The following is a 72089-nucleotide window of genomic DNA, read 5'->3' as shown; positions in this document are numbered from 1 at the left end:
TTTTACAGAGACAGAGAGTGAGTCAGAGAGAGGGATAGACAGGGACAGAGACAGGAACAGAGAGAGATGAGAAGCATCAATCATTAGTTTTTCATTGCACGTTGCAACACCTTAGTTGTTCATTGATTGCTTTCTCATATGTGCCTTGACTATGGGCCTTCAGCAGACCGAGTAACCTCTTGCTGGAGCCAGCGACCTTGGGTTCGAGCTGGTGGGCTTTTACTCAAACCAGATGAGCCCGCGCTCAAGGTGACGACCTCGGGGTCTCGAACCTAGGTCCTCTGCATCCCAGTCTGACGCTCTATCCACTGCACCACCGCCTGGTCAGGCTTCATTTGATTTTTCAACAACCAAGTGAATGATTATAACAATAGTAACAGCTAAGGTAGTAAGTAATAATAGCTATGTGCTAGACACCATTGAAAGCACTTTGTCTGTAAGTATTAACTTGGTTAATCACCACAACTCTGTTCAGTAGGTACTATTATTCTTATTATGGTTAATAGTAGACAACAAACAGAAGCCACAGAGAAATAAAAAAGTTTAGGTCTACAAGCTGGGGTGTGGCAAAGCTTGAATTTAAACCCAAGTAGGATAATCCCAGAGTCTGTGCTTTTTATCACTATATTCAACCACACTGTGGATTAGGGAGGACAGGTTTTCTTATGCCCATGTTTCAAATGGGGCAACTATGGTTCAGAGAGCCAAAGAGCTAGTTTGGAGAAAATTCAGGACTCACATTAGATCTAGTGCTCTTTTCACCATGCTGCATTTCTCTCCTAGAGAGCTTTTCCTCCAGGGCCTTTCCAATAATTCAAGGAGCAATCAATGCAAATGAGAGCTCTGCAATCCTCCACATTGTCCCTGAAGTGAACTGGAGCAATGTGTGAGATGAGACTCCCTCTAAGGGCCACTAAAGACAGTGCAGACTACAGATTGCACACATGGTATCCAAACTTTTACTTTATATACCCTTATAAGAATTTTATATACTCCTCATATATTTTTAAGTTATTATCTGAAACTTATTATCATATATTGCAAAGGATATAATTTCTGATCTATTAAAATATTATCATAAAACTGTAGCTCATTCTTCTATAAATATCCAGTGAAATTCAAATTTCATTATAATTTAAGATTCACCATTATCCATTCAAAATATGTGAATGAGAATTTAGATAAATGTTCTTTTCTTATATAAATATTTTATTTCCATTCCATATTGCACACAGGATTTTATTATCTCAGTGCAATATATTTTATTCCTAAAAGAATTTTATTAATCTTTGCAATAAAAATATGAGTATAAATTTAAAGTGAATCTTGTTTTTTAAAAAATTTTGGGAACATAATGTCCTAAGGATTAAAATGTTTCTGTGGAGTTGATAAAATGTACAAATATTAGTAATACACAATTTACAAATAGTTATTAATCACAAAATTTATATTAATTGGAAATGCATTTAATAACTAGGTTACCTCTAATAGTTTATATGGAATTTACTTATTTCTTGAATGAGTCAGAAACCATCATTTATTCCATTTGTGTGTTTTTATATTTTTTTATACAGTGCTCACAAAAATTAGGGAATATTTCAAAATAAATATGAAATGATAAAAAAAAGAAGCATTTAAGTTTTTTTACTAAACAAGAACATCAGAAAAGCAAAGGACAAGTCAAAGAATGTTTGATTATGCAAATAAGATGCAAAAACAACTTTTATTTCATTGGTGAAAATGCACCATACACAAGGCTGAAAGTACTGAAGTATCTTCATGTTCTCTGATCTTGAAAGTGCACATCCTGCAATTTCCCAGCCCTTGCAATGTCCCTGCAACATAATTTTCCCGAATGCAAAGCCTAGAGAGCCATAGGACGTCTTGAAGCCAGCCAAACACAGACAACAGTGGCAACAGCACTTGGAACATCCCAAAGCATGATTAGCTGACTGTGGAATCATTTTCAAGAGACTGGCACAGTATGAAGAAGACGAGGGCAGGGTTGCCCATCTGCCACAACAGCATGAGATGACTGCTACTTGACCTTATTGGCAAGAAAGAACAGGAGCAGCAATGCAACAGAGCTGCAGGGACAGTTTCTTGCTGCCACTAGACAACGGATATGCACCCAGACCATACGAAATTGGCTCCATCATGTTGGACTGCATGACTGGTGACCAATGGTATGCATTCCATTATCTGCTGAATACCGTAGAACCCGTAGAAGGTGGCTGATGAGCATCATCATTGGACCAGTGACGAGTGGTCCACTGTCTTTTTCTCTGATGAGTCATGGTTCAGTCTGCAGCTTGACAACCATCGTGTCCTGATCTGATGTGAACGAGGAACACAGGAGACTCCATGTTTCACATGAGAAAGGGACTCCTTTGGTGGTGGTGGAATTATGGTGTGGGCTGGCATCAGCATTGGTGGTTGTACTGACCTTCATGTCAACAGAAACAGATTGCTAACTGTCAGATATTGAGATGAGGTCCTGCACCTTAGAGTGGTACCCTATGCTGGAGCAGTTGGAAACAACTTCCTTTTCATGGACAATAACGCAAGGCCCCACCGTGCACATCTAGTCAACAACACACTTCAGGAGGCAGGAATTGAACGTATGGACTGGCCTTTACATTCTCCAGCCCTGAACCCCATTGAACATGCTTGGGATGCACTAGGAAGATGTCTGGCAAACCGTCCAATGCCTCCAACACTTATTGAGCTGCAAGTTGCCCTGGAGCAAGAGTGGCAGAGGATCCTACAAGAACTGCTGGACAATCTGATCCTGTCCATGCCCCATCTCTGTCAGTATGTTTTGGCAGTCTTGGATGACCATATACCTTACTGAACAGTCAATGTGTGGCACTCTCATCCAGTTTGACATGCTTCTGTTCACCCCCACCAATATGTCACTTCTACTTAATCACGATAATTGAGTTTGCATCGCATTTGTATAATCGAACAACTTTCTTTGCCTAGTTGTTTGCTTTTCTGATGTTCTTGTTTAATAAAAAAGTCAAATTGTTTTATTGCTTCATAATCACTTTGAAATATTCGCTAATTTTTGTGAGCAGTATAGTTATAGGTGCTGAGAAACCACTTTGACATAAACACGTAAATATAGATATAAGGTTATTTACAGTGATGTCTTCCAATTACATATTTGAACACCTTTGGATTATTTGCCAAAGGTAAACAGAATTTTTTAAAAAATTATTTAAATGAACAAATAGATGTTTCTTTTCTTTAATAGCCCTTATCACAAAATAATTAAATTCTTTTTATCTTTATTTGATGTCTCCCTCCTGTCTCCTTACCCAGATATCACTGTGCAGATGTTACAGAAGAAGAAAACTGGAAACTTGATTCTTTTCTTGGAACAGTGTCTGGAACAGAATTGGTAATCAACAAATAGTTGTTGAACAAATGACTAAGGCCACTTACCAAAGAAAAGGTAATCTCAGTGATTCTGTTACAACAGGGGGTGGGGGAAGATTGGGTTTGTAGGTGACCAGGTCCCCCATGCGTTCCACTCTTGCTTTCTTCTCCTCCATGATAGCCTCTATGAAGTTCACTGTTGTTTCAGTAAAACACAGGTTCTCCTCTCATCCGCAGAGGTGCAGCAGAAACAACTCTCCAATGCTCCTGTACTTCTGCCCCCAGGTACCTTGGCAGCCATCCCCTTATCCTCCATTCAGTAGTTTCTCCTAACAAACCCTCTAGTGATTGAATGGCTGTCTGTGGTGTCTTTGGGTAATTTTAGTGTGTCTTGTATGTCCATCAAACTTTACTTATTCCCTATATGTGTACTACTTAGGGGAAAGCTTCTAGATAGCTCCAATGGTAACTTATCTTACATTTCTCTGCCATTTGAAGGTCTACAAATTACATTTCCGTATTCAATTTTTATCCTTACCTTGGCTATGTGAGGTGGGAAGAACAGGTGTTATCCTTAGGGAATATACTTCTCTGAGGCCCAGGGAAGTAAGAGACACACCCAATATCAGGTCATGAGCACATGGCTGAGTATAGATTTGAATGTCAAGTCTAGAACTAATATAGATTTGAATTTAAATCTGGCCTGCTTCAGAAATTTACTGTAAGAAAGTATCTAACTTCTCTGAACTTAAGTTGACTCAGTAAAATAGAACCATTTAAAACATCTGATGTCAGGAGAAACTTATGTGTGTGTGTGTGTGTGTGTGTATATATATATATACACACACACACACACACACACACACACACAGCCTTACTGTTTACGAATACATTGTATTCCCTACCATGAGGAGGCATTATTATTAAACCCATTTTTAAAGATGAGAAAAACAAACCATAGCATAGCAGAATAGCATAGTCTCCAAGAGTGTAGACTTGGAAGTCAAGCTGCCTGAGATCAAACCCTGGCTCTATCACTAGCTATTTAAGTGACTTTGGACATATTACTTAATACCTGCCTAGCACAAAGTAAAAGTCAATATATGTTAGTTAATATTATTAGGCAACTTTTCCAAGGCCACAAACAAACAGTGGCAGTGCGCAAGTTCAAAGCTAGTCAATTTGACTCTAGAGGCCATGTTCTGAACCATAACACTAAGTTATCCTTAGAGCCAGAACATGTACTGAACAGTGACATTTGTTTGCTGAAACTAGTTGTGTGTTTGTAGAATGTCACCTCGCTTATCTTGGACAGGAGATTGCTATGCTGCTTCAGGATGTCTGTGGTCTCTTTTCAGCTTCCAGATTCTAAAAATTCAGTGTGTGCTATATGGTCTTTTATGGTTCCTCTACAAAATGCTGTTGTTGTCCTTATTATCAATACTTTGAGTGAAGGTTAACATTTCCTGGACACTTACAATATGCCATTGTGTTAAGTACTTAATATGCATTAGCATTTTTAATCCCTAGGAAAATAACTCATAAGTTGTGTATGTATTATTATCACCCCCAAGTTGAAAATGAGAAAACCAAAGTATAGTAAGATTAAATATAATTCTCAAGGTTTAATAGTGAAAGAGCCAGGATGAGAACCCAGCCTCTCTGACTTTAGGCTAGCTAGTCAATCTGTTATAAAAGTTTCTCCTTCCAAGGTACTCACAAACAGGAGAGTTCAATTTACCTTTGTCTGTATATGTGGGGTTAAAGTTTTTGTCATACATGTACATTGACCTAAATCCATGATCACAGTCCCAACCATAGTCTTAGGAAAGAGGGGTCTGCCTATCAAAGTCCCGCATGATGGTGACAATGATGGTATTTATCTTCGGTGCAGACAAAACACTTGCTTGGAATCCTCTTTCAGAAGCTGGAATAATATAAATAGTATGTTATGGAATGGGATTTAGACAGACAAGGTCATTTCACTTGCAGGGTGATAAAGGTTCAAACTGGGTCCATACCTACTAACCAGGTGGTAGTAATTAAGACCTTGTATTTTCCTTGGAAACTAGGAAAAAGAAGTAAAAGTATCTGAGCTAAGAGAGAACAAACAAACACTAAAATTAATAACCTTATGGGATAGGGGCTTCTGAATGGCAATCTTGGAAGGAAATATACTACTCACAAAAGTTAGGGGGTATTTTATAGCTTCATTTTCATTTTGAAACATCCCCTAATTTTTGTGAACAGTATAATTCAGAAGCTTGTATAAGCAACACATGCCACCATCATGATCTTCACAAAACACTAAGCAACTCTGTCTTCAGTTGAGTTCTCCCAGAAGTAGACCCTGAGAAAAGGATTCTAGTGCAAGTAGTTTATTTAGGAACTGATGATAGAAACATAAGAAAGAGAGACAAGGAAGAAAAGACAATAACCAAAGGGAATGTTATCAAGCAGTTGTTATTGTGAACAACTGAGCTTAATTCCACTGAAGAAGTTCCAGTAGCCAGTTTAAATAAAACAAAACAAAACTTGACCAACTCTTACTGGTCATTAGCAGAAAGCTGAGCTGATGAGAATGATTAATTCCCAGGCAATTTTGGTCTAACATAAAGGCAGGCAAAGTGCCCTAAAATCCAGATAATACTTTCAAGAAGAGAAGCACAGGAACTGCTAGTTAGAAATCAGCCTTCTTGCACAGATGTGGAAAGGCCAAAGGATATGGATGGGCAACTGACATCATCTAAACTAATTTTGCTTTTAGAGGACAGAGACATGTAGTTGCTAACATTTACCGAAAGTTTAGAATTCATTTTATTAGCACACAACTACCACATAAGTGGGCACTGTTATTGTTTGTTGGTACTTTGTTGTTAAAAAGTAGAGAGTAACAATTGCTCGTGAACAACTACTGGTAAATAGTAAAGCCAGGAGTTGAATCCAGGGAGTCTGACTCTAAAATCTATCATCTTATTGCATCTAAGTAGGCAGACTGTAGCCTCAGGCTCCTTAATCTATTCCCATTTCCCCATCTCTATCCCTTTGGTCATAGTGGATATTGTTTTATCCAGAAAAGATCCAAGTTGCTTCTAACAGGTTTCCATTGCCCCTCGATTAGCATTTTCTAGGCAGTGTTAATGATAATACTTGACACTTAGCACTCTCCTAAACTCTTCACAAGTTTATCTTAGTTAATACTCTTATGAAACTTAAGAGGTACATTCTCTTACATTCTCACTTTACTGATGAGGAAACAGAAGCAAAAGGTGGTAAATAAATTTCTTGAGGTTATATATTCAGCAAATGAAAAACCCAAGTTTCAATCCAACTTTAACTTCCTTGATTAATCACAGTGTTTTGCCGTCTCCTTAATCAGAATAGGCTTACAAAAACAAAGTTTTGAGTATTCTGTGGCACTTGACAATTCCAGGAACTACCTTTAGAACAGGATGAGGTTAATGAGCATAGTTAATCCAGGGAAATGGTAAAACTCCGTTTCTACTCAGTTATGATTCAGAAGGTAAGGAAGGAAAATGCAACCATATGCCTCTTTCTTCTGTGTGAATGTGTGCATCTCTAAGCTCTTGTTCTAAGGTTGTAATAAACAGACTGACACTGGACTTAGGAACTTTGCATTCATGTAAATGTTCCCATTTGGAACAAAGAACCCTTGGCCTTGGGAGCAAGTTTGGATTCTAGAAAGTGGATTTTTATTTCAAAGCACTAAAAGGGAACATGAGAGGATGCTTTTATTTTTGTTTCAGTAACTGGTATCTCTATGTACTTGCCTTTTTTCTGATTCCAGTGATACTTGTTTATTACAGATATATTGAAATAAAGAAAATAAAAGTAACAGAAAAACAAAGTTCAAATTATATTTAATTACATCGTTCTTCTCTTTAAAACATTATATAAAGTAAATAGTGAGAACAGTCTCCAAACCCCAGAAGTAATCCCTGTCAGCATTCTGGTACTTACTAGTCTTTCATTCTCTTCTGTGATCACAAAAATATACCTTAGGCCACATGCATACATAAACACCATTAATAGCATTTTTTTAAAAAAATGAACATGAGATGATGCTTTTTTTTTTTTTTTTTTTTTTTTTTTTTTGCTTAATAATATCTCCTAGACTTCCTTAAGAGTATTTGCAGGTTTGCCTCATTTTATTTTTTAGTTCCTGCACAATATTCCAGTATAAAGATTATAATTTATCTAAACAATTTCTTACTGATGAACATTTGACTTGTCTCAAAATATACTGATAAAGTGTTACAAAGATCATCTTGGTATACCCTTTTATACTCCTTAATTTGTTGTCTTGTTAGAGCACTTAACATTTGCCTGAAGGTGTCAGATAATTGGGATCTCCCCCACCAGGGTTAGCCTAATTGACTATTTAGTTTTAAGATTCTCAGATTCCCTTTCAGAAATGCTTTTTGCTTCTGATTCTAGTTTAGATGTCCACAACTAGCAGCAGTGACTTAAGTGATAAACCCCTAAAGGCAATAGGGTATCTTCATTTTCATTCTAATATCCAAGGTTGGAGGAAGAACCTTAGTGGGCACCTTTCTTCCTCCCTATCCATTTTCTCTCCTCACTTCCCACCTCCACATAGGTCTAACCTTCTACTCTGACCACTGTCTCCTGGGCCAGCCCTGAGTTCTTTTTTGATTTATGGAAACCAAAGCCTTAGAAGGTGTTGTTCAATTGAATTGGAATATGTTCCTCATACCACTACCCCCCCACACACACACAAAGATTCAACTCCCTTTACAAATGTTATCTGTGAAAAGCTTCTTTAGTCTTGGAGAAACAGGAAGATTTTCTCCTTGAATTCTGCCTCTCTACACTTAGAATGGAAGCAAGCAGAGAAGATCAATCTGAAGCAGAAGGACCTCACACCTACTCTCCACTTTCCAACTGAAGGCAAGAACCCCTTCTACAGGGCGTGGGAATTGGCATATCTGGAAAGAGAGGAGGTGGGAAGTGTGGAGACCACCCAGTGGGACGTGGTAAAGGGCCACCACGGGTGAAGAAATTTCACATCTGGCCAAACACTTCCCCAAAGAGCCAGGTTAGGAGAGGTTGGAGATAGAGGTGAAGGAGAAAGCAGGGTGACTGGCTTATTGTCCTGGGAAATACCAGCTCCATGGCACAAAGAGGCTTCTGATAGGTCTCTTTCCCCTTTCCCTCACTTGGGAGAGCATACAGACCCAAAGCAAAGCAGTACCTCCAAGACTTGGGCTGGTTTGACATCCCAGCTTCCCTGGGAGAGAAAAACAAGATCACCTCTGCCCTGAGGTCTCCTGGGGCCACAGTCACTCATATCCCTGGGTGCTGCTTTTTGGATGAGGAAGCTAAGTTCCCAAAAAGCTACAGACCTCGGTCTTCACTAGCTCTTTCTTGGCTCTGGGGCTCTAACACTTGGTGGGGTGCCTAGCTCAAGGCGGGACTCCAGGCAGGAGGAGGCCAATGTGGGCAGCCACACTCCTGGTCATCCCGGATGGAACCGAAGAAATGCCCAGAGCAAGGAGAGGCAGGACACAGGGCTGGAGCTGTCCGTGGTTCTGGCCGACGTCAACACACGGATATTTAAGATCAAGAGCAGCGCCCAACTGCCGCTAAAGCGGTTGTGACGCAGGAATTGGTTTTAATTATTCGTTCGCTGTCAAGATCTGAAAGCCGTGTTTTAGCGTCCTGCAGAGCACACGTCATTGCCTGAAAGAACCTCAAAGTTTCTTTTCATATTCCCCCTCAATGCCATCTGCCTTTTTAAACTTAAAACACTTAAAATATTTTGATACTTCTCACCCTTCTTCCTCTTGGAATCTATTTCTTCTTCTGCTTCCTCCTTTGCCCCACCTCCAGATCGAGGTGGAAAAGTACCAGGTGAAGACTGCGTAAGCACGTGGTCATTTTCAGCTTTACTCCTCATCCCCAAGACTCCAGCCTGGCCCTGGTACATCCAAGACAAGCTAATACTGAAATTGGCTTAAAACCCACTACCCCAGCATGACCGGTGGTGGCACAAGGGATAGAACATTGACCTGGGACTCTGAGATCTCAGGTTCAAAACCCTGAGGTCACCAGATTGAGTGTGGGATCACTGACATGACCCCATGGTCCCTGGCTTGAAGCCCAAGGTTGCTCACTTGAGCCAGGGCTCACAAGCTCAGCTATGAGCCCCCATCAAGGCACATATGAGAAACAATCAATGAACAACTAGGGTGCCACAACTACGAGTTTCTGTTTTGCATCTCTCTCCCTTTTCCAGCTCCTCTGTCTCAGAACAAAACAAAACAAAACACTGCCCCAGCCTGTATGCCCAAGAGATAGAACTTTAGAACTTCTATTTAATTTCATCAAATAGAAACGGAATCTTTGGAATGCTGGAGTTTGAATCACTTAAAATAGAACTTGTGTTTGTGATTCCATCTGAGTTAATCCTGAGCCAGGACTGAAAAATGAGACTCTCCCTTTTAGTTCAGAGAGCTCCAGGGGAGGGAGGAGAAAAGGAGGTCCAGCAATGCGGTGCTGCGTAGGTGGAAACAAGGATTCTCTGGATCAACTTGGTTTGGTTGGGCCACAGAGGCACTGCCCCATGACCTTCCCAGTAATCATTTTAACAAGCCTGGTCCTGTGATGGCACGGAAGTAGACGGTCAAGAAAACATTTGTTGAATTAAGCCCAAACAGTGCAATAAATTGCATTGTTAAGCATCATATGTCAGCTGATTCTTTCATCCCTCTATCAAGCTATAGAGCTAATGGTTGATTTTGGCCACATTTACTCTACAATCCTTTAATGAGTGAGGATATAACAGTACTCTTAGAGGAACAAAAATTTTTAAAAATCACATCCACAGTTGCTTGATTAATCTGTCCTGCTTGATCTGCAAGAATTATTTCCATTTGGCCTTCTACACTGGCTTTTTCTGAGATTGGCTTGGAGTGTAGTGTTCAGAGGGGGAAATTACTTGATGGAAATGCTGAAGACTTTTATTTTAAAAATTGGTCTCTACTTCTTGTCCCTAGAAAGTCAAAAATCCTGACTGCTCCCTCTTCCCAAGATGACCTTAAACTTGGGCAGAACAATATGAAGCCATGATTTCTTGTGTTGATTCCTCAGTAAAACACCGTGTCTGGAGAATGATGTGTAAACCAATTTTATTTATGTTAACAATTTTATAAAATGAGCACAACATGATAGCCCCAGCTGAAAGAAATGTTGTTAGCTACAGAGTGCTGACTTTTTGGAGCTTATGATTCAAAACTGGTAATGCTACAGCTCTAGCTGGAAAGGTAAACTGCACAAAAGTGAGTGACTGTCAGAAATGGGAATAGAGCAGTGAAGGTCTATTGCCCTTAGCTTCAAAGAGGAAATTTCCATTTTAATCTCCAAAGTTACCTTCTTCAAAATACAGTTTTAGCTTCATGCTGATGCACATTTTGTTATTTTATTACTTACAATATTGATTTGCATGTGTATATATAAATTTGGACTGTGTTGAAAGGTTTAAATTTTTCTGTAGTTACTCTTTTCTTGAATGGAAGCCAGAGAGTCCTTATGTAGGGTGCCCACACATCTGTCCATCTCTCTGGAAAGAGAGGTCAACCTGGATCATGTTGCTGAACCAAAATGACCATAATAATAATAACCAATTATTACAGCATCCCATCTGTGCTTTATATCACAGTAATAAACACCTTAAATTGTTAGATACAACTGAAAATGTTTGAGAGGTTTCTCTACACACCTGATGTCACCAGATCTTTGTGACAATCTTATGAGGTAGGCATGGCTCTTCCACATTTTACATGAAGGATATTGAGACTGGAGAGATTAAAAGTCTCTCTCCAAGTAGCTTCAGCTTGATGTAAAACTAGTATTTACACCAGAGCAATGCTATGGAAAAATGCTACTCAGTGCCTCTTACTAATGCACTGCTAACAAAAATAGAGAACCTAGCTTTTATCTGTATAAACACCAGACATTGTCACCAAGGGAATAAATGTCACACTTGTCCATTCTGTTTTTTCTTCACTCAGTCAAAATTCAGTCAAAGTCTGCAATGAGTGAGACAATCGTCAGAGTAGTGTCTTCTGGTCTTTTTTAACAACTAATTCTGAACTCTTTTCACCTCCTGATTTTTTCTCCATAAAACAAGAGGCTTTGGGGCTTTACCTACCTCCCATTAATCCCCCCTCCCTGCTGGGGAACCCGCTGGGGCGGGTGCTGTCCTAGGTGCTGAGGAACTGCTCTGGGAGGTGTGGGTAGGCCGGGTCCTTCTCCCTCGGCTCCAGCCTCAGATGCGCTCTTTTAGGAGTCACATCTCGGTCATAAAGCCGCTACTTTTTATTTATTTATTTATTTATTTATTTATTTATTTATTTATTTATTTGTTTGTTTAGTGACAGAGACAGGGACAGACAAGAAGAGAGGGAGAAAGATGAGAAGCTTCACTTCTTCGTTGCAGCACCTTAGTTGTTCATTGATTGCTTTCTCATATGCCTTGATGGGATGGCGGTGGGGGCTATAGCAGACCGAGTAACCTCTTGCTTAAGTCAGCGACCTTGGGTTCAAGCTGGTGAGCCTTGCTCAAACCCGATGAGCCTGCGCTCAAGCTGGCGACCTCAGGGTTTCTAACCTGATTCTCTGCTTCCCAGTCGGATGCTCTATCCACTGCGCCACTACCTGGTCAGGCTAAAAGCCTCTACTTTTAATCTCAGACTGCCCTCTGTGCTAACACATTACCCTCACCCCCACCCCCAAGAGGGACTCTACAGGGAGCCTCTTGTCTCCATGACTTTTCCAAAGACATTCTGGGAATGAAAAATTTGGGAAACATTTCCTCCTTCTTTACCCTGCTATTAGGTTATATTGTTTCAGCCAAGAAAACAAAGCTCATCTAATCCCACAGCTTCAGGGCTAGGGGCTGCCAGGAGTATTTGGACATTGGAGGAGCTCGAAAACCTTTTCTGGTTGACAGTTAACCCTTGCAAGTAATGCTGTTTTCCCAGGCTAATTCTTTACTTCTGGATGGTGTCCTCTGTGGACAGCTTTAAACTGTTTTCTTCCCCAAACACGGTAGGTTGGAGGCTTAAGGGAAGGGCCAGCCACAATACTAAAACCAAAGTGCTAACTAAAAACAAATAAATGCTTAATGAATATATACAAATGTCATTACTTATTAAATGTAGTAAGCATTAAAATTTTACAGTATTTGAATGCATTCTGCAGATTTTCTTGCTTTGCCATGCTCAATTAGCTGGGAATCCTGAGAAACCATGACTACTTACAAAATAAATGAATTACTTGGAACCATATCGTGTCAAAAGCAAAATAATAAAAAATTTTTGAAGTAGTTTAATAACAAAAAATGTGTTGCTATAATGTGGGTCTGTTTAACATTTTTGATATGATGTAAGGCTGAACCACCCAAGTTAGAATGTGCATAGGGTAAAGAAGAGGACATAAAGGGCCATGGTTGTACGTGATGCCATGGTGTTCATCATCCCCATCCTAAAACACATCGTCCAAGCCTGCTGGTGAGAAGATTGGGATCACCGCATCCACCAGCCCTGACCTTCCCTGTCCCTGAGCAGCCAACCACAGGGACCATAATAGCTCTAGAAAGATATGAATAAAAATAGGACTTTCTCATCTCATCATCATAAGTAAGACATACAGAAATGTTTTCATATTATATTATAAACTTTAATGTTTATAACTATTTTACTTGGGTCCTAAATTAAAAGAAAATCATACGTAACATAACAAAGCAGTTATTAGAATCATAGTTCACTGAACTAGGAAATGACTTTTGTAGGCTAAGATTTCTATTAAATCACAAAATTCAATACTAATTACAGACTTAGGTTTTACATTGAGCGATAGATATTTCTTTAGAAATTCTCTATGGTAAATATGAAGCTTGAATGAAGCAGGTCACACCTTTTAATTAATTTTGATGAAGTCTGACAGATTATTAATTTTAACCCAATTGAGAGTATGTGATCATCTTCTCTAAATCAGATGATCCTAAAACATTCCCCATTATGCTTTTGGGTATGTATTCAGATGCTGCCATTTCAGATTATTTAGATTGATCTGTTGATCCTCCATCTTGGTCAAAAAATAATTTAAGGCTGTCATTTCAAATTTAGGTTTGATTTTCTGACTTTTTCAGATAAAATAAAAGTAGTTGGATTTCTATCAACAGATGCTCAGTTGACAGACCCTGTTCTGTCCATGGCTTCACTTCATTTTCCGCAGGGCACTGCAGAGAATTCCAACTTCACCTACAAAATACAAAAAAAAAAAAAATAGATGAACCTGAGCCACTCATATCACGAACAAGCACCTTTCCACAATGTATCCACAATATGTAAAGAACTGAGAAGTCATTGAGATGCCTGGAGTTGTTAGGTGCCACCCCAACCCCAAGGAACTCATGGCTTAGCTATGGTGGTAGGGTTTGGGCACAGTTATGGCACAGGTAGTTAAAGTATTAGAGGAGCTAGAGTCATCATATAATTAGCTGTCTCTTTCCATAGACTTTCTTGGGAAATGAGCTAACAGTTTTCTCCCCAAGGGAAACCACCAGCCATTCTGTTTCTCTTTTATATGACCATCCACTGATGCTTGCAAGGAATGAAGCCATTGTACCTAAGAGTGTGGTTCATACAAACGTCTTGTGCCAGAATCACCTGGAACTTTATTACAAATGCAAACTCCCAAGCCCCACCACAAATTTAGTGAATCTAGTCTGAGGCCATGACTCATGACTATACACTTTGACCTCTCGCCCCCAAGTGATTCTGATGCACAGCACACTAGGTTTGAGAATGCACAGTCTAAGCAGATAACTCAGTCCAGACCACTGGACTAAGGTATGAGAGGAACACTCCCACCTATATCATGTTCTCACTTGAAGATGCTTTTCTCCTTAATTCAGTATTTAATACATTTCTTACTGTTGAAGGTAAGAAAATACAGCCTTCTATTTCTGGGAAAGAGAGTGACCTCAAGGGGTATGTTACTTACTATTAATGGTGTCAGCCAAAATCTTCAGTTGCTGAGTACTGTCCAAGACCTCAATCCTTTGGGTGTATGGGTCATAATGAACTGAGAAGGGCCGTGGGATTGTAGCAGCAAAGTTTCTAAAACCAAAACCATAGATCTGAGTGAAGGGCACCCTTTGGGGAAGAGGTAATTCTCGAAGATTTCTCAGTGACATTTCACTTGACTGTTGATAGCACTGAAAACGCAGAGGGTTTAGGAGACATGCTGAGAAGTGCAGTGGAGTTTTGGCGAGGTCCTCTTGGGCACCCTTTGCCGTTTGCGCGTCTGTGTGTATAGACAAGCACGTGTATCCACATATTTACTAGGTCGCCTACCTCCAAAAAGACAGAGGCAGCTTACAATAAAAGCGCAGATTACAATAAGGCCAAAATTCTCATCATTAAAGAAAATAAAATAAAAAGAGTAAGTAAAATCCAGCTAAAGAATGTTATAGGAAAAAATAAGCTCGGTGTGCCTGGCGACCACTGTAAGGAGAGAAATACGGCTCTCAAGAGTTGAAGAAATACTACATTATTAATGAAATTCAGCATGGCCCAAGTACCTCCTATGTACCAAGAACTATGTTAAGTTCTTACTGTTCTGTAGTCTTTATAATTTTCATTCCTTTTAATCTTCAAAAAACCCTAGGAGGAAGTTACTATTATCATCCCCATTTTACAGACAAGAAAACTGCGACTTGGGAGGCCTAAGTGACAACCAAGGCCATACTAGCAAGACATTGTGGCACTGGGGAAAGACCCAAGTAGTCTGACTACTCACTGGGCCTGTGGTCTTCATTTCCCTGCCTTCCTGATGCAGTACTCCTGGGCCTTATGAGGGACATCAAGCAATAAGATGAATAAGCTATTCCAAAATGGCCTACAAAGTACAAAAATATCACAAATAATATGTCTAAGTTGGCTTCTGGTGACAGTAAAAGTTGCCATACTGAGAAGACAATTATAAGGGAGGCTAGGAGGGCTCTCCAAGTTTAACAAAGTGTGGCAGAGCACAAGGGCTGGATACCCAAGTGTCAGAGCCAGAATTCCTGGGTTCACACCCTGCCTTTGTCAGTGACAACTCCTGTGACCATGGGCAAGACCTCCTCTGTACCCTGTTTTCCTTATTTCTCTATAAAATTGAAGCAAGAGCAAGATACCTCAGAGCAGTGGTCCCCAACCCCTGGGCCATGGACCGGTACCAGTCCGTGGGCCATTTGGTACCGGTCCACAGAGAAAGAATAAATAACTTACATTATTTTTGTTTTATTTATATTTAAGTCTGAATGATGTTTTATTTTTTTAAAAAATGACCAGATTCCTTCTGTTACATCCGTCTAAGACTCATTCTTGATGCTTGTCTCGGTCACGTGATACATTTATCTGTCCCACCCTAAAGGCCAGTCCGTGAAAATATTTTCTGACATTAAACTGGTCCGTGGCCCAAAAAAGGTTGGGGACCACTGCCTCAGAGGATTGTAGCAAGTGCAGTTATAATACAGATAAGAGCTCCTTGCAGGTTTGCTGTTATCTTTCCTTAGTGACTGGGCCCCATGACGAATGGATGGGTATGTGTACCTCTTCACTCTTCTTTGAAAAAAACTTTCTCAGCCCAGAACTGAAAGGCTCTGTGGAAATCCCAGAGATCCCGAGGTCCTTTCCTTTGTTTTTGTTTTGTTTTGTTTATTTGTTTTTTGAACTTTGTTCTTTAGAGTTCTTTTTGGCTTCCTCTCAGCGGACAGAATAGAGCTTCTGTGGATGTCTCCTGTGGGCTCTGGACACTAGCAAAGTAGGTGGGATTTCAAAGGCCTGAGAGGCCCCGATGCTGGGAAGTCCTCCCCTGTTAGTGTGGGACTGATCACTTCCCAGGCTAGGGAACCCTCTCCAGTAGGGCCCTCCAAATGAGATCCCAGTGTGAAAGGTCCAAACCCTGGACCAGCCACTTACTAGCTGCATGACCCTGGGTGAGTTACTTACCCCCCTCTATGCTTCTGCATGCCCATTTGTAAACTTTGTAGTCTTATTTGAAGATGAAATGAAAAGTACTTAGAATAGTATTTAGCACATAATAGGCTACAGGCATCTTACCTGTTGTTGTCACTGTTCTTATTATCATTATCATTATTATCCCCCAGGTGGAGTGTTGCACTAATCCACTAAAATCCATCGCCCCAAAGGAGTCAGAGGAATGGCAGAGAAGAGCCTGCAGGGGTTAGTGGGAGGCTAGACTCATAGTGAGGGATGGAGGCTTAGGAAAGAACTGGGAAAGAGTGGCGGGAAGGACCACAGAACCCTGGGAGGAGGGGAGGAAGGGAAGGAAGGGAGTCACTAGACCAAACCATGTAGACCCATGGCCAGCATTTTGCCTTTCACTGTGTAAGCCTGACTCATTGAAAGCTGACATACTCAGTTTCATAGGATCCCAGAAGTCTATATACCACATGTCTAGTAACCATCACTGATAAGAGATATATATATATATAAAATGTGTGATGTATATATGCATACATATATATACATATGTATATAATATATAATAAAAATATATAATATAAAGTATATATTATATAAAATATGTATTATTTTATATATATAAAATATACATTATATAATATATTTAATATAATATAACATCTAACTATATTTAATATATTATTTAATTATATAATTGAAAATGTTATTATTACATATTTGCATATAATTATATAATTGATAATTATGTAATTAATAATATAATTAATATAATAAAATATAATAGATATATAAAATTTATATTAAATATACATAAATATATAATATATGTATATAAAATATGGTAATATATGGTGAGTATCAGGATAGCCATGTCCAGGTAGGTAGACCCTCTCTCTGCCTGGCCTGTCTCCTGAGAATAGAGTTGCTCAGGCAGCTTCATGGCAGGGCTATCAGCTCAGAGGGGTGAGAGTTTCAGAGTCCTGGTACTGCTCTGTCACCCTCTTACTGATCAGCCACTGAGACTGGTGCATTTCATAATTACTTATAAGCATGCCTACTATGTGTCAGTAAATCCTCTAAAGACAAGGGCAAGGGCATAAAAGAGAAACAACAAACAAACAAAACCCTATTCTCACTGATCTTAAACCATATAACCTAGTAGACATTAATAAGCAGTAAAGAGAAAAATAAATTACAAATGGAAGTGAGAAGTCCCGGCATGGGGCTGAGTGGTAATTTTAAATAAGCTGGTTAGAGAAAAACACACAAAGAAGGTTACATGTGGGTGAAGATTTGAAGGAGGTCAGGGAGTGAGTTGTGCAGGTGTCTGGGAGAATAAAGTGAACAAAGGACTTTCCCAGGTTATATAAGATTTCAAGGACTGATTGGGTGGAGGGACCTTAATGGCCACTCTGGATACAAGAGGGTTCAGTGTGTGAGCTTGGTGGCTGCACTGAACAAGGATCAGGTGACACATTCAAATAATAAGCTGTAAAACAGGGTCTCACTAAGGAATCCCTCCCAACACCAGGTGGGACGGAGCAAGGGTGGCAGGCTCTGTCTGCTGCACACTGTTGCCGTCGGCATAGGAGTCCAGCTCTTGGTCAACCACCCACAGATCGTGACACCAGACCAAGCCAAGAGGTCCCAAGAGTTTCTGACCCACCTTAGTCACCATCTCACCTTACTTTCTCCTTGGCATCCTTAAAACTCTCAGCCACATAGTACAGGGGCTGGAACTCTGTGATTGTGTAGTCCTGGACAGCCGTCTTCTCCAGCTCCAGGGGGAGGAGCTTTGGCTTGCCCGACAAGCAGTACTGCAAACCCCAAATGGAAAATTTTCACAGTTAAATCAGGGCCAGTGGTTCTGGTGCATCCCACAGGCCATTTGTGTGCCCTTTCCCATCTCACCCTGATTCCTTCCACACTGCAGCCCAAATGCAGTAACCCAAGTTATTTCGCATCTAATAGATCTCCCCCTTTATAGCTCATTTAAAACCTACAGCAAGGTTAGAAATGAGTAATTCACCCTAACCATTTTCAAGCAAGGTGATCAACAGGCAATATGGGAGTCAACCACATTTTCTGGCATGTGTTTGCATAAATCTATATCACAGTTCAGCTTTGGAATCAGGAGGCCCCTCTGTCCTGGAGACCTGTGTACTTACAGTTCACTTTATAACACCTACACTTATGATCAAATCATAGCTGCTAAGTTAAGGTACCAATTACTTGAGCTTAATACCTCCAGGTTAAATCACAAAATGGATGTAAGTGGGGTTTCCATAGCAGCAAGAGAAAAGGAATGGTCAGCTGTTTCCACCACTTTCACACCTATCACCGGTCCCTGTTAGGGTCATACCTGTAATTCACCAAAGGAAGACAGAAGTCCAGCACCATATGCCTTTATGGAGTCTCCTTGTTTGCAGAGCCCAAACTCCACAGTAAACCAGTAAATCTGGAATGGAAAGTCAAGTTGAGAGCACACTCTGAGGAAGGTGAAGGCAGCAGATACCCCAGGATCAAGGACAGGACTGCCCAGGTGAGAGTTTGTGAAGTTCTGTTCTCTGAATCAGCATGACTTGGGTCACCTCTCCATCTCCTGTGTCTCATTCTAAACAACCACCTGTTGAATCAAGAGTTAGCTGAATGCAAGATGTAACAGGAAGCAGTGTTAGTGGAGAAGATTATAGAGGGAGCCCCAAAAGTGTTCCTCTCTCTAGGACAAGAATGCCTCCACCACTTTTGCTTTCTTTTCCATGGCATCAACAAGAGTGAGGTGTTCCCTTTAAGGTGGTTGCAATTCCATCAGGCTCAGCAGTGAGAGGCAGGGGACTGGATGTGATAGACTCAATGAGGGGTCATCCCCTCATCTGAGCTAAACTTGGGGTGTTTCTAAATTACTCCCTGTCAATCACTGCTCCTACACACACATTTCATGCCTGAGAATTATCAAGGGCAATTATAGCCTGTTGATGTTTTCAAGGTTCTCTGTTTAGAATCCCATGTAAACATCGTCATGCAGCTGATTTCAAAAGGAGACCATTAATGAGAAATTCAAATGTAAAATTTCACTTGTGCAAATGTAATGCAGCACATTCTGAGTTTCTTCCCAAATGTTTCAGCTTTCAGGGGAGGATCAAAGCTTCAATCACCTGAGGACTAACTTACCGTGGCGAGTTTCTCAACATAATCATCAGGTGCACCCAAAGAAGCGAGGCCAATTTCCTGTATTGTGGAGAAACAGAGTCATTGGCATGACAGGGGTCTGCCTAGCTTCAACTTTTCATGTTCAGTTTCAACCTTTTACTTGACCACAAGAAGGTAATGGTTGACCAGATGTCTTCAGAAGAGCCCAGAAAGACCCTGGTTGTTCTGTCATGTCTTCCCTAACTACACATCATAGAGTACAGATCTCTAGAGTAGAGGAAATGTTCCCCAACAGCTGGCCTTTTGTATTCACTTTACAGATGAAAAAAGTGTAGCACAGAAAAGGGTGATGACCTTCTTAAAATACTTTGTACCTAAAGCTTCATCTCTTGATTCCAGCTCAGTGATTGTTCTTTCACAGAAGAAGTGGAACCTTCCTGGAATGCTGGATGGGTCTTAACCCTATAGCCTGAAGCACCACCGGAGAAGTGCTTGGTATCTGCCCAAGTATATATAGATGGAGAATCCCGAAATGTCACGGATCACTTCTCATCACAACTCTAGCTGCAAAATTTCTCTAGTGGTCTCTGTCTCTGTTACAATATTTGCTTTAGCCTGCTTTGTATCAGGGGTGTGTGTGTGGGTGTGTGTGTGTGTGTGTGTGTGTGTATCTTCTCTATTGTATGCATTCATTCATTGCAAAAAAATCTTAATCGAATGTCTTCCATGTGGCTGGAGGTACACAAAATTGATAAAGGTTCTTTACATCATGGTTGTTACATTTGAGTGGGAAGAAACAAAGAATAAATAATAAGCATAGGCATGAATATGTTAGAAAATTATAAGTTCTTTGGAAGGAAGGAACAAAAGGAGAATGGGTCAAGAGAGATTGAGAGTGTCAGGAGTTGGGGTTGCAAAGAGTGATTTTAAATCAGGTCCCAGGGTAAGCATTATTGAGATGATACTTGAGCAAAAACTTGATGAAAGTGACGTTGTTAGCTCTGCCGACATCTGAGGGAAGAGAACCGTATAGGCCAAATGTACAGCAGGTGAAAAGCTCTCTAAGGAGGGGAAATTCAGGTTTTTGGAGGAACAGAGAGGGACCAGTATGACTAGAGCAGAGTAAGAGGGTAAGAGGAGCGGCAAGTGATGTCAGAGAGCAATCTGGAGCCCAGTCACATAGGACCTTCTTGTTTTGATGAGACTGGAAAGACATTTAGCTTATTATTTTTTGCCAATTCTAAGTAGGGCTATTGCTACTGGATTCTTGGCAAATGTCATCTTAATGAAAGCAAATACCAAATGACTGCTGGACAGGGTAAGGTTACTCCTATAGGGGGATCAGGGAGGCTTACACAAATGACAAGTCTCTTAAACTACACCTGCTAAGATAAGTGAAATTAGCAAATTCAACAATGTAATTCAAAGGATGAGCAATTCATCAATCCCATGTTGTGGCTCTGAAGTGGGTATTTAGCCCTCTCCATGGGACCACACACCCTTCTTAGGTGGGAGCTCAGAACTTCACCTTCCAGAAGACAGGCAGGAAGGTGAACTTATTTGAGTAATCCAGGTCTCATTCCAGTAGGTAGAAGGCTAAAGAGATTTATTTCTCACCTGGGAAAACTGGGCAAAGCTGCGATCTGAAAACAAGGGCACATGTCCCAACAGCTCATGGCAGATGTCACTAAAAGACAGAAAGCACAAAGTCTGAGAGTGAAGAAGGGTTATAACGTAAGCCAGACTCAATCTTTCTACACGAGGAATGGGCAGGAAGAAAGGAAGTGATTCATTCAGGCTTATGACCTCACTTCCAAATTTCAGTGATGTGCAAACCTTGGTATCAGATGAGGCAGGGTACGAGAGAAAAGAAGGAGAAAGAAAAATAAGACCAGGTTAGGGCACAGAAGGCAGAGGGTGTGAGGTGTATGCCCAATGGGGTGCAGAGAAGCCAATATTCCTTTGGGCATCCTCCCATACACCTGAGTTAGCTGTGGATAATGAACACTTCCCATTCCAAGTCTTCAGTTTGGCATTGACATTCTTGTGCTGAATTATTCCCCATGGGAAATATATATATATATTTATATATTTATATAATTAATATATTTATTATTTATATATTAATGGGCAGAGATCAATCAGGGAAGAAAACTTACATTGATTTAACACTTTATGTGCTAGGTGCATTAAGAACAGGTCTTTTCTGATTTATAATAATGAACTTTGTGGGCAGGGAAAGACTATTTTGGGTGTTCTCTTGACTTTCTGCATGAGTTGCTTACGTTCTAGCTGCCTAAGATGACAGCTAAAGGTGAAAGTAAGCAGCATAGCAGCCAGCCACTTTCCACCTCCAGCCAAAGCACAGTCTAGGCAAAGAGAGCTTAGAATCAGAGGTGTTGAGATAGCTTGCTTCCATTTGGAACTTCATAGCTCTGACTCCTGCAATCCCTTTGAAATTTGACTACGACCTCTCATTCCTACAACCAGGGAAGTCTAAATCTTTGGTTCACAAGATGCCCAAATTTCCAATCAGTGTGGTCTATTTGGACAGAGAAAATCACCAAAGAAATGAGTTTTTCTCTTTGTATCAAACAATCAAAAAATCCAGGCAACTTGTTCTATGGATCTGTCCACAATGACCCTAAACCTTATTCCTGAATCAAGGAGAAGTGGCATGCACTGTCTCTGGCAACAATACTCACGGTTCAGGTGTATACATAGGCTTGGACCCATGTCTGATGTACTGGGTACAGTGGAAGACCCGGAAGGCCAGACCACCCAGGAAATCCCGAGAGGAAAGCAGACCAGCCACAGGTCGGAGGCGGAAACCAGTGCAAGCTAGGAAGCAAGGGAGAAAGAAAACTCAAAGCTCACCACAGCAGTGCCTGAGGAGTCTGAAAACCTTTAGAAAGGGAAGCAATACACCCAGCTGTCCAGAAATATGGGTGCTGATACTGGGTAGACTTGGCTTCAAATGTCTGCCCCAATACTTTCTAGCTGGGCGATGTGGCCAAGTAAGTTAATTTCTTTGAGCCTCAGTTTCCTTATCTGCAACATGTCAATAAATACTTCTTATGATTATTCTGAGAACGAGAAGAGCTAATAAACTACTTTCACAAAGCCTAGCACTTAGAAAACATACAAATTTAGCTTTCATTATTGCTTGTTAAGTTGAAAAACTTCTTCCTTGCTCCTCATGTTTCCGGAGTGCAGAGAAATTTTTACTGCACTTCTTAGGAAGGAGAAGTATAAAAGGAGCACATTGGCTTCTCTACTGTACCTCACACAGTCCTTCCCATGAGAAGCAGTGCCTTCTCAGCAGTGCCTTTGGAAAGAGGATTGAATATTCTCAATTCCATACTTTCTTCCTTTTCTGTCTTGACTGTCCACAGAGGAACAAACTCTGGTCTGTTCTTGGCCATGCAATGGACTACACACTGTGACAATGAGTTGGCAAGTAAGTTCACCTACTCTAGGGGTGGAATAACAGGAAGTCTGTGGTGGCTGCACATCTCTACCATATTTTCTGCTTTTATTAGTAATAAAGCTGACATTTTGTTCTCCATCTCTCTAGTTCCTGTATTTGTCTCTCAATCTGTTTTAGACTTAGGAGGAGAATATTGACAGTGAGCATAATAATGACAGTGAGCATGATAATAATAATGGCTAACACCATATTACCTACATATGTCAGACACTGTTCTAAGTACTCTATATATCCTAACTAATCCTCATAATAACCCTATGAGGTAGATGCTTTTACTATCCCCACTTTACAGATGGAGGAGCTGAAACACAGAGGTTAAAGTTTTTGTCCAAGGTCACAACTACAGAAAGCCTGATCTCAGAGGCTATTTATTCTCTTAATTACTACTATATAACCTTTCCAGTTGCTAATATTACTGTTTCATTATTATTATCCTTGGCCGTGGAAATGTGAGTAACTAGCCAGAGTATCTTTAGGACCCCTCACCCCTCCACCTATGTTCCCAGGACCCTCAGGGTGAGAGTCACTCTGCTTGAGCTCTCGTTCCCCTGTTTATCTGAGAAGTAAAGATTTTTCTAAATGGAAGGAACACAAAAGGTCATCTAACCTATCCCCAGCCTGTCCCAACTGCCACTTCCCTTCCTGCCACACAGTTCCCTGGCTCCCTGCCCCAGGGCTGATCATACCATCACCACATAGCTCAGAGGCATGGAAAGTTCTTCATATCTATAAATGTGTAGTCTGTCTTCCCACTTTCCTTCATTCTACCTGGCACACAGTAAGTGTTTACTATGAGTTAGTTGATCGTTTTAGTTTGGTTTTGCTAAATTAACACCTCCTGGCAGAGAGGAAAACACTTATCTACCCGGAAATGATGTAAAGAGACCAGTCATCCCAATAATCTATTTCTCCACTGAGGTACTCAGAGTCCAATTTAGCCCAAATGCACTGAGCATGTACTATATGTGTATCACTATGTTGGATGCTTCCACATGCAACATCTTATTTCATTCTCACAATTATCCCGCGAGGAAAGCTAAAAGGCTGACACAGACTTCATTGGAAAGCTAATAGGAGTGAGGTAGATACACCCAGCTAGAGAAAGTCAAAACCAGAGTCATACTAGATGGATGTTCAGACTTAGAGCTCAGGGCTCTGAACACTGCCCCCACAAATAACCCATTCTACACAAAGGCACGCTGCAGCCACCTCATAACACAGCAAGGTTGCAGGGAGAACCGTGACTGGGCAACCTGGGCTTTGAGTATGGGGGCAAAAAACCTTTCAGGGGCATTAATAAGGCTAAACCCATACCTGGTACCTTTTTTATTTTTATTTTTTGGAAGCGGGTTGGGGGGGAAAGGTGTGAGGTGATGCGAGTGGATTAATGGTGGAGGCTAGAAAAGAGGCTGGGCTCAGCAGTGGCATTCGCCTTTCCTGGGAGAATCAACCTGCATGCATTGCCGTAGACATGCTCAACCTGCTCTCCACTGACACTCTTCCCTGCTGCCCCTTTATTTTTGGCCCTGACATGGACTTACTCTGCAGAAACTGAGAAACGTCTTCCAGCTGGGGAATGTTGTCTTCACGGAAGCCACAGTACTTTTCCAGAAGTGGGAAGATATGGTTATGCTCGTAGCACGCGTGGGTTTTATACAAGGACTTCAGGGTCTTGAACACCGTCCCCCATGTATTCTTTTCTTCCTCTGTGTATTCCACTCGAGGGATGGGCTGCCCACTAGAATACAGGCATGAGATGTTTGTCTCTGGTGGGGCCGGTGCACAGTGGTGAATGGAGGAACATTAGCAAAGGGAGATGGGTCCAGAGTCTGTCACCTCCCAGACTCCAGCGGACTTCGTAAGTTGTTTAAAAGAGGAAAATTTCACTTTTTGATGTAGGAAACATTTAACTGATTTGGTTAAACAACAATGCAAATCTCACTTCATCAACTGCATCAAAGATGTGCTGTCACACTGGAAAATCACTTGGCCTTTCTGCTCTCTTATTTCTCCAATTGTCTAGGTAAGGTGAACATTCACTTCCCTTCAAGGGCCAGGCAAGTAATGTAAATATGTCAAGTAGCAGGTACAGACCACAGGAGGGTGGGGTTGAGGCAACTAAAGAATGCGTCCGCTTCTTAAACAAAGGCATCTAAGTTCAATTAAAATTTTGTATTATGTCAACTAAAGCAATTATATTTGTGGGCTAAAGTGGCTTTAATATGTGCACCATGAGTTTGAGACCTTTGTTTAGTGGGCGTGCATTTGTGGGATTTGATATTTCAGCTCCTGGGAAGTTATGAAGGTACTTAAGCATGCTAGGTATAAGATCTGTGTACGTAGCGTCTTCTGCTGTAATATAGCAGAACTACAGGGAGCTTATTAAGGTATGTGTTGGCCCTGCTCCATAGATCCTGAATCGGTAGGGGGAGAAAAAGCCTAGGCATCTAGATTTCAGTGAGCTCCCAGGTGACATGCTATCATTTAAGAGTCATTAGTTTGAAAGGTCCTTTTAAAAACTACCTAAGAGTGGGGCTGTGTTCTGAACAGTGAAATAAAATAAAACCAAAGAAATCTTGACTTTGAAGACCAGCAACTATTCTTCAGGCTGTAGGCCTGTTTCCTAACAGGATGCACAGTGTCTGGGACAAGGCAGGCCTATTTATCTCAGAATAAAGACTCATCATCACCTGACCAGGCAGTGGTGCAGTGGATAGAGCGTCGGACTGGGATGCGGAGGTCCCAGGTTCGAGACCTCGAGGTCGCCAGCTAGAGCGTGGACTTATCTGGTTTGAGTGAAAGCTCACCAGCTTAGACCCAAGGTCGCTGGCTCAAGCAAGGGGTTACTCAGTCTGCTGAAGGCCCACGTCAAGGAACATATGAGAAAATAATCAATGAACAACTAAGGGTCGCAACGAAAAACTGATAATTGATGCTTCTCATCTCTCTCCGTTCCTGTCTGTCTGTCCCTATCTATCCTTCTCTCTGACTCTCTCTCTGTCTCTGTAAAAAAAACAAAACAAAACAAAAAAACTCATCATCATCGGCTCCAAACTAGGTCACTCCAGCCTGTTCAGAATTGTAGCTCAGCCCAGGACAGGAAAGCAAACTCACTGTTATGTTCTACGGAAAGGTGGGCAGGGATTAGGGGAAAAGGCAGATTTTTCACACAAGTATTAAAAGAAAGACAAGCTCAGAAGGTCCTGCACTGGCCAGGAGGACGATTGCTAAAAGGATATCAGGTAAGCTCCTGCCTAAGGATGCACCATTATTTCAGGGCTAACTGCTGATGAACGGGAAGAACAAACTTTGGAAATAGAGTTGTATTCAGTACTTGGCTGTGCCATTTCATAGCGGAATGGCCTTGGGCAACTTAGTAAACCTCTCTGAGCCTAACCTGTGCAGCTGTCACATAGGTTAATTATTTAGACACACATTTTATCAACTCATCAATATACTGGGATTCTATCATTCATAATGCATGAGTTTGATCCCCATATGGGACAATTATTGGAAGGTGCTAAAGACTCAAATGTGCACTGATTAGGCATCTATCTATACCTGATTGGATGGTGTCCACCTGACTATGTTGGGGCAAAGGCAAGGACAGGAGAGAGAGGTCACAATGTTCTGTGATTCCTGCTTACCACAAGCCAAAACACACATGTGCTAAGCCAAAGTCAGTGTAGTTCAGGATCCTTCCACTACAGGGAAGTCATTCAGAGAAGAAAATTTCCTCATTTGAAAGGTAACTTTGTCTTCAGTATATAGAGCCCTATCATCTCCTTCATCTTCCTCACATTCTATCAAAGTTGTTAAAGAACCATTACTTGGTGTTCTGGTCAACTATTGTTTCCTCTTGTACGTATCTTTTCTCATGCTCTTCACTCAGGACTGGGACTCAGAGCCCCTCAACCCCAACATGCTAAGTTTCCTGAGTACTCAAAATGGCACACCTGTTCTCATCCAAATAACATGGATATTTGCCTTTTCCTTTGGCTAAAAGAAGGTAGAGGAGGGGCACAGAATCCCAAGCCAGAAAAAGGGCACATATCTGAAAACTGCCCTTCGCATCTGGGTCAGATAAAATAAAAGAACACCAAAGCTGGCTCACCTGAAACCTTGCTTGATTCATTAATTCAGTATAGCAGTTAACTCCTTGCATGTAAATGATTCTTTTTCCTTCTTTGATATTTAACGTGGAGAATACCACAGGCTCTTGTATACAGGACTGAGTCCTTTTATAATGACTTCAGACATCACTGCATAACCACACAATAAAGCTTGGAAGGGATCTGCGCCCCGGCACAGCGGGTAATTTTGTTTTGTCTCGCAGCATTTTCTTTAACAGGTGTCATTAAAGGGAAGGTCTACACACACACACACACACACACACACACACACACACACATGCATGCACCCACATACACAAAGCAGGACTCTCCGTGCTGGTATTTTCCCACCTTGGGCAAGAGAGAAGCAGGCTAGGCATGTGCTCTTCTCTCTTCCCCCCCCAACAATCAAAGCAGACTTACTGTCGGTAGTTGTAGGCGATGTCAGCAAAATACTTCCGTCTTTCTCGGTACACGGGATCTTTAAAACCCTAGGAGAAAAGGAGACGCTTGCTATCTCAAGGCTTTGGAGGGAGAGGCCTAGCATAGCTATACACACTTTGAATGGGAGCCCTTGAGCTCAGACTTCCCTTGATTGTACCCTGAAAATAAAGTCTCAGTTACACCGAGGGTAAGAAGCACTCCCACCAATATGATCAGTGGCACATTATTTAGTAACATCTTCAATTCAGTGTGAACTATTGTGCCGTGGAATTTCAAAGTGCAAGCAGTGTGCAGGTTTTAAAGAAATTTCATCCATAGCATTTGTAACTTGTAAACTTGCTACCTTAGGCCAAGTCAGTAAGACTATCTCTGATGAAGATGTACGATATCCACTAAATGTCTGACTAGTGGTAAGTGTCTAGCACTGCCTCCTAACTTTTTGATAGACAAACAGTACATACGTACTGCTCTTGCAACTTAAAAACAATTTTTTCCATTGATTTGAGAGAAAGAGAAAAAGTGAGAGAGAGAAAAGGAAAAAGAAAGAGAGAGGAGCATCAACTCGTCATTCCACTTGGTCATTGCATTTAGTTGTGCACTCATTGATTGCTTCTCAAACGTGCCCTGACCAGGCAATCAAACCTGCTACCTTGGTGCACCGGGACAACGCTTTATCCACTAAGCCAGCCAGCCAGGGCCACCATTGCAATTTTTAGAAATACCATTTATTTAGTGCCTATGATGTACCAGTCTGTGTGTAAAATTTATTTTATTTATAACTCTAAAACAAACTTGTAAGGCAGACTGTTTTGAAGAGATACCTGCACCCTATGTTAACTGCAGCATAATTTACAATAGCCAAGACATGGAAACAACCTAAAGGTTTATTGACTGATGAATGAACAATGATATTCCATTATATAGATATATATAAAATGGAATATTCTGCAGCCATAAAAAAGAAAATCTTCCGACAATATGGATGGACGTTTATAGTATTAGCTAAGTGAAATGTTAGACAATAAAAACAAATACTTGTATGAGCTCACTGATATGTACATGCTTTGATAAATAGAGAGATCCAAATGTTTCACATAGTTTTGTGAACCAATGTCATACCAAAAGATTCAATTAATAAAAGTAATAATAATTTAAAAAAGGAAAAATATAAAGTAAAATTACTATACATTTTTTTCATTTCAAACTTAAGTTCCAAATAAGTAAGTAATAGTTTAGAAAATATTCTATGACATGATTATTACAAAGAATAACTCTTCTTTTCCCTAGAGTATTGATTGGTTTTAAATCATTAATTGCAGGTTGAAAAGCTTAGGAATCTGAAAAATTAGAACTATCTTTCAGTTTACTTCTCTTGAAAGAAGATAAGTTACTTTTAGGTGATGTGATATTGTTTGATTTCCAAGTGGCACCAACATACCCCTTAATGAACCTGTCTACTGGGATAATTGAAGAACACATCATCCTATTTAGAACTCAAGGCATAAATTTAATGGCTGTCAATCATTAAGGCTTGACCATGACTATCATCCTCACCTATCAGTCTTACTTAATAGTCAGTAAGAAATGGCTTTCAACAGCCCCTTAGTATGAAGTACAGATTTTGCATTTGAAGATGCCTTGGAGAACACCTATTCTTATATTTTGATCTAGATCTGAGGAAGATGAAGATCAGAAAGACTTTTGCCTTAGAACCCTTAACTATAGAACCAGGATTTCCACTCAGATTTTTTGATCCTATGCAGGCTGGTAAGTGGAAGTTTGGGGGTTGAGACAGAAAACTAGAAAGACAAGAGAAAAATTCCTTTAACCTGTGAATTTCCTCCTCAGTACACTGCCTCCGGGAATGGGGTGCCCATGACAATTTTTCTTCCCCGTTGGACCCTTTATCTTTCATCTATAATGTACTTTGTCTGGACAGTTTCAATAGTTATCCATCAGTAAAAATAAAATAATATTGATATAAAAATGCTTAACATAAAATTGTGTATCCAGTAGGTGTCAACTATGTCAGAGGAAATACATAAATATATAAACGAAATAATGGAAGCAATACACCAAAGCTTAAAAAACGTTATGAAAATGAGCAACAGTAACTGTTCTGTTCTTGCATACTATTTATGCTTTTGAAGTTTTCTATTGTGTGTGTATGTGAGGGGAAGGATTATAGTTAGAACACAGTAAAATAATAGTAAAAATCCATGTCAAATCATTATGGAAAGTGGCAGCGGATTCACACACTGAGATATAACAACATGCACATATATACGATGTCACAAAGTTTTCTCTGTGGGATGATCTCTAACTATGGTCTTTCTCAGCTCAAAGTCACTAAAAAGTTCGTTATTAGCCTGCGAGGAGACCCCACTAACAGGCTGCACAGACTCTGGTCTTTCGCTCTCTCAGTTACCAGTGAGTGAGAGCTCTAACTGGGAAGTCTGTCTCTCATGGGGTTTGCCTTGTATCCTTTGGGCTGCCGGGTGACCGCAGGGCCTGCGTGGCCATGTAGGATATACTCTGAATTAAGCTACAGTTGGTGATAACTAATCATCTTATCTCAATTTAGACTAATAGCAGCTGTGTCCTAGCACTGCATGTAATTTATTTATAATCGCCCCGTCTCAATTAGGCTAATAGCAGCAATTTTGGCTGCACTGTGGGTAGCCAAGTATGTTTTGACAGGAAAATATATTGCTGGTGAAGAAGTGAGGCAGGGAAGGGGGCAGAAGGGGGACAGATACAAGAGAGTAGAGAATTCTACAGGATGCAAAGTCTGCATGCGACCCCTCGCCTTACTCTCAGAATTTCTGTTGCCTGAAGGTGTTGACGCGTGTGATTTTGTCTTTGTAAGGGTTGGGGGGAAAGGGTCGCTATATGGAAAAGTCTTTGGAGCATTCTTCTAGACAGAGATCTTCACATCCTTAGTTCTTGATATCATGGCTGAGGGTGAGCCTCAAAAATGCCAGCTATCTTCAGTCACACAGGCTGGCACTAATACAAAATAATATTAAATGTTGACTGCAATTGAAAAACAAAATTTAAAAAAATAAAATACCATATTTTTCATTCCATAAGACACACTTGACTATAAGATACACCTAGGGTTTTTTTTTTTTTTTTTTTTTTTAATTTTAACTGCTTTTTAACCTTTTTAATTTATTTATTTTTAATTTAGTTTTTATTTATTCATTTTAGAGAGGAAAGGGAGAGACAGAGAGAGAGAGGAGAGACAGAGAGAGAGAAGGGGGGAGGAGCTGGAAGCATCAACTCCCATATGTGCCTTGACCAGGCAAGCCCAGGGTTTCGAACCAGCGACCTCAGCATTTCCAGGTCGACACTTTATCCACTGCGCCACCACAGGTCAGGCTACACCTAGGGTTTTTAAGGAGGAAAATAAGAAAAAAAAATTCTGAAACAAATGGTGTGTTAAAATATTTAATAAAATACCATATTTTCCACTCCGTAAGATGCACGGGCATTTTCCCCTACACTTTGGGGGGGGGGGAGTGTGTCTTATGGAGCAAAAAATACAGTAACTAAGGGCAAACGTTAACCTAAAAAGAAAACAGAAACCAAGTCAGACAGGCTGGGTTAGGTCATGAACTCACTCTCACTAGGAGCACAGCCAGTTGGTTGGTCAGTTACCCACTCGCAGCCTAAGTGTCTCCATCAGTAACAGGAGACAGTGAATGGTAGCTACCTCACTGTGTTTGCTGGATTAGTTGAAGCAAAAAACTGAGGATAAAGGAGACTCTCCAAGAAATGATGCATTTGTGCACAATGATGGGAAATCCAAAAGCTGAGAAGTCTGGTTCGGAACACAAAAACGACACAGTGTGGAGTGGTCACTGAGCCCATCACCCATCGTGGGCTTTGTAAACAGCACCTGTGGCATCATTGCCTTGTTGCTTATACATCATCTACTCAGATAACGAGAGCTTTTTGGTATGCTGTCAGTCCTGGCCAGCTGGAAGGAGGATGGTACACAGGAGACAAAGTTCAAACTGGCATTTTTTAAGCATCTGGCATTGCCATCCTGTAGACACGAGCCCAAGTTTTGCAAACCAATAGACGAAGGCAGTGTTGCCTACGGCCCCTGCCTTTGCCCACACGGTGTGCTTAGCCATGGCCACCACCAGGAAAGCCAAGAAGCCTGTTCCGGAAAGGACTCGGATAGCTGGTTGCCTAAGCCCGTAACCTGGCAATCGTTTTACTTTTCTTTCATTCCTTCACATCCAATAATCAATTTTTGTCCATTTTTCCTCTCAAGTATCTCAAGTCCTATCATTTTTACTTGATTCTCACTGCTACACCTTAATTCAGGCCTCCAACATTTCTTGCCTGGACAACTATAACTGCTCTCTTTGTCTCCTCTCCACCCCCACCCCTTTCACATCAGCCCGGCAGACACAAAATGCAAATCTGGTGGGGTCAATCCTCTCCTTAAAAACTTTCAGTGGCTTCTCATCTCTTTTAGGAGACAGTCCAGAGTCCTTAAGATACTCTTCAAGGCTGTATGTGACCCTGTTCTGCCTATGTCTCCAACTCTGTGCCGAACTGCAATTGCCCACATAGTATGTCTCCAAATTTGTCCAGATTAGTCTTATTTTAATTCTTCAAACATGCCACGCTCTCCCTCCCCTGCCTGCCTCAACGTTGAGGCCTTCACACGGTCTGTTCCCCCTGACTGAAGTATTCTTCCTCACTTTCTCCCAATAAGCTTCTATTAAGTTTTTCCATACTGGTTTAAATTGCACTTTTAGAGACCTACCTTGATTTTCCCAAAGTTTATTGGTTTTCCTCTACAAATCTCTCCCTCATTATCCTTGTTAATAATGATTAAACTCGGGGATCTCTTTGTCTTACTTATCACAGGATTTTCCGTGCACGGCATACTTGGCACAGTACTGAGCAAGGGCTGTTAAAAAATTATGCAAAACTTAAGCAAAAGAAATGTTATGATATGCCTTTTCAAAGTCTTATCAGATCCCTATTTCACAAGCTCACTGCATGCCCGGGGTCACATATATTTGTTTGATGTGCAACTTAATACTTCATAAGGCTCTGGCTCTTCAAAGTTAAATACTGACCCACAGAAGGTGGGCGAGTTGTAGAATATTTATTTTCTGATCCCGTAGCAAGTGCTTTCTGTCCAGTAGAGAAGAGACCAGTGCCAGTGTGGGCTCCATCGCCTTCCGGGTCATTAACGATTCGGGTCGCCTTCAAGGCGATCCCATTTCAGAGTTCTGTTTTTTCAGTAATCAGGCCTATGTTGGTCTCGTGTATCTTCTTTTGCACAATCTGTCATCTTTCAGGGCCCTCACTCCTGAGTCGATGAATCTTTGACAGATGTTCGCTAGATACACCTGCATGACAGTTGTTTCTAACTTTTTAAGAATTACACTCTGACAGAGCAACTTAGTAGAGGTGCCACGAGTCATTGGTGACTCAACTGGCTGGCAGACCATCAGAACGGACCCTGACAGGGCCTTGGGCGGAGAAGGTTGGGGGGCGGAAGGGAGAGGAAAGGAGAGAAGTATTGGGCAGAGTCCCGGTCTTGGGGAAGAGCAGGCTCTTGTTGGTGATGAGGAAAACATAAGACCTCCCCCTTGAAAGGTTGAAAAGCAGTTTGAGAGACTTAGATCAAGAAGTAGAAATAAACACAGAAAAGAGTTGTGTTGGCTGGCATCGTGTCCACCGAAACGCCCCCTCTAGTGCAGGCAGTCATCTGGACACGGGTGTAAGTATCAGAGACTCTGAAGCAGAGAGCTCTGGGGCTGGGGGCTGGATGTTAGGGGGTGCTGGTGGCCCTCCTCCTCTCTGAGCATAAAGCCTCACTGTCTTCCGTGCATGGTGGAATGCAGAGGGTTCCCAGGACTTGGAAAGGGTGCAGCCTTGAGGTGGAAGGAGACTGGATCTCTGCAGGAGTCTGTGGAGCGATTTCCCTATTGACTACATTGCAAAGAAATTCTCCTTAGATTAAGCCATGGGGACTTGGGAGTTGTCTGACCAGCAGTTAGTCTACCATGGTGTCTAGATGGTGTCTTACCTCAGATCTCCCTGTTTTCAAAGTCCTCCCTAACTTTTCCAGTGCTCAGTGATGTTAGAACCAACAGCATATGCCGTCTGAGTCATTAAACCTGGTGCTTAATCGTGTACTTTTTTTGCCTTATGCTCTAACCAAATTATTACCCAAACTATAGTCCATGGAACACTACTATTCAAGATCATGTTGCTAGGGGTGAGAGAAAGGGGTCCCAGGGGTGATAAGTTTGAGAAGTGTTCGGGTAAATGGGTTTCATTCTTGCAGGACTTCCTAGAGCCCCTAATGAGATCACGGAACTTGTAAACACTGAAAATGGGGTTCTAAAACACTGTGTTTCTCTGTGTGATCATGAGATTGTTTTGCATAGACTGCAGCTTAGGATACATGTCCATGGTCCTTTCACTTGCCTATATATCTTGTGGCTCCTATGAGGTGATAAGTCATGAAGTAGTGAACTTGTTTTGATCTGCTCAAAATATAAATCACAAGGTGCACAGTTGTGCAGCCTGCATGGGAACTCACAGGGCCGGGATGACAGGTAGGTGGGAGGCTCTAGGGAGGCCAGGATAAGAGTGAATAGAGGCTCCCAGCTGGAAAAGGCCAGTTGGGGGTATACGGAGAAACATCCCCATCAAAAGAAATGATATGGACCCAAGCACGGAGGCTGAGAATGGCCGGACAATGGAGACGTGCTTCTCGAAGTGGAAACCAGACAGATCCACTGGGATCCTGCTTGCCAGGCTGTGGTTGCATCCCTGTCCCCTCTGCCATTCCTGGGGGCGGGGGGCCGTCACCCGTCCTCCCTCAACTATATGACTGGAAGCTGCTGGGAGGCAGGGATCCTGTTCCACTAAATACCTCAACCCTCTTCCCTGCACACGGCCTGGGGCACGCTTCCCAGACACGCGAGGCCACACGGCCCTCTCTGGCTGAGACGTCTCACCTGAAAGTGAGACAGTGCACCCCGCCCACAGGTTAGAACGTCTACATTTTTAAAATGCAGGCAAAGCATTTAGCATAGTGCCCAGCAAACAATCCATGCTCAAGAAATGTAAGCTCTGAACACCATTTGCTTAATAAGTACGTGTGGAAGGAGGGAAAGGGAGCCAGGATGGAGGAAGGCCGGATGGACAGAGTGGAGTACAGCTATCCTACTTAAGTTTTCCATTTCACAAACAGCCCGAGGCAGATAGATGCCCTTCACCTCTGTTTCGGGAACAATCTCTTCCTGGCCTCAGTTCTCAGAGCAGCTGTGTTGGAGGCCCTGACGTGGGATACTGGGTCAAATATCAGTACCTACTGCCAAGAGTGAAGGCCAGGGCAAGACAAGCACACCCTGCACACCACAGGGCAGAGCGGAACAGACGGTCCTCTCTGGAGGGACAGCCACACCTCTCCTCACACCCCGAGGGTTTGCTCTGTCCTTGGCCCATCAGTTCCCAGATCTGATGAGAAGCCACAGGAAAGGAACAGAGAGAGCTTAGCCTTCTTGTCAGGGGGACTGTGTACCTGATAAATTGTATTTTTATAATAAAATTCATGACACTGAGAGGCCAGGAAGCCAAAGATGTGGGCTGGGTCCATAAGGAGGAATTCCAGAGTTTTAGATCATCCCTGTCTGCCTCTGAGGAGACAGACCCAGGGCAAAGGGAAGGTGAGGCCATGTCTGTGGACTGGCTTCTTCCCCCACATCCCCAGGTGACAGGGAGTGTGGCCAATGGAAGGGACGTGGGTCAGGGCAGGGGAACTGGAGGTTGGTAAGAGGAGAAAGGACCAAGATGGATCCGATCCCATGAACTGGCTCAAAGGTGACCAGACAGCTTTTCAAGAAAATAATATCTTCAGACATGGTTTTCTCTCAGGGCCCACAGCCACGAGGCCCCGGACAGAGACATGTCTAAGGGGGTCCTTCACAACTTATTCCACTATAAGGACCCACATGATGTGAAGAGGAAACGGATTCTGGATGAAGTCAGACATTTCTATTAGAGTTTACTAAACACTGCAAAGGAAAACAGCCTTCAAGTCACTTAAAGATTAATAGAGCCATTGGCCTGGGCAGACACTAAAGGAGAGTGCACATGACGGTGGCACCTGTCACCTACGGAGGCTGTCAGAACTGTCCCTGAGTCCAGGCTGGGCTATTCCTCCCCAGGACCCTCTCTGTCAGAGAGAAGGGTGATTAAATCCCCCCACCCTGCTCCTCTACCCAGAAACCATTCAAAGACCCTCTCCCCTGCCCACCAGACACGGGACACAGTTCAAGTTCTCTGAGTGGTACATCAGACCTTCTAAACTCTGATCCTCATAACTAACATGCCAACCAGCCATTCTAAAATATTCTGGGTACTTTCAGGACCCTGAGCCTTCGCATACACTGTGCCTTCAGACTGTAATGCCTCCTGCTTCCTTATTTGACAAGCCTCTTCTACTAAGTTTTCAAGATCCAGTTCCAATGTCACCACTTCCCATGCCCACAGACCTGGCAGTCATTAGTATAGTTTACTGCAGGGGTCCCCAAACTACGGCCCGCGGGCTGCATGCAGCCCCCTGAGGCCATTTATTTGGCCCCCCGTCGCGCTTCCGGAAGAGGCACCTCTTTCATTGGTGGTCAGTGAGAGGAGCACATTGACCATCTCATTAGCCAAAAGCAGGCCCATAGTTCCCATTGAAATACTGGTCAGTTTGTTGATTTAAATTTACTTGTTCTTTATTTTAAATATTGTATTTGTTCTTGTTTTGTTTGTTTTTTTACTTTAAAATAAGATATGTACAGTGTGCATAGGGATTTGTTCATAGTTTTTTTTATAGTCCGGCCCTCCAATGGTCTGAGGGACGGTGAACTGGCCCCCTGTGTAAAAAGTTTGGGGACCCCTGGTTTACTGTTTCCTAAGCACTTAAATTAAACCTCTGTAATTGTACAAAGTCAGAAAAATAAAGATGATTTACGTGTGTGTGTGTGATGGTGATGTATAAGTAGGCACTCAATAAATGGTTGTTGTACAAACACACAAATAAGATCATTTCAAAGGGAAGGTTGGGAGTAGGATGGGAGGAGGGGAGGGACCAAAAATTTTCAAAAGTGGGGGCATGGACTCACAGGATGGTCTGCATCCAGTTCCGCACCATAGCTGAGAATCTGGTTGGCAAATCTGTCCAGGTCTTGAATGTTTCTTGGGAACCAGGGCACTGCAACACAGAAGAGGCAAAGTCCTGAGAGACAGATTGGCAGAACACGGCCAAGGACATGACGGAGGTCGGAAGCACGTTGTCGGCCCAGATCAGTCAGGTCAGTGGTGGGGAAAGCAGGCTTCCGGTAACCACCAAGTTGCTGTAGTTCAAACACTAAATCTCATTTTTCTTGAACACTGATTTTATTGTTTTCATTTCAGCTTTGTTGAAAATATACATGACAAAATGATAAGATATTTAACGTGTACAAGATTGTGATTTGATATGCGTACACACTGTGAAAGGATTCCCGCGTGTGTTAATTAGCACACCCATCACCTCACACATAGTTATCCCTTTTTGGAGAGGATAGCATAAGAACAAATAAGTTCTACTCTCTTAGCTCATTTCCATTTTACAGAACAGTGTTACCAACTACAATCACCATTTACACACTTGATCCTCAAAGCAAGCTTATCCCCTCGTGGCTGAAAGCTTGCACCCCTTCCCACCTCCCTATTCCCCCACTCTCAGCCCCCAGCAGCTACTTATCAACTCTCTGTTTCTATGAGTTTAACTTTTTTTTTTTTTAGGTTCTATATGTAAGTGATACCACGTAGTATTTTTTTGTCTTTCTCTGTCTGGCTTATTTCACTTAGCACCTTGGAAACTAATTTTAAAACACATTCCCAAGCATATTCTCTTTCTGGAGATTTTCTCTGAGTTATTTCAAAATTCATCCCATTCCCACCTATCATGGTAGAGTCGTTTTTGATGGTTTTCTTTAGCAGCAGAATGTTACATGTAACCCCAGAATGTAAATCAGATAAAACCAGAGCTGTTCTGTTGTCAGCAAGGATGAGCCCTCAAGACCCACTCTTCCTATCACGTGTCTCCCTCCTCAAGGTCCCCAGGCATCCTGCAGAATATTTTGATGCCAAAGCCAATTTGAAAGCCACTAGTGAAGCGTGATGAATGGAGTCAGGCAGTGAGATTTGACAACGCCAGGTAGAACCCAGGGAATCTGTGGGCTTGCTTGTGTTTGGAGCAGCATAGTGGGAGAGCAGACGGGGTCTGAGCTGTGTGGCCACAGAGACTGGGTCCTGCAGGAAGAGGGACACTGGGAGGAAGAATAGGTGGTGGCACTCAAATACCTGTGGCCTACAATAAAAAATACACCCTGGGTGTAGAATTGTCCCAGGAATAAACACAGACTAGGGCGTTTTTGGACAAATGAGGGAAGGAACTATGAATGCACTATAGTTCAGGTGCATGGAAGGAGAATGGGAAGAAGAGAGAAAAGGAGAGAGAAGAAGGAAGGAAGGAAGGAAGGAAGGAAGGAAGGAAGGAAGAAAGGAAGGAAGGAAGGAAGGAAGGAAAGAAGGAAGGAGGGAGGGAAGGAGGGAGGGAGGAGGGAGGGGGGAGGGAGGGAGGGGGGAAGGAAGGAAGGAAGGAAGGAAGGAAGGAAGGAAGGAAGGAAGGAAAGAAGGAAGGAGGGAGGGAAGGAGGGAGGGAGGAGGGAGGGGGAGGTAGGGAGGGGGGAGGGAGGGAGGGAGGGAGGGGGGAAGGAAGGAAGGAAGGAAGGAAAGAGGGAAGGAAGGAAGGAAGGAGGGAGGGAGGGAGGAGGGAGGGGGGAGGGAGGGAGGGGGGAGGGAGGGAGGGGGGAAGAAAGGAAGGAAGGAAGGAAGGAAGGAAGGAAGGAAGGAAGGAAGGAAGGAAGGAAAGAGGGAAGGAAGGAAGGAAGGAAGGAAGGAAGGAAGGAAGGAAGGAAGGAAGGAGGGGGGAGGGAGGGAGGGAGGAGGGAGGGAGGGAGGGGGAGGGAGGGAGGGAGGGAGGGAGGAAGGAAGGAAGGAAGGAAAGAGGGAAGGAAGGAAGGAAGGAAGGAAGGAAGGAGGGAGGGAGGGAGGAAGGGAGGGGGGAAGGAGGGAGGGAGGGGGGAAGGAAGGAAAGAGGGAAGGAAGGAAGGAAGGAAGGAAAGAAGGAAGGAAGGAAGGAAGGAAGGAAGGAAGGGGGAGGGAGGGAGGGAGGGAGGGGGGAGGGAGGGAGGGAGGGAGGGAGGGAGGAAGGAAGGAAGGAAGGAAGGAAGGAAGGAAGGAAGGAAGGAAGGAAGGAAGGAAGGAAGAAAGGAGGGAAGTAAGTAAGTCAGTCAGCCAGTCTGGCCATGTTAACATGTAAGGCACTAATAACAGGAACCATCAGGGTTTAGTTGCTATTTCGGAAGAATCATCAACATGAGGAAAGTATTATGACTCCTATTGTACAGATGAGAAACGGAGGGTCTGAAAGCATAAATAACTTGTTAAGATCACACAGGAAGTAAGAAAATTACAGATCCAGAAAATATCAGAGAGCATATGTAGACATGGGGGGGGGGCGTGAAGTGAGCCCAAGGCACCCCTCATTCCTCCAAATGAGAGTCAGGTGAGAAGAGACTAAACTTGCAGTCAATCAAGTCTAGCTTTGAATCCAGGTTCCATCTACCTACTTGCCCTCTCTGTGCCTCAGTCCTAACTGTAAAAATGGGAATAATGGCAACAGCAATAAGAAGAAAAGCAAACATTTTTGTGAGGTCTTACCATGTACCAGACGCTGTGCTTAGCATTTTGGCTGGAATATCTCTTTTAATATGAGGATTGCTGTGAGGAGTGAATGAGAACGTAGGCAAACATCGCACTTATTCTCTGGCCCATAAAAGGTAGCTTTCCACCTCTGGCAAGTTACTTCTGATTCTGTCCTGAAGGCTCAGGCGGGGCAGGAAAGAACACGTGTGCCATCTAGTGGTCAGATGGGGAAATGTCACCCATGATTCAGAGGTCACGGGAGCGTTAGGCAAGAACCAGCCACATTTCACCAAAAACAAGATGCTCATCTCATCTTGCTTTATTAATAGCATTAATAAAGTTTCATTTAATAAAAATCAAAGTTCATTTAGAGTCTTATTTCCATAGGTCTGAGATGCTAAGCTCTCTTCTGCCATATATTATGTGAGTAATAAAAACCAATACTGAGGAGTGTTATTCTAAATATTTTACCTGTGAGGTGGGTACTATGGTTCTGCCACATTACAAATGAGGAAACTCAGGTGCAGAGAGGTTGAGTGGCAAACCCAAACACACACTGCTAGCAAACAGCAGAGTCAGGAGTCTAACTCAGGCCTGACTGACTCTGTGTTCTCAAGTCCTGACCGTGAATCCATTTTACCACTTACAAGATGGTGGCAGAACACACTGGTTTGGAGGGCTGACCCTGGACCCTGACTGCCTGATTGTCTTTGTAGGGACCCCCCCCCCCCTGGAGATTTCCATGTCCCTAAAACTCGGCCCACTCCTCCAGATTGGCTCTCTTATGATAATAATAACAGGAACAGTCCTGATGGTCATAATTCCAGCTACTGCTTATACACCAGGTGTGTGCCAGGTGCTGTCCCCAAACACTTTCACACACTACATCACCCAACCCACCTTGCAGCCCCATGATATAGGTGATACTATCCATCACCATTCTTTCAGATGAAGCTGAGGAACAGAAAGGGTAAGTCTCTTTCTAGTCCTCCCTGGTCCCAACTGCCGGACTTTGGAGTCTGGGATGACTCAGCACCATACTCTGCTCACCTAGCCTGGAACCTGGCTTCCCCACTTTGTTATCTGAACTTCTACTCAAGCTGTCCTTTCTTCTTGAGTTCAGCCCTTTGCCTTGTACGATGGACCTCTGTGGTCAGCACTGGAAATGGGGTCTATTCCCTACCCACTGTAGTCAGGCAGGGATCGGGATCGCCTCCGAGACCATTCCTGTTTCCCCATCACTTTGCTTCCAAGGCATGCTTCCTCCATTCATTCATCATCTCTCTTTTCCTGGGAATCTTCTGTAATTCCAGCAGCGACGGCTGTCCTTGCAGACAAGACAAGCCAGCTGTTTCTTTCTGCACCACCTCTGACTTGTGGCACACTTAGACTTGCCAAAGGAGATTCCACAAATATGTACTGAGCAGCTACTTCTATAAGGTACTACACTTTGGGGGGTGAGTACAATGGAGTTATCACCCCTGTGGTGCTTATGTTCTAGTGGAGGTCACAAGAAACAAACTATAAATAAATTTAAGTATATAACAATGCCAGGAAGTTCTTGAACAAGAAGAAAGCATAAGGAGATGGAGAGGGATGGGGTAATTATTTTATGACATGCTGTGACTCCAGAGCCCAGAGTGAGGGTCTTAATGACTTGACATTGCTTGTCATAGGTCAAGGGCATCTGGATAGCTGGGGTCCGCTTAGCCAAGAGCTAGTTCCCCATTTGTGTCAAGAGAGTGAGTCTAGCAATGGTTAAGGGCCTGGGCAACTGATCTGGAGAGCCGAGGCTGGAATGCTGCCTCTGCACTTACTATCTATGGCACTCAAAACAAACGATTAAACCTCTTTGCGTCTCAGTCTTCCTAGCAGTAAAATGGGGATAATAGTGGTGCTATGAAGAATTACTTTATAGCAGGAGTCCCCAAACTTTTTACACAGGGGGCCAGTTCACTGTTCCTCAGACTGTTGGAGGGCCAGACTATAAAAAAAACTATGAACAAATCCCTATGCACATTGCACATATCTTATTTTAAAGTAAAAAAAAACAAAATGAGAACAAATACAATATTTAAAATAAAGAACAAGTAAATTTAAATCAACAAACTGACCAGTATTTCAATGGGAACTATGCTCCTCTCACCAACCACCAATGAAAGAGGTGCCCCTCCGGAAGTGCGGTGGGGGCCGGATAAATGGCCTCAGGAGGCCGTTTGGGGACCCCTGCTTTATAGGAACAAAATGAAGTTAAGTGAGTTAATATATGTGATTTGCTTAGAACAGTACCAACATGTAGTAAATACACTTGATCCTTAAACAACACGGTTTGAACTGCATGGGTCCACTTACATACAGATTTTTTCAATAAATACAGCAAACATATTTTCCCTTCCTTGTAATTCTCTTAATAACACTCTCATTTCTCTAGCTTTATTGTAAGAATATAGTATATAAAGTACACACATAACATAGAAAATATGTTTATTGACTATGTTATGGGTAAAGCTTTTGGTGAAAAGTAGGGTATTAGTAATTAAGTATTGGGGAAATCAAAAGTTATATAAGGATTTTTGACTGTGCAGGGGTTGGTGCCTCTGACTTTCATGTCGTTCAAGGGTCAACCAACTGTACTGTTATTATTCATCTGCAAGCGCTAAAGAATTTTTTTTACTCTGCCCTTTGCTCAACATAGCTCAGAGAATTGAACAGAAAGTCTTCCAGCAAAGCTAAGAGGTTTGCCATTTTGTTATTTATTTATTTATTTATTTATTTATTTACTTATTTATATAATTGAGCGAGTATTTTATCTCTCAGAGTTTTAGTTTCTTTATCCACAAAAATGGACAAAACTGTCTGTATTATTACACTAGTGCATGAATTAAATGAGCAAATGTGACACTTCTCAGCTCAGTGACTGGCTGACGATAAGTGATCAGTGTTAACTATTAGAATGACAAAAATTCTGATCATGGTTATACATACATATACATTTTAAAAAGGGGAAGGAGGATGGGGAGGGGAGAAGTGAGACTAGGGTCAAGAAGCTGGTGGTCAGTCCAGCTCTGATACTAACAGGCTTTCTAATCCTGGGCCTCCATCTCCTCCTCCATAAAATATGGGGTGCTGGATTCACGTGTTGCAACCTCTCTGGGGCTTCATGGTTCGAGATCTGTGGAATGCCCATGAAAGCTGAGGCTGGCCAGAGACACATGAAAATACACTTCCAGTTCAATCACTGTGTCAATCTCGCTTGTTGTTGGAAGGACAATTACTCCGTTTGTTCAGCTCTCAACATGCGCTGCCCCTACCATTTCTCCATTTCTCTTTCTTCTCTCGTCAAAGGAACAGATTCTATTCCACAGAGAGAAAGAAGCCTTTGGGCCTCCACCTTGATTCAAACTGCTCGCTATTTCTCAAATGAACACCAGAGGGCAGCAGAACTAGTATATTTTCAACTCTGGGTGACTTTTTCTTAGTCCTTCAACGGGAAAATGAGTGGTGGGCCACATGAGGACCCAGGTTACCCTCGTGATTAAGAGGAATTCACCAACTGTCACCTTGGAAAGCAGAGACAAGGCTTAAGAAAACGAGACCCAGACAAGGTATATTCTGGGTGTTGGGAAGATCAAGGTCCTGACATGCCTCACTAACTTGGGAATAGACCAACCTGAGCAGGGTTGTAAAGCAAACAGTGTGGGAACACCAAGTGCTCAAGAGATAGAGACTGCAGAGGACCCCAGCCAAAATCAGGACCAAGCCTTTACATCTGCGCCTGCGTGTTACAATGCCCCACTGGTACGCACGGCTTGGGCTGGAAGCTGGAAGATCTGTGTCCACACTTTCTCTCTTCCACTCAAAAGCTGTGCGACTCTGAGCATGGCACTTGATGACCGAGCCTCTGACTTCTCATCTGTGGAATGGGTGAGGAACTAATTCCTCCCTGGACTCCTGGGTTGGGGTAAGAAGCAACCAACCTACAGTAGGTCAGCCTATGTTGTCATTACTTGAACCACACACACATGCACACACACATACAACATAGACACTTGTCTAGTTAAGTAAGTAAGGTCACACAGGCCACTGCTGGCAAGGAGGGAGGCCATACTTGTGTCCCTATCTTCTACAACTGGGCTCTTCCAAGTTCCCCAGCCAAAAAATTATAGCCACTGTTTTTGTTGTTACATTTTTTTTTTCTTGGAGAGCTTATGATATATCAGATCCTGTACTTTATTTATAATGTCCACCTTGATTCTCGAAGCAATCTTAGGCGGCACCATTATTATTGCTGCCTACTGAGGAGCAAACTGAGGCTCAAAGGGGATGAAAGGCCTTGTTCAAGGTCACTAGAACAGGAACCCAAAGGCTCCTGAAGATAATCCCCAGGACAGCCCCAGCTCCTCCCACCCTTCATCCCAAGCCTCCCTGGATTTCAGGGTCTTGGCTTTTCAATACCTAAGTCCTCAGATCCACACACACACCTTCACATTCTTTGGTGACAGTCAGAGGCCTCCCCCCGCCCCCGCCCCCAGTCTCACTCACAATGCTGGGAACAGAGACTGACCCCAGCGACCCGGCCTCTGTTTTGGAAAGTTAAATCAGATTAGTTCATTAATGACCTTTGCAAATACCTCGGTGGTGGGCTGGCCTCTCCGAGCCCTCCACGGCCTCACGGGGAGCTGGGCTTGGTGGTTAATGAATGACGTGGGCAGCCGGGCAACAGAGGCCCTCTGTGAAGCCAGAGGCACCCAGGGGGGTGGGGGGCAGATCATTAATGAATATTGATTTGCTTCCAAGGAAATCAGCCAAGGGAGAGCTGGCCCTGGACACCCACGTTGTGGTCTCATTAACTTGGGGTCAACTCAGCTCAGACACCAAGGGGCGGCTGGCTTGGGAGCGCTCCTCAGCCGAAGGACCCCACAGGCTTGGGTGAAACCTGCTTCCTGGCCAGAGGGTCAGAGCAGGGCTCTTAAATTTAGAGCAGTTCAAGATGCAGGCTGAGTACCATCTAACCCCCTCCCTCCACCAGAGTCTCACTAGCCCCAGGGTTTAGCCAAAGAGGCACCCAAGCTCGCCCCAGACTTCTGCCTCCAGCCTGTCTCAGGGAGAGCAATAAATTCTCCATTTCATAGGCCCAAAATAGAAGGATGTTTTCTCCCCTTCCTCCCCGGCTCCTGGGTGTCTCTCCCCTGAGGCAACGGTCACTAACCCCACCAAAAAGCAGTCAGCTGTTCTAATCAAAACATCTTCCTCTAAGAGAGAAGGAATGGCTTGCCAACATCCTGCAGGATGAGGACTTTGGATGGTTTTATTTTCCTCTTTTGAAGAGTGTCTACTTTCTTTCTAGAGAAGAAACACTCCTCACGAAAGTCTTGGCAAGAATAAATGAGCCAAACGCTGCCGGATGGTGCCAAGCCCCTCCCCTTCTCCTCCTGGACAGGGCAGGGCCAGGGTGATGGGTCAGGGGCTGCTGCGGTCATTACATGACAGGTAAAACATGTGATCTCTCTCTGTCCATGTGCTAAAATGGGAAGGAGAACCAGATGAATAAAAGGGAGCTATCTAGGAAGCAGAGTAAAAATGTGTTGAAATAAATAAATGGATATAAATAAAATCATTAATAAATTTAAAAATGACCTTCATGGTTATTTATCCTAATCTATCTAAACTGTAACTGTCCTCCCAATGCCCTTTTGAAGATGTCACTAATAAACATATTTTTGGTAGACTGCCCACTCTATTCCCAAATACAGTGGTACCTTGAGATATGAATTTAATTTCTTCTGTAACCGAGCTCATAAGTCAGTCAACTCGTATATCAAACTGCTGATACTGGACCCGTGCGCCAACGCGCCAACTAGCGCAACTTCCCGAATCACGACTTGTATCTCAGAATTTCGCTCAGATATCGAACAAAAATATAAACCGAGTATCTTAAAAAAAAATCGTACATTGGTCTGTTCATATCTCAAGGTACCACTGTACCGATTTCTGTTTTCTGAGCACTCACATTGCATTGAAATCTAATTACCTGTGCCACTTATAACTGGAGTTATGATCAACCTACCCTGAATCAAAAAGAAGACACCAGCTGTCATCTTGGAGGACAGGGACAAGGCTTAATTAAGGCACTGAGATCCAGGAGAGGCAAGTTCTGGGTATTGGAGGAGGTGGCATTTGTTGGCATAGAATACCCCTGCCCAGCTGTCAGGGCTGAAAGCAACATCAGCACAGCCAGCAAGCATCCAGGTAGACTACAAACAGCCATCAACCGAGAACTTCCACAATCTTGCAGATACTTGGTCTCCAGCAGACCTAGGACCACAAGCATCTGCCGCCCCAGGAGGCATACACTGGGCCAAGTGGAATTTATGGGAGAGAGTTTGGATCTTAGAAGGGGACAAACGGAAGAAGGGAACACAGAACAGAGAAGCAAAGGAAGGGAGAGAAGAACGGCAGGTGCAGGTGGTGGGAATGGGGAACCCCCAACTATCTGGACCCTTCTTCAGCCCTAAGCAACTTCTCTCTAACGATTCTCCTAGGGAACCAAGCTACCTTTGAAAATCTCTCTTAAAAAAAATACGCACGCACACACGCGTACCATGTTGCCCCAAACCCAGGGTCTTTTCAGACTCCTCCAAGGAACCCTATCCTTCCTCTCCCGACAGCTGACCTGAGACTCAAGCCCTACCCTGACACGGCTCTTTGCGACAGCATTACTGAGACAGAAAAGAGAAAACTTCAGAGGGCTGGGCTTAGAGGGGGGGAGGAGCATGTAAGACAGGGAAGTAATGGATACAATGATGTTGCTTTATGACTTCTCACAATGATTTTTTCCCTTAAACCACTGCTTCACAAATTGATTCAAATAAAAATAAGCAAATAAAATCTTAATTATCCCCAGGCTAGACAGACAGGTAGATAGTCAGGTAGATAGATGATAGGTAGGTAGGTAGATGACAGATAGATGGGTGGATGGATAGATAGATAAATGATAGCCTAAGATAGATAGATAGATAGATAGATAGATAGATAGATAGATAGATAGATAGATAGATAGATAGATAGATAGATAGATAAAATAAATAGCCCCTCTTCCCCACTCCTACAGAGTAATCTGGGCTCTCTGCTTCCACACCAGGACCCTTATAATCACCACAACTTGAACAAAATCCACTAAATGCCCATTTGCTTTTGGAAAATAACTCCCAACAAATAAATTTCTTCAAGGGTGATGATCCTGTACTTCCGTCTAGCCAAGACTTGTGGTCCATCTGCTTCTGGTTGCAGTCTGTCTCCATGCAGGAATTTCCCATCCCCTCCGAATGCAGTGTCAGGCAGAAGACTCAAAGGGGAAGGTAAAAGGATTAGGAGATGGATCGATGGGCGATATTAATGCTCTTTTATGTTGGGTGGAAGAAGGATTTGAGGTCATCAGGAGAAAAGGTAATGAGAGAATAGACCTCAACGATTCAAAAGACTCTCTGGATTCAAATCCTATTAAACTCACATCAGCTTCTCCAGGAGGCATTTTTAGAAAGTTGAGGTTTCTTTAACTTGTCACCATAATTAACCTTCCCTTAAGCTGTTTTGGATGGGGGAGTTTAGTAATTAAGAAACTGAAAAGTTTCATTTCCTATCACTCACATGGCCTTTTGAATAGTTTAGAAACATGAGTGAAAAGTGGTTTCACCTCATTGATTTGAGGGGTTCAGATCTCCCAGTTTAACCTGCTGTTAGACTTGCCTCTGAAGTCTGAGCCTCCACCCCCACTAGAAAGGACATTTTTTGTCAAGTGAATAGAATCAGAGGTTCGGATCTACCATGATGATCATTCTCCCACTGAGTTCTACAGAAAGAGCCACTAGGTGAAAGGATGGTTATTTCCTTTATTCTTTTAAGATTTTATTTATTCATTTTAGAGAGGAGAGAGAGAGAAAGGGGGAGGAGCAGGAAGCATCAACTCCCATATGTGCCCTGAAGAGGCAAGCTCAGGGTTTTGAACCAGCAACTTCAGTATTCCAGGTCGACGCTCGATCCACTGCGCCACCACAGGTCAGACGATTTCCTTTGAAAAAAATCTGTTTCTGGGCTTAGTCTTCACTTCACAAAAACTATCCCAGAAGCCCAAAGAGTGCAAGGTAGTGCAGTTTCAGCACTGCCTGCGTCCTTAGCAAGTGTTCTGTTACCAGGACATGAAGGTCCAGAAACCATGTCAGGCAGGAGCAGCCTGGGATGGGGTGACCAAGCACCAGAAGACAGAAGGGTCACAAAACATGTGCTGTTTTAAAAGGGTAGCTTTGGCAGTTTTCCGTCCACGAGGTAGAATGCCCACCCACTTCAACCCCCGATGCCCTGCTATTTTGAATCCACCTGTGCTATGGGACTCAAACCTGTGCTACGTTCAGCCTCTGATAAGCCCAACACTGATGACAGGATACCTTTGTGAGACCACTGGCTTTTTCACTTTCACACTGGCTGGGTCCTCAAGGTGCACAGTGGAGGACAGGCCAAATTCCATCAGCCTTGTCTCTGTCGCAACCCCTGCCTCTCCACTGTACCTACCTGGGCGTCTTGTCAACCCCGTCAGCCTGCAAGCTCCATAAGAACAGGCAGTGTGACCCTGTCTCACTAAAGCCCCTGGCATGTGCCTGGCACAGAGCGCCACTTGACGCACACTTCCCCACATCTGCCTAGAAACTACTCTGTGCCCTCAGGCACATCACGGCCTGGTTTTCACAGTGAAAAATGAAGGCGTCTGCTGGGCTGCATGACCTCTGAGGTCACTCTCTAGTGCTCAGAATCTCTGAAAAAGTAGTTGTGTGCCGGCTGCCTTTTTGTGGCCATTATTGATAGCGATCGTGATAATGGCAGAAAGAGAGAGCACCCATTAAGCCCTCGAACACACTCCGCGCAGTTCTCCACACTCTACCAGGGTTATTCATTAATCCCAGGAGACAGAGACTCTTGCTACCCCCGTGTGATGCAGTGGGAGATAGTCAAGGTCAGCAATTTGCCCAAAGTTACACTAAGTGGGCCCTGGTTTCAAAGTCCAGGCACCTAACTATTTTTCCACGACTCATTAAGAACCTCCTTTCTAAGCCTCCAGTGCAGGCTGCCAGCCCTTCATCCAATCAATCGACACACATCCTCCCCGGCTCCCCGAGGGGCCATGTGCCTGCCTGTCAATTGCCTTCATTTCCTAGCCCGGGGCCCCAGCTGGCTGGGCCGCCACCTGCTCCATGCAGAGGCAGAGCTTGGCCCTGGGTTCAGCAGGGCCTTTGTCCTGAGAGCCCGCAGCTCCTGTTGGGAGCAGGTGGCCAGAAAAGCAAAAGAAGACGATCATTGGGGAAGCAGCACGAAAGGTGGAAGGGGGAGGCAGGCAGACAGGGTGGATCTGAGGAGGAATTCCAACTGCCCCCCCCCCCGAGACCTGAGCCCATGAGCATGGCTGTCCACTCTCATGCAGGGAAGATCCCTGGATGGACTGTCTTATCTGCATGATTCCCACAGGGATCAGGACAGGAAAAGGAGAGATCTTGGAAGGCCTTGGAGGTATCTTTCTAAAATGGTTTCAATGTCCCTTGCTGAGAGGCGGGTCTTGTCTCATTTTAAAGCATCTCTGTTTATTAAAATGCTATTTTCAACTACAGAGCCTGAAATCCCCTTGACTTAAGGTCTTCAGTGTTTTTACAAGAAACTTTTGATTTTTACAATAAAATTTTTTTTAAATATTTAGGAAAAAATAGTTCATCTCAGTAATTGCACTCCTAAATGTTTATCCAAATGAGCTAAAAACTCAGGTCTAAATAAAAACCTTCACAGGAATGTTTATAACAGCTTCATTCCTAACCACCACAATTTGGAAGCATGCAGAATGTCCTCTGACAGGGGAATGGACAAACAAAAGGTGGTACAGCCGTACAATGGAATATTATTCAGCACCAAAAAGAAACAAGCTATCGAGCCACAAAAAAGACATGGAGGAATTGCATGTATGTTGCTAAGTGAACAAAACCAGTCTGAAAAGGCTACATACTAATTCCAACTATACAACACCCTGGAAAAGTCAAAATCATGGAGACAGTAAAAAAGATCAGTAGTTGCCTGAGGGACTAGATAAAAAAGGAGACACGAGTCAATGCAGCACAGGCCACTTGGGGGCAAGTGAACCATCCACATGAGGCTGTAATGATGGGTCTATGACATTATCCACCATTGTCAATCACCATGTCATTATCTGCATTTGTCCAAACCAAAAGAATTGTACAATACAAAGTATGATCTCCAATGTAAACAGTGGACTTCAGTTAATAACAAAATATTACTATGGCTCATTGATTATAAAAAAAATGTGGCGAAACAATTAAGTACATAGAAGAAGACATAGGCACTCAACTCAGGGACCTGGGTTTTAAAGAGCATTTTATGAATTTGACTCCAATGGCAAGAGAAGTGAAGGCAAAAATTAATGAATGGGACTACATCAGACTAAGAAGTTTTTGCTCAGCAAGAGAAACTGATAACAAAATAAACAGAAAGCCAACTAAATGGGAAATGATTTTTTCAAACGACAGCTCAGATAAGGGCCTAATATCCAAAATATACAAAGAACTCATAAAACTCAACAACAAACAAACAAACAATCCAATAAAAAAATGGAAAGAGGATATGAATAGACACTTCTCCCAGGAAGAAATACAAATGGCCAACAGATATATGAAAAGATGCTCATCTTCTTTAGCTATTAGAGAAATGCAAATCAAAACGGCAATGAGATACCACCTCACACCTGTTCGATTAGCTGTTATTAGCAAGTCAGGTAACAGCAAATGTTGGAGAGGCTGTGGAGAAAAAGGAACCCTCATCCACTGTTGGTGGGAATGTAAAGTAGTACAACCATTATGGAAGAAAGTATGGTGGTTCCTCAAAAAACTGAAAATAGAACTACCTTATGACCCAGCAATCCCTCTACTGGGTATATATCCCAAAAACTCAGAAACATTGATACGTAAAGACACATGCAGCCCCATGTTTATTGCAGCATTGTTCACAGTGGCCAGGACATGGAAACAACCAAAAAGCCCATCAATAGATGACTGGATAAAGAAGATGTGGCACATATACACTATGGAATACTACTCAGCCATAAGAAATGATGACATCGGAACATTTACAGCAAAATGGTGGGATCTTGATAACATGATACGAAGCGAAATAAGTAAATCAGAAAAAAACAGGAACTGTATTATTCCATACGTAGGTGGGACATAATAGTGAAACTAAGAGACATTTATAAGAGTGTGGTGGTTACGGGGGGGAGGGGGGAATGGGAGAGGGATAGGGGGTGGGGAGGGGCACAAAGAAAACAAGATAGAAGGTGACAGAGGACAATCTGACTTTGGGTGGTGGGTATGCAACATAATTGAACGACAAGATAACCTGGACTTGTTATCTTTGAATATATATATCCTGATTTATTGATGTCACCCCATTAAAAAAATAAAATTATATAAAAAAAAATGTGGCAATATGGCAATAACAGGAGAAACTAAGGTGAGATTGTGGGAGGAGAGAAAGAGGGCAAGTGGGCACTCTGTATTTTCTGCACAATTTTAACTGCTTCAAAAAATAAAAAGTCTATTAAAAATAGTTTATCTGAATATGTTTTGTCTCCTAAAAAGCAAGCACATTGTTCCTCTGCACTCCTCTCAGGATAATTGTAATAGTGACAACAGCCTCATGCTATCATTTATTTGGACAGTCTAAGCAATGTTTATGCATGATCTCATTCAACCCTCATGAAAAAGTGAGGTCAGAGCTGTTAAAGGGACTTGTTGGGGAGTCTCAAAGTCATTAAGTGGAAGAGGGAGGACTTGAACTGAAGTCTGTTCAACCCTAATTCATACTTGTAATGCCTATATTTTGTTGCTGTAATTTGTTGACTTATTGTTCAGGGGACGTCAATGGGCAACATTTCAGCAAGTCAAAAACCAGGCAAAACAAGTTCTTGACAACTCTTCAAATTAATCATTGACTCTCAAATATTTGCTCAGCACCTGTGTTCTAAGCACTGGGTTACACTCCTAGGATATAAATATAAAAGGCTCCCCCTGCTTATAAGAAGCTCATAATCCAGTGGAAGAGACAGGTAGAGATGGACAATGACAATGAAAGCCCTAGAACAAGGGGGCCGGCAGTCCCCAGCAGCAGAATCAGCGCACTATGAGAAGAGCACAGGGGCAGCCCTCCGGTTAGAATGGAGATAACCAGAGAATTTGTCTTAAAGTTGTATTTACGTAGAAAGCACCCTGGACACCTTAACCATCTCACCTCTGGAGATAGGAGACAGACAACATGACAACCCAAGAATGAAAAATACATAAAAATTACAAGAACAGAATGAAAACAACAACAAAAGAAATAGCTATCCTGAGGAGGGGGGAAGGACTAACATTTATTAAATGTCCAAAATATGCTAAGCACTCATCTAAGTCCCTAACCTACATCCTCTCGCTTAATTCCCCCACGGTCTTCCAGGGTGGAGCTTATTGTTACCGTTATTCATAAACAGAATGTAGAGTCGCGGGTCTGCAAAATGCATCTTTTCCTCTCACCTGTGTCTTTCTTCTTCTCGCGGGACAGCTCGTGCACGGTGGCACCAATCTCGTGCCTCAGGATATTCATGATGTTGTCCAGAGCAGGCATGCTGCTTTTATCCAGATTGGTAAAAAATTCATACTCATCTTTCTTCAACCGCGAAGGTCTTGATTCAATGTGGGTCAGGCTTACATCATTCTCCTAGAAAACAGAATTGAGCATGTGAAGGGGACAATCACTGGCATTAACACAGACCGAACGAAACAGAGCAAAACACACCACACGGCGAGATGCAGACACGCGAGGAATAGGATTTTGTTTAAAGAAAGTCCTTAAAGCTGCACAAGTTGTTTTACTTTTTTTTTTTTTCAAAAACCAATAAAAGCCTGACCAGGTGGTGGCACAGTGGATGGAGTGTTGGACTAGGACACAGAGGACCCAGGTTCAAAACTCCAAGGTCGCCTCTTGAGCGCAGGCTCATCTGGCTTGAGCTTGGGCTCACCAGCTTGAGCGCAAGGTCGCTGGCTTGAGTGTGGGATCATAGACATGACCCTATGGTCCTGGATTGAAGCCGAAGGTCATTCGCTTGAGCCCAAGGTCTCTGACTTGAGCAAAGTGTCACTCACTCTGCTGACGCCCACACCCCCCGTCAAGGCACATATGAGAAAGCAATCAGTGAACAACTAAGGTGTCGCAACGAAAAGCTGATGCTTCTCATCTCTCTCCCTTCCTGTCTGTCTGTCCCTATCTGTCCCTCTCTCTGACTCTATGTGTCTCTGTAAAACAACAACAACAAAGCAAACAAACAAACAAACAACCAACCAATAAGAAATAGCAAGAGGTGGGGAGATAGCTCCCACGCTGCAGAATTTCATCACATGGATGTCTGCTGTAGGTCTAGAGTTGCAACCATAACATATTGATTGGGTTCTAATGTCTAGGACAGCATTTGTCAAAAAATATATATATGTACATAGGAAAATCCCCCTTTCCAAATGAAATTGCATAAAATCTCAATAAATAAATGAGACAGAAGCAACATTTTTTCTGTGTGAATAGGGTCCACGGGAGTCTTATTGGGTTATTGGGTTTATTGAGTTCAAATCCAAGTTCTTAATTATATTGGCTATAAGACCTCTAACAATTTACTTTCATGGTTTTAACCCTCAGTTTCCCCATCTGTACTTTGATGTTATTAGTGCCACCTGCTGCATACATTTATTGGGAACATTGGATGCAATGATACATGCATACTGCTAGGTACACGGCCAAGGCTCAGGAAAAATTATTTAGTACAATTACTGCTCATATTTGTATACAATTACATTTTATTCAAATAAGCAACAACTGTGTGTGTAACATGTGCCAGGTATCTATGACTCTTCTAAGGGGGCAGGATACATCAGTAAACAAAACAAAAGAAACTTCCCTTTATAAAAGTTTACATTCAAGTTACAGAGAGATAAACAACAAACCTAAAGGAGAGCTAATTTATGTGCTATTTTATAATGATAAGGGTTAAGGGAAAAAATGCAAGACCAAGCAGAGTAAAGGGGTTAGGCCATCCTGGAGGACTGCCCATGGCAGAGTGGGAGAAGATGGCAGTATTAAACTGGGCGGAAGGGGTTAGGCCGTCCTAGAGGACTGCCCATGGCAGAGTGGGAGAAGATGGCAGTATTAAACTGGGCAGAAGGGGATAGGGCATCCTAGAGGACTGCCCATGGCAGAGTGGGAGAAGATGGCAGTATTAAACTGGCCGGAAGGGGATAGGCCGTCCTAGAGGACTGCCCATGGCAGAGTGGGAGAAGATGGCAGTATTAAACTGGGCGGAAGGGGATAGGCCGTCCTAGAGGACTGCCCATGGCAGAGTGGGAGAAGATGGCAGTATTAAACTGGGCGGAAGGGGTTAGGCTGTCCTAGAGGACTGCCCATGGCAGAGTGGGAGAAGATGGCAGTATTAAACTGGGCAGGCACATGAGGCCTCACTGAGAAGAGGAAGTCATGTACAGGCTGCTTCGATTAAGTGCCACAAAAATAATAACTACTTACTAGACCTACTGAAATTCAATGTCTTTAGCTGGTAATACTTTAGCCATTATGGGTTTATCATTAAAAAGGTGTTATCTACTTAAATCTCAAATTTGGATGCACAGCAAGTTATCTGCTGCTTATTTAGAAAGTCTACAATTTCATTGATAGAAATGTTCTCATTGTGAAGAAAACTAAGGAGCATCCTGTACATGTGCTAAAATAAACAAATAACTGGGGTTATTGCACATATTTAAATACCCAAATACACCCTGAAAAAATAATGTCTACCCTGAAAAAATGTTTAACTTAAACAACTGTACAATTAAAAAAAAATTCTGTTTAAAAAAAAATGACTGTTTAGGAACTTCTTAAACAGAACAAAGAGTACTGTCCTCCTCCTTAGCTAAGGAAGAAAGAGAGCTGGTGAGTTCCACTTGCGATTTACATAAGCAGAAACTTCTTTGCCTCTTGGAGAGCGGACAGCAAGGCCAGCAGCCTGGCCAGCCACACCTTGCGCAAGCAAACCTGCTGATCAAGGGAAGGCGGAGGTGAGGGGGAGGGGGGAGGAGCGGAAGGGGGTGTGAGGGCTGGAAGGCTGGCCATAGGCTGTTAGTGACGACCACCCACACCCCATCCCTGGCAGGAGCACTTCCTTTAGGAAGAGCCATAAAACAATTTATACCCACAAACTAGGTTTTTACTCTTGTAGAGACCCAATTAATGGGGAGACATTTTTTACCAAAATTTGTAAACTAAATGTCACAATAGGAGCATGGTTAGGTAGACTGTAGTATATAATCACGCAGTGGAGATGATACAACTATTAAAAAGCAAGTAACAGCAACACTTTACGTACAGTGTCAGTGATCATTGCAAGATAGGTCCACAGTGGTGGACTCTGGGTAAACGGTCTGGATGTAATTTTGTTTCTGTTTCTCTATTGTCGTTCTATTTCTTTCTTTCAACTTTTCTAAAACAATGTCTATTACTTTTATAATGAAAAATTTACTATCTCTTACAGAGTTATAATGACAACCCCCTGGGAAAATACTTATGAAGAATATAGATATGTGATATTTAAAACATGCTTAAAAATTATGCCCAGGTCAAAAAATAAAAATAAAAAGGATTAGAATGCAATGCATCAAAATGAGTTAAGATTATATATAACTTCTGCCTGTCCAGGCAGTGGCGCAGTAGATAGAGCGTCGGATTGGGATGCGGAGGACCCAGGTTTGAAACCCTAAGGTCACTGGCTTGAGCACGGGTTCATCTGGATTGAGCAAGGCTCACCAGCTTGAACCTAAGGTCTCTGGCTTGAGCAAGGGGTCACTCAATCTGCTGTAGCCCCCAGTCAAGGCACATATAAGAAAGCAATCAATGAACAACTAGGGTGCTGCAACAAAGAACTGATGCTTCTCATCACTCTCCCTTCCTGTCTGTCTGTCCCTATCTCTGTCTCTCTCTGTCTGTTACACACACACAAAATGTTTATATATAACTTCTATTTATTTGCCGAAAGTCTCATAATATTAATCAAATAATGAAAAGGAAAATGTATCTTAGAAATGTAAGGGAAGCTTCTACCTAAGAACACCCAGCCAAATTCTTTGAACTATTTATTTCCCACTTGAAATTATTGGTTAATAATTAACTCTCTAGTTTAGCTTGGAATTTCTGTATTGGAGTTTCTCTAGCTTACCAGTGTGGATACTTAAATATCAATAGCTTTGGTTGCTAACTGAGGCTTCAGAAATGAATCTTCAAACCTAATTATGATTACAGTTATCTTGTAGTAAGTTAATTTTGATTTTTGAACAAGAACTCTACAGTTTTACAGGTTGATCTATACGTATGTCCCTCATCTTTGGGTGAGAGATAAAGAAAGAACTCTTCCTGTCACTCTACATGGATATCCGGGTGGAGGCAAGAAAGCTTTCAAGTTAAACATTTTAAAGACAATTTCATAATCTGCCCAATAGTTAATTTATACATGAAAAATAGCACTGTGATACTTGATTAATCAGGACCCTTGAGCAGAAAGTGTGGGGACCAGAGAAGAGTAAAGTGAAATGAATAGTTTATTTTAATAAAGATTGACGACAAACCCCTTTCTGTTCCCAACCATGAGGAAAATCTTTCTGAAGGGGAATTGGTCACAAGTAGATAAAAGTATGAATGCGCAGAATTCACAACAGCGAAAAGGGATTTGTCCTTTCGGGTCTTTTCTCGACCTCACACTCAGGGCCCCTTCCTCTCCTCCTCTGATTGGTTTCTGGAGCAAAGGGATAGTAAAAAGAGTGTGGGCTTTAGAACAATCTGAGTTCAAATTCCAGCTCTGTCGCTCACTACCTTTCAGTACATTAGTTGGCCATGAGCTGTTGTTTGTGTTTAAAATAAAGGTAATACGACATATTAACTGGCAGCTTAGTGAGAATTGGAAATAGAAAAGGCAGAAATCTGGCTTCTTTCCTGGGTCTTTAATAAGAACCTGTTCGTTATACGCTGCCTCTCTCAACTCGGTACAGACACACATTTTCCTGGGCATCGAAACATATACAGTTCCAGGGTTCATTTTGCCCTTTAATATTTGCTTTCTCCTAAACTTTTCCAGCTCCTTTCCTGAGAGCAGGTCTCAAAGAGGAGAAGGGAAAGCTCAGCATATTTTCAGACGAGATTAGACTAGAAAGGGAGAGCTTCTTGGACCGCAACATGCTGGCTGTCCTAGAGGAAGTGGAAATAAAGTTATGTCCTGGCCTGTTTCAGATGTCACATCAAAGACATTGACAAAGAATGTCCTGAATCGGGGGTCTCAAGTAAACACACGGGAGCTTCCAACAGTTCATTCAATCCAGCACGTTCCTTGGTGCTGGGGCACAACAGGGAACAAAGCAGAAAAAATCCCTGCCCTCCTGGAGCTTGTGTTCTCAAAGGAGGAGACAGACAGCAGCTGTGATATGTAGGTAAAATGTAGTCTTCAGATGGGACAGAGAAATAAAGCAGGAAAGAGGAATCAGTTATTTCAGGGGTTCCGTGGAGATGCAGTTTTAAACAGTGTGGTCAGAAAGGCCTCAAAAATAAATAGGTGACACTTAAGCATCAACCTGAGGTCAGTGAGGGAGCCAGCCATGCAGGAACAGTCAGTGCAAAGGTCCTGAGGTAAGATAGCACACAGTATGACTGAAAGCCATCAGGAGGGCCAGTGTGACTAAAGCAGAGTGAGCAAGAGGGAGGGGGACAGAACATGAGGCAGAGAAATAACTGGGAATAGACCATGTGAGGCATCATTGGTCGTTACCTAAAGTGATAGGAAAAGTTAAAAGAGGTGATCAGGAGAAGGAGAGACATGCTTTGACTCATGGTTCAAAAGGAGCACTCTGGCAACTGTCTGACAACTAGACTGTAGTGGAATAAGGAAAGAAACCAGTCTGGAGGCTACTGCAATAGTGGGGTGAGAAATGATAGACGCGAAAATTGAGAAGAAATGTCACGAAGGTGCAGGCACGGCTTCTTGTATACTGTATTGGTGTCCTCTTATGAGAGGGCCGGCAACAGCCCTGATTGATGGAGTCTGGAAATTAAACCCACTGGGACTAATAGGAAACCAGAAACATTCAGAAAAGTACAAATGGCACAATTAAATTCTAGAGGGAGCTCAAGATTACCTCCCAGGTGCTCTCCCCCCCCCCCCCTTTTCCTGGAGGAGAGTTCTTGAAAAGGTTCATGCTGGACTTTCAGTAGGCTTCACGTCCGGGGACCATCTTTTGGGATTCTACTCTTGCTTCCTTTGGAAGTGTCTCTTGTAATTTTTTCGTCTTTTCTTCCCTGAGTTTTCTCCCTCTTTGTTAGATTACTTCTTCCCCACCCTCCTTTCTCTGTAGTTAGAGCTGCATCTAGCTCAGAGGAGACTCCTTCCTGGGGAAAACTGGGGTAGCTGCTTCATCCAGGGTCTTTTCAGGGCTTTAGAGAAAATTTCCTTATATTCTTTTTTCTACACCCTTTTCTTGCCACCAGAGTGATAAGAAAAGGCACCGTGGTCTGTTCCAGACTAGGCTACTAATCAACCATAACAACATGTGTGTCTGTTCTCAGGCATGAACTTTTTTACTTTCTTTCTTGTAAACTCTAAGGGTCCCCAAGAGATTTACAACCAGAGGAGCAATAGACAGGGGCAGCTCATCCCAGGCTTTGAACCTGTCCCCAAGGCCTTTGAACCTGTCCCCAAGGGCTCCTTTTGCTCTGACTCTCCAGTGAGCTAACAGCAGCCCTGTCTAGACTTATTTTTTTCTCTAACATTTCTAGAGAGACCAAAGCAGAGCCCCGCTAGGCTCTCCTGTTGCTGCTTCTACCCACGCTCTTCCATGTGTCAAGGTCCTCAGCTTTAATAAACATACTCTCAAAATCACCTAGATTCATGTTGTAAAATCTTTCCTGCACAGAGTCAAAAACTGACACTCTGTGGGCCAGCTTGAGGCAGATCCACTCCAGTGACAGAATCTTGAGTTCTTCTAAGGACTATGGGGCAAAAAAATGGCTGCCTGGCTCATCCCAGTCTTCTCAGCACCTCCATAGGGTCTGAAAACAGTAGATACTCAAAAAATATTCATTGAATGCATGAATGAGAGAGTATGAACCCAGATACAGAGTATCTGATGAGGGGAAGGAGTAAGTCAGAGGAAGTTAGAGTGTAAGAAGTGAATTGACCAGCATAGATTGTGCCTTTTCCATTTGTTTCCAAAAGGTCAGTCTACTGTGAAAAAGGAGGATGAAGTCTGAAGCAATTTTTAGCTCCAAGTGTCTAGCCTTGAGCAGCTTGCTTCATCTAAACTTCTGCGTCTTCATCAATTAAATGATGCTAATGGATCATACCGATCATGTCAGAGCTCTGTATGACTGCTGATGTGCCTGTTTCCTTCCCTAGAGGATGCAGAGTAAGGTGATTGGAGGGGGGACAGTAGAGGGAAAGAGACCTCTTCTGTGAGACTTCCCCAAGGAACCCGCCTCTAATTTTATAGCCCATGACTAAACCTTTTGCAGTAAAGATTCCCAGGGAACTATATATTTTTTTAAAGAAGGCATGAGATGTGAAATAAAACAGACTGAAAATTAGAGATCTATGGAAAATGTTTATGTAATTGTATAGAGAATTGGCAGAACATATTATTGAACACAGTGGAAAATTTCCAGGTTAGCAGATACAGGGTTTGGTATATTTCTTATTATTTGACCCCAACTTACTAAAAGATCTTCTTCTTTGACCTCACCACCCACACAACACATGCAAGCACAACACCTCTGTATCTCCATTAGACATATAAAGCTTGTATTGCATCCTATTGCTGTTACTAGGTGAGATCTACAAAGCCACAAGCACATTGGCAAGCAACGTGGTCTCTTAATGGGATGGGGAGTTTGGTGCTAATACTCTAAGGAAAAGATGGGCTCACAGGAAGGGAATGAAACCTAGTCATACTAGAATAAATCTGCCCTCACCTGCAGACCTTATTTTTTTTTCTTTAAGGAGTTAGGATGCCTTGCACGTGCTCCTGGTGTATAGGGGTTAAGAAAGCTTCCAACGCATGAAGTACACATAGTAAAAGCTGCTCTTCAGAATCTAACTTGCACAATTTGTATGAACAAGTATATATCTCAAAAGCATTGCATTCAGAAAAAACACACACACTAAGCAATTCTTACTAAACGTTGAATATGTAACTTGCGTGCATTTATTTAATCTTTAGAGCTACCCTTTGAAACAGACACTATTATTATTATTATTATTCCCATTTTACAAATAAGGAACTGAAGCATAGAGAAATCAGCACCTCTCCCAAAGTCACAACACAGTCTCCCCAGAGTCCATCCATGCTCTTGACAACTCTATTGAACCAAATCAGAGTTTGCAGAACAATGTGGATAGCATGGACCTCTCAATAACCATCTAGCTTTCTAAAGGACTAGAAGGAAACATACTAAACTGATAATAATGCTGCATTGGTCAGAAAATTTGCAAAATGACTGGATTGAGGGGAGATCAGAAAGGATTATAGCTGGATCAGGAATGTTCTATATTTTTTAAGGAACAATATATTCGTTGGTAATTTTGGAAATCATAACCATACATGAAATAAATGAAAGTAAATATGATAACAGTAGTTTCTTGTGGATGGTGGCATTATAGACAAGTTATTTTTCTTGTATTTTGATGCGTTTTTCAATTTGACAAAAAAGAAAGAATACCTGGTAACGGATCCTCCTCCCCCCAGAGAATGGGAGGATGGGGCCAGAACATTTTTACTTCTAAAAAGCTCCAGGGGTGCTGCAGATGTGCAGGGGCTGGAGGATCAGAGAGAACTCATGGCCTTTGAAACCCAAAATGCAAAGTTTAGTCACATCTCCGCCACATGTTAGCTGTGTGGTTGCCTCATGAAATGATGGTTTTCTCATTTATAAAATGGAGAAGTACCTTCTTCACCAAGTTGGAAGAGCTCCAAATCAAGCATCATCTATGCTTGGCTTCTCACCTAATGTGCTTCCACAAGTATTAGAATGGTATTTTCCTCCTTGCCTTGGCACTTTGAGTAATTATAACTTAATTCTGCATTTTCCCAGGCTCGTAATAAGGGCAGAAGTCGTGCTGACCTATATAATGTTTAAGGCAGCTTCTGAAATACATCTATGGGGGAAAAAATCAATACATACTAACCCAACCCTTTCTCCAGTCACCCAGTACAATAACATCTGCTTCCTCCTCTGTAAATGGGCGTTAACACCACTTTTTGACCAGGGCAATTGAGATTTTTTAATAACGCTTTAAAAAGTTCACTCAGCACACAATATAATACTTAGATGCTGGATTATGGAATTGTATACTTGAAACTTATGTAATGGTAGTAACCAATGTCACTCCAATAAATTTAATTTTAAAAAGTTTACCTAGAGAACACACATGCACACACATACTCCCTGGGTACATTTAATCCAATCCAGGTAATTTAGTTACTTGTGGTCTATTAAATTGAAAATATCCTTTTAATTTATTATTATTTACTTTACAAATTCTGAAGCCTGGCCTCTCAAGGGGAAAATGCTGATGAACCAGATAATTAAAAGGCTACATTGTTATGAAGGACCATTTTACAGGTGTATTATTTCTCATAAACAGTTTGCACTCAAAAGCATTCTGCCTCTCTTTTCCGCTAGTTACTTGCTCCCACTCAAGCAGTTCCCCACCCCACCCCCCACCCCTTTTTGAATAGCCATGTTTAATTTTTTTTTTAACAAACTATTTTTAGATCAATTTTAGATTTACAGAAAAATGGAGAGAACGGTACAGAAATCTTCACCCAGTTTTCCCTATTATTAACCGTTAGGTCACCAAAAGAGGGACGCACAAGGCCTAACAGGTTTTATAATAAATTTACTTATGCATCTGTAAACAGATGGGCTGAGACCCTAGTGGTGTTAGCCCTGAGTGTCCGGGGATTCAAGCCTTTATTGGGTTACTGAGCAAAGCTAGCCAGGAGCTCAGCCTTGACTGGGAACCCCGTGGCGGGGTGATGCTTGATTACTAGGCAACAGAATGTTTAGATAAGTGATGGGAAGAAAGCTACCGAAACTACCCTGGAGCCAAATCACTTAAAGTTCTTCCTGGCTAATTAAGGTTGTGATAAGGGGCCCTGGACCCTGAACCTAATGTTAACATCTTATATTGATGGTGAAACATCAATAAATCAAAATTAATGCATTATCGTAAACTAAACACACTACTGTATTTGAATTTCTTTAGTTTATATCTAATGTCTTTTTTCCTATTCTAGGATCCCATTTAGAACCATATTACATTTAGTCACTATGTCCTTTAAGGCAGTGGTCCCCAACCTTTTTTGGGCCACGGACCGGTTTAATGTCAGAAAATATTTTCACGGACCGGCCTTTAGGGTGGGATGGATAAATATATCACGTGACCGAGACAAGCATCAAGAGTGAGTCTTAGACAGATGTAACAGAGGGAATCTGGTCATTTTTTAAAAATAAAACATCGTTCAGACTTAAATATAAATAAAACAGAAATAATGTAAGTTATTTATTCTTTCTCTGTGGACTGGTACCAAATGGCCCGCAGACCAGTACCGGTCTGAGGCCCGGGGATTGAGGACCACTGCTTTAAGGCTCCCCTTGGCTATGACAGTTTCTCAGTTATGCCCTGTTTTTGATGACCTTGACAGTTTTAAGGAGTATGGATCTGGTATTTTGTATAATGTCCCTTAACTGGAATTTGTCACATGTTTTTCTCATAGTTAGACCAAGGTTACGGGTTTTCGGGGGAAGAAGGCCACAGAGGTGGAGTGCCATTGTTACCACATCATCTCTAAGAGACAGACTATCTATGTGACCTCAAACACCTGGCTGTGCTACTGTTTGTTGGGTTCTCCACTGAAAAGTTACTCTTCCCTCTCCTATTCATATTGTTTTCTTTGGAAGAAAGCCACTCAGTGCCACCCACACTCAAGAAGAAGGGAGTTATGCTCTCCTTTTTGGAGTACGGAGTATATACTTAAAATATTTGGAATCATTCCATATGGGAGATTTGTCTCTTCTTCATTTATTTATGTAATGTCACCAGATTTCAATTTATTAAAGAACGCTGGGTAAAAAATAATTGGCTCAAAAATACTCTTCTTAAAATCCAGGGCAAGAGAATGAAAGAAAAATCTAATTACCTTTGTTTATATTTAAATTTAATATCATTCTCAACTGAATGCTTAATCTATAAGAATCTGGATCTGTAGAGGATGTATAAGATGACTGACCCAATGTTCCCTGCCTGAAGAGACCATCCTCAGGGCCAGACATCAATGTATACCCTTAAGTCAAATAAGTGCTTCAGTTGAAAGTAAAAACTATTTGGAGAATACCGAGAAGATTGTAATTAATTCAGGAAAAGTTTCATAAGAGAAGTCCGAGGTCAGGGTTGGTTTCCTGGGTGTGCAGCCAAGCATTCTGAATGAGTCTGATTACAAATGTAGAAACCAAAGCTCAGAGAGAACGAGACTTAACAGAGGTCACACAGTTGGTTAATGTTAGAGCCTAAGGTGAAAATAAAGTCTTCCAGTTCTAGATTCTATGTTCCCTGCATAGAAAATGACACAGGTGTCAGCTATGCTACTATCCAAGGCAAAACAAATAAAGCTCTTACCTCAAATAAGCGCAAGACTTTGGCCAGAGCACCAACTTCTTCTTTGAGTGAGAAAATCAGTGATATGGTATCACTTTGATCATAGTTGTTTTCAATATAGCTTGTTTCCTACAGGATTAAACACACTTGGTTAAAATGTTTTTCATGATTTAGCAATATAATCATGTGAAAATGATAAGGGGAACTCAAGAGTTTAAATTTTAGCTTGAAGTCCTGGCCGGTTGGCTCAGCGGTAGAGCGTTGGCCTGGCGTGCGGGGGACCCGGGTTCGATTCCTGGCCAGGGCACATAGGAGAAGCACCCATTTGCTTCTCCACCCCCACCCCTTCCTTCCTCTCTGTCTCTCTCTTCCCCTCCCGCAGCCAAGGCTCCATTGGAGCAAAGATGGCCCGGGCACTGGGGATGGGTCCTTGGCCTCTGCCCCAGGCGCTAGAGTGGCTCTGGTCACGGCCGAGCGACGCCCCCTGGTGGGCAGAGCATCGCCCCTGGTGGGCGTGCTGGGTGGATCCCGGTCGGGCACATGCGGGAGTCTGTCTGGCTGTCTCTCCCCGTTTCCAGCTTCAGAAAAATACAAAAAAAAAAAAAAAATTTAGCTTGAGTAGTGGTGGCTTTGGTTATAATCAGTAGGCATAACAGCTAATGCCAATAAAAGCTTTGTCCCAGGAACTGGGATACCAGAACAGGCCAACATGACTTTGTGAAACCTGTGAGTGATCCACCTTTGTGCCCCAGGGGACTACAAGCAAAGCCCTTGGGCTAGAAGGATAAAACACCTTCTGATTATGATCTAATTAACTTTGACTATGATCTGATTATCTACCTACCCTTTTTCCCCCTTATAAAAAAGATCGTCTGGGGATAGGGAGTTGAAATGATTTGGAAATGTAACCCCTGTCCCCCCAGGCTGCTGCTCATAAAGATTCAATCCTTGTCTCTACCTTTTTGGCTGCATTGGTGACAGGCAGCACAAACTCGGATATATTTTGGTTTCAAAACTCCCAGAGAAGAGGTCATCAGGAACTCTTTCTTCTAGTTTAGCCTTGGAATACAATGAGCTACATAAATTCTATACAGGAGTATATGGATAGCATGGTGGGGAAGAAGTAAATCAAGGGAAGTAATAGTTTCAATAATGCTTTGTAAAGCCAGTAGCCACGGCCACCATCACAGCTGCCTGACCCATGCACGTTCACATTAGATTTGGACAGATGGTAAAGAAATAATGGAGCCAAAAACTGGTGGGCCATCAGCTTTAATCCTAGCTTGCACCCAGTGGGCAAGAAATACACACAGTGGGAAAACACTTCCCTTTCCATTCAGGGCTCCCAAAGCCACTGACTTATCTAGTTTCCTAGAATCAAAGGTTTCTACCTCACCAGCCTTATTCACCTCTGTTTCCCATCTCCTTCTCTCTACACAAACTCTGCACTAACTGGCTTCTCCTTCAGCACTCCGCCATCTTGGCTGCTTCTCCTCCCCTCCACGTGACCTTTCTCTGCTCTCCTTTCTGCTGCTCTCCTCTAATTCTAATCTCAGGAACCAAGAAAGAGCAAGCTCCCGGTCTGCCCCATTTTATAGTGTAGAAATCAAAACCTTTAATCCAATATACAAACAAGGAAGTCTCTGATACAAAGTCACTTAGGGTAGGAAAGGCTTAGTCTTAAAACTAAGCCTCAGCGTATAACAACCCTGCCTGCTTACAGCCTGTCCCCCACACCCAATGCAAACTCTAAGTGAGCAAACATATATATCACATTTACAAACTTATTTGACCAACATGCTCCTAGGTCAGATTTCAACTTTAGGAAGCTTCAGGTATTCACTGATGTCACCTGTCACACTACAGATCCAATATCTTTTAATGAGCACCTACCAAGTGCCAGGCTCTGAGGCACAAAGATGAATAAGCTCAAGATTTGGCCTAATAGACACACAACAAACCAAATAACTAAAAAAAGGTCTTTAGAGGAGGTTCAAAAAGTGTCCCATGAAAACATTGGAAAATATGGGGTGAAATGTCCTAAAAATAGAACACACATAGGCTTTTGAGTCTGAATATGTGGGTTGGGACTCTCTCAGGTGGACTACTTTGGGCAAACCATTTAGCCTTGATAGTTTCCTTATCTGTAAAATCATGCTAATAATAAGCCCTGGTTAAATAGTATTCAGTTGATGAAAGAAGAAAGATATAAAATACATAGGTTTTTTAAATGATTGATTGATTGGTTTTAGAAAGACAGAGAGGAAGAGAGAGAGAGAGAAGCATTCACTTGTTGTTTCACTTAGTTGTACATTCATTGGTTGCTTCCCTGTATGTACCCTGACCAGGAATCGAACCTGCAACCTTGTTGTTTCGGGACAATGCTCCAACCAACTGAGCTCATCATACAGGACCTAATCATTAAACAGTTTAAACAGAATATTAAGAAGAGTCCATAAAAATGATAAAAATATTTTAAATACACAAGAATGACTTCTTGGCTTTTGGCAAAGATCTCAGGGAAGCACTAACTTATTCTTGTATACTGGGCTCTTGGCTATCCAATTGCAGAAAAATAGTTACAAAATACTTAAAAGTACACAAACAACCCATTGGAATGTGGATGTCTTAAATAAAACAGCAAAGAAGGTCAAGGATCTAACACTTTCCACATGTACATGACAGCAAATTAAGGTGAAATTAGGGTTGGCACTCCAAAAAGAGTTTGCTACATTTTTAAAACATTTTTAAACTAAGTTTTATAATAATATATAAAGTTCCATGTGTTCCCACAAATAAATAGCAAGGGAAGAAAAAAAAATGTAGAAAATCATCCATTTATACGTAAGTCAAAGAAAGTAGTGGAATGGGTACTATACCAACTATCTCAATGAGAAGGCTATGTTGGGTAGGTTCTATCAGTAACTTGGCATAATAAGCTCTGCATAAACACTGATGACCCTTAGGACAAAATTCTCTTAATTCAGATTTTCCCAGAACCTCACCTGAAACAGAGGTGTGGGGAAAGAACCTAAATTATCAGCTAGTGTGATTAGAGGAGATTCAAATAAATTAGAAGGCTGAACTGTTATATATCCCTATGTGGGCCATGATATAATCTTTCTAAAAAAACTTTTAATCCATCGTTTATTAGGAGCCTATAATGTTGCAGGCATTATAAGTACTTGATTTGAATGCACTTATTCAAGGTAACCAACTTTTTTACAATGAAAAGGAGGTAAATAAAAGAAACATTTTATTCATTGCAACAATAATACACTATAATATGACAAATGCATAATAAAAACATTTGTAATATTTTTGTATTGTAATTATGTTTACATGCCTATTAATTTTTAATAAGAATTGTAAGAAAAAAGGTACTCATTTTGATACAAATACATCACATCACACACAATGGATCAACTCTGCATTGATCGAATATGGACATTTACAGATTAGTCTTCCAATATCAAAAAGGAGGACATGTAGGAGGACACTTTCCGAGGGAGGACAGAACTTACAAAAGAAAGACTGTCCTCCCTAAAGGAGGACGATTGGTCACCTTAATTTATTTAATTTTTGTAACAATCTAAGAAGTAGGTTTTATTCCTTTTCAAGTGCCTCGTTTTACAAATGACAATATTAAGCCTTAGTGAAGTTAAGTAACTCACCCATAGTTCCGCAGAGGAACCAGAACAGAAACCCTGGCCATTTGGTCCCAGAATACTGTCTATGAATCAGGACTGCTTGCAGACTCTACCCTGCCTTCTCCCTCTTTTAAACCCTGTCAAAGTTATGCAGATGAGTTTCTGACATCAGACTTCTTCTTCCTACTAGAGAACACTGAGCCCTTAGCCTTTTCTGGTTTCCTTTAAATGACAAAGGATTTCCCTGTTTCTAATTCCCTTGGCAACATTCTCTCATCCTGTTGGCCTCCAAGAAAAGTAAATTATTCCAGATACATCTCCACAGGTGTCATCTCTCAATTCAGACATGAAAGCATCATGCTCAAAACTCCATCGCCACTCCCCATTTCTGTGCATGGCCAGCCAATCGCCGAGTCCAATTTTACCCTCTGCAGACATGGCTAGCAGGGTCAGGTCCTGCTTTTCTTCCTACTACCACCACACTAATCCAGCTCTTAGTGACCCTCATGTCTTTCTACTCAGAGTTTTTCAGAGGCTCCCATGGCCAGGAGGATCAAATACCTCCTTCTGATATTCAAGAGTCTCCTGAGGCCCACCCACAGGAACCTCTACCCCAGTTAATTGGTCTCTTGCCCTTTCAACTTCTCACTGGACTAAATGCAAGGCACCCCTCTCTCTCCCTCTTTCAAATAGCTCACCCTTCCTCAAAAAGCCCTCTTGGATTTTCATTCTCTCAGAAACAAACCCTCTTTTGTGTCTGCATTCCTTTGGCTTCTGATGCCCACATGGAACTTGACAATAATTTACTCACAGAGCTAGACTTGGATTTAGAGTTCATCTAGTTCAAACCCTCATTTTTCAGATGGAGACACTATTAGCCCAAGAAAGTGACTTGCCAGAGGTGGCACAGGTAGTGGTGTAGGTCAGGAACTCAGGCTCCTAAATATCAGTCATTCTATACAATTCCCTCTGCAATGCACATAAGGTCCATACTCAGGGGTAGGTTTCGTGCAAAGTGAGGGCTTTTCTCTGGTCTCATCACCAGTAAGTCAGGACCACTCCTTACCCACGCGGCTGGCCTTTTACTTTCTCCATTCTCCATGCACACTTTCTAACTCAGGGTTCCTCAGTGCGTGTTTTGGATCTCTACTTCAAAATCACTTGGTGAGTCCTTTTCAAATGCAGATTCCTGGGCTCCTCCCAAACCAATCAAATCAGATGATCTGAGGGAGGACCTTAGAATCTGCATTTTAAAAAGCATCCCTGATGATTTTTAACCATGGAATATTTTAAAACCACCCACAAAAATGTACAGTCTATTTTTTAACTGACTTTTCTCAAATATGTTTATAAATTCACATTACTGTATGATAAGTCACTAACTCTTTAGTGTTAGTAATATTAATAATAGCATTTGCCATTAACTGAGTACTCACTATGTGTCAGAAGTCATACTTGGTACATTTCACAGTTATTAAACATCATCATTGGCAGCATCTAGCACTGTTCTAAGAGTTAGCATGTCTAGCATAGCCCCACGAAGAGGGTGCTGTAGTTTTGCAAATGAGGAAATAGACTCAGTCAGGTTAAGTCCAAGGACACCCAGGTCATAAGGCTCAGTCTAGACTGGAACTTGGTTCCAGCAATTCCAAAGTACTGATTCTGTGTCACATTGGCAGAATCAACCTGAACTACAGTTCCCCTTTGCAAAGCCTGAGAGCCTTTAAATCAAAGGAAGCTCATAAAAGTTTGTGAAATGGTGTGGCCTTGAGTGGACACTGATTTCAACATTACTATATTGACCCAGTGTGTGCAAATTCCCTTCCAGAATATGTTTTCATTGGCTCATAATTTGTTCCTTATTTGTTTTCAATACACATGTGAGTTGACTTAGAAACACAGGTACCTCCAGGATGGGTAAAGACAGAGGAGAGTCACTCAGAAACTAAGAAGGAGGAAATAGGGCAGGGAGAAAGAACTTAACTAGGAACCAGGAAGAAAAGTATTTTGATCATTGAGTAATACATTTAACAATAGAAATGTATTGTGTTTGGTTGCTTCTAACAAATACATTCATTATCTTGGGAAAAGAGCTCTTTTCTAAATTACAAGCAATGATACTCTTTAGCAAAGATATTCCGAGAGCACTGCATTTCAATCTTAGCACTTTTTGGGGGGTGGGAGGGAAGACATAGTAGGAAGTGTATATTTGCCTGTGTGGTTAAATACAAATATCTACAGTGTAAGACAACTGAAAGCAAGATGCAAACATCCCACCATGGACACACTATACTTCTGTATTACAGCGATTATCCACAGGAGAAAGCAGTGAGGTAGAGGAGTCTGCCGGAGGTCAGAGGCAGATTTGGTTTGGAACCCTGCCTTTGCCATTCACAGCTGTGATTTCTGAGTTCCCCTGATCTTCTATTTCCATCCACTGCTCTGGTTTCTTTACAACACTTCTCTCTACATGAAATTATATGCTCATTTGGCTAATTTGTTTTATTGTCTGTCACCTACAGTAGAATGTATGTTTCTCCAGGGCAGAAACTCTGCTGTGTCTGATACATGGTAGGCGTTCAATAAGTCTTTCCTGGGTGAACCAACGAGTCCACATGCCTTGCAGGATTGTTGTGCTTGTTGCACATGCACAGCACTCGCCTTCCAGCCTGCATCAGAATCTCTCCCCATGTGTGCTCTTCATCTGAGCTGGGAGCTTCGCAAAGGCATAAACCATGTCCCTTCTGCAGACTGTCAGAGCTGGACGGGATCCTTAAGTTTATTTTAGCTCAAACCCTCCCGCACCGCACACTTTAACAGATACCAAGTGGAGCCTCTCCTCACCCCAGGAAGGTTGCTTTCCCAATACATAGCTCGAGTAACCCAAAACTGAGTGTCAAGTCTCCTGACTTCAGGCCCAACCTGGTTCCATAACGAAGCGACAGCAGTCACTGGGCCTGACTCAGTGCTTGTGCCTCCTGCCAATGTTCCAGACACATTTTGCTGAGCAAATAACTCAATTCCAGCTACTGGCATTTCCCTATGCTCCAGGAATAGCTCTAAGAGATCTGTAGGCATTATTTCATGTCGTTCTCATACCAATCCTAGGATGTAGGTATTTTTAATTTCAATTTTTCTAATGAATAAAGCTGAGGCGCTGCCAAGTTAAACGCCCTGCTTTCCACACACAGGAAGTTGCAGGGTATGCCATCAACCTTGCTCTTTACCTCTAGTCATCAAGAGTGACAATTTGTGGCCCTCAATCTTCTTCTAAGTGCTTTATAAATAAAGATTTATGCTCCATGGCTCCCTAATCAGATCGCTGCCCCTAGCTTACTCCCTTGGTGAGAGGGCCCCATGGCCAGCAACACAGAAACTAAATGATGACAATGTCAGAGTCTGTTCTGGGGTCTGACACTCACACCACCCCTCCTCAATCCCAAGTTCTCCGGTCTCCCAAGCATCACATACCATTTTTAAAAACAACCTTCCAAAGGGTTAAAAAAAATTTTTCAGTTCAAAGTTCTGCAATTTCTCTAGTAATATGAACACATTCTCTCCAGCCTTCCTGATTTCTGTATGGTTCTCCCTCATCCTACAGACGACAGGGGCCTGCAGAGTCACACACGGTATCTCCTTGCGCTGGGCTTTAGTTTTGAACGGTAGAGCCCAGGAGTGTGGTAAGTCAATTAAAGAATGTACTCTGCAATTGTTCACCTCTAGGGAAAGGAGACAAATCCCAGAGAACGGTACACACCCTAGGCATTACCCCCAAGTTACATTTAGGGTTCTCTCAGAGTCCAAATCTAAGGCTAACTCTTGTTCATTTTCCTCTCTTTAATTTTCTCCTTCCCCGGCTCTGAATGAATCTGAGACTTTCTTCATGCCAAAGGTAAAAAGAGGATGCAATTTCTCACAATTTTGTCATTTCAATACATGGCTGAGAGCATTTTATGAAGACCACGGAAGAGCAGATCTAGAAGGATCCCCATCTCCCATTCCAGATCGTTAAGGACCAGCCCCTTCAATGTCTAGATGAGAAAGCAGGCAACAAAAGGTGACACACAGCTATCTGGTGTCAGCCCTAGAAGGCAGATCCTCGATTCCTAAAGCAAGACAGGACCCATGTCCTTCCCGGACACGGTGTTGAGGACCTGTGTTATCTGATGACTTCCCGGACAATTTCACATCTTCAAGTGGATTCAGACCTCATGGTGAACTTTTGGAAGTAGGAAACACCAACATCCCTCGGACCTCTCTCCACTCGGGGTCAAACTCCCCTCCCTGCGCAGCTGGCTCACCAGATTAAAGTCGGAGAGTTTCCTGGTCAAACCCCGGCTCGGCAGGACCACAGCCGACATGCTGGCTCCCCGCGAGTGAGGTCTCTAGCTGTAGGCTCTCAGTCACAGGCAGGTCTGTCAGCAGCACGTGGTGCTGAGGTTTTTAACTTGCCCTTAGGGAGGAGAGGACAGGTGGCAAAGGTGTCTCCTGCCGCGTCCCGGGCCACAGCAACGCCCCCTGTGGGCGTTGTTCTAACGCAGGGAGAGCAGGTCGCCGCCAGGGGCGGGGAGGGTGTGGCGGAGCCCGGGAGGCCAGGCTTGGGGGGCCGCCCTTGCCCTCCGTGGAGGAAGCAGCCTCCCCAGCGCCGGGCACCTGTGGGCTGGTGCTGAGACAGATGTGGCGGTTCCAGGATTCTCAGAAGCGTAGGAAGCAGCTTCTCTGCACTCGAGTAAACCTGTGACCTCCTGGTGATACGAAATAATCCTTTCTCTCCCAGCACCCCCTCCGCCCACAGAAGCGGAGCCAGAATCCTTAATTTAGAGTTTTGTGTGTGTATCCTTTTGATGAAGCACTAAGAAACTGCCTTTCTGGGCTTTGATTTCATAAAAGTGCATACAATGTGACGCTGTGAAGACTGAACGTAGGTGCTGAAGAGCAGAGGTAAGAGAGGGAGCCCCGGACTGAAACCCAGCCACGTGCCCTGCAGCTCTTCACCTGACTGCTGGGAGCACTCTGAGGGGCAGGCAGGGTGTTTTAAGAATATCAATAAAAAAGATTAGTGAGGGAATGCATTAAACAATCAGTACAGTTCTTGCCATACAGTTAAACATTTAGTAAATATAAGATGTTGTTGAAAAGTATGTCACTGAGCATAATGCTGATCAGGTTCATCCATGCTGACACAAAGGGGAAGATTTCCTCCTTTTTCGT

General features: G+C 42.5%; 1 protein-coding gene across 1 annotated transcript; it reads right to left on the bottom strand.

Annotated features, from left to right (window-relative positions):
• Positions 1-13085: 13085 nt before the first annotated feature.
• Positions 13086-71337, bottom strand: PAH (phenylalanine hydroxylase). The gene is made up of 13 exons (XM_066356454.1): positions 71180-71337; positions 63250-63357; positions 52037-52220; positions 36788-36876; positions 27603-27670; positions 24609-24805; positions 22283-22418; positions 21195-21264; positions 19599-19655; positions 18790-18885; positions 18111-18244; positions 14437-14552; positions 13086-13691 (listed from the first exon to the last, which is right to left on the bottom strand). The coding sequence occupies exons 1-13, from the start codon at positions 71237-71239 to the stop codon at positions 13648-13650; spliced, it is 1359 nt and encodes a 452-aa protein (XP_066212551.1). The 5' UTR covers positions 71240-71337; the 3' UTR covers positions 13086-13647.
• Between the last annotated feature and the right edge of the window lie 752 nt (positions 71338-72089).

The sequence above is a fragment of the Saccopteryx leptura genome, chromosome 1 (genome assembly GCF_036850995.1).
Source record: "Saccopteryx leptura isolate mSacLep1 chromosome 1, mSacLep1_pri_phased_curated, whole genome shotgun sequence".
In the NCBI taxonomy this organism is placed as follows: domain Eukaryota; kingdom Metazoa; phylum Chordata; class Mammalia; order Chiroptera; family Emballonuridae; genus Saccopteryx; species Saccopteryx leptura.
Note: the sequence above shows the minus strand (reverse complement) of the source record. Positions and strands in the feature narration are given on the sequence as shown.

Bases quoted from the DNA above. Each gene is read 5' to 3' on its own strand.
- PAH (XM_066356454.1), bottom strand. From the start codon at position 71,239: ATGTCGGCTGTGGTCCTGCCGAGCCGGGGTTTGACCAGGAAACTCTCC. The intron at 14,553-18,110 runs GTGAGATGGTGA...TTTTGGTTTTAG, and splicing joins GATGCCAAGGAGAAAGTAAG to AAACTTTGCTGCTACAATCC. The intron at 13,692-14,436 runs GTAAGTAACATA...TGTATTTTGTAG, and splicing joins TTTGGCTGACACCATTAATA to GTGAAGTTGGAATTCTCTGC.